General features: G+C 42.1%; 1 protein-coding gene across 3 annotated transcripts; it reads left to right on the top strand.

The window, feature by feature from the left end:
• Positions 1 to 19,904: 19,904 nt before the first annotated feature.
• On the top strand, positions 19,905 to 70,587 carry JCAD (junctional cadherin 5 associated). Of its 3 annotated transcripts, XM_036243196.1 has the most exons (5): positions 19,905 to 19,950; positions 31,402 to 31,491; positions 35,091 to 35,429; positions 52,021 to 55,784; positions 69,376 to 70,587. In XM_036243196.1, exons 3-5 carry the CDS (start codon positions 35,149 to 35,151, stop codon positions 69,408 to 69,410), a joined length of 4,080 nt encoding a protein of 1,359 aa, XP_036099089.1. In that variant the 5' UTR covers positions 19,905 to 19,950; positions 31,402 to 31,491; positions 35,091 to 35,148; the 3' UTR covers positions 69,411 to 70,587. The 3 variants fall into 3 exon arrangements, with proteins under 3 accessions (XP_036099089.1, XP_036099079.1, XP_036099098.1); XM_036243186.1 differs by lacking the exon at positions 31,402 to 31,491; XM_036243205.1 differs by lacking the exons at positions 19,905 to 19,950; positions 31,402 to 31,491; positions 35,091 to 35,429 and adding an exon at positions 49,580 to 49,640.
• The last annotated feature ends 1,502 nt before the right edge of the window (positions 70,588 to 72,089 follow it).

Genomic DNA, 72,089 nt, shown 5'->3' with positions numbered 1-72,089 from the left:
AATGTATTCAGTTCCTTCCGAAGTTAACAGTGAGATACAACTTTGCCTCCTGTTCAGGGAAGAAGGTGTGAAGGAGTGAGAGCCTGGGGGATGACTCTGTATCACCAATGGAGATACAAGTGTTCTTAATTCAGAAGAGCCAGGATTGCTACCCAGTCTCTGGACCCCGAGTCTGGGGTTTATTCCACTATACCTATCCTGCTGTTCCTCTGACAGGCAGCAGCAAGAATTCTTTTTTTCTTTAAATATTTTCTTTGTTGACTATAGAGAGAAAGGAAGGGAGAGGAAGAGAGAGAGAGAGAAACATCAATGAGAGAGAACATCCATTGGCTGCCTCTTGCCTGCCCCCCACTGGGGATCAGGCCCACAACCTGGGCATGTGCCCTGACCAGAATCGAACTGGCTCAACCACTGAGCCTCACTGGCCGGGCAGCAGCAGGAATTCTTTATCAAGAAATAAAAATCTGCTAAAATGAAGAAATTTGCTGTATATTTTTATAAAAAAATGTATCAGTATAACTTTTAAAAAGTATTTCTGGCTTCTCGGGTTGATCTAATTTCTTTGGTTATAAGTACATGAACATTTTCAAATCATATGCCCCAGGTTACAAAGAGTTCAGATCTAGTGGTTGGAAACATTCACTATGGAAATTTTAAAGCTAAGATAATTGGTGAGGTCCAAATACAAACAGAACTTTCCACCTTGAGCCTACTCATATCATTCTGCAGGCAAACAAAAGGAAGTGAGCTCTTGATTGAATTGTCAAATGCAGCTTGTTCCAAACTCTCATTAGTAGACTATTTTCTTCCCTGTCAGTAATATGCAACATTTGGGTTCATATCCTATACAACTAACACAGAGTTTACACCAATTTGTCTGCCAAGGGACAACGCAGTCCTTTGTGGAAGGGAAAAGTTCTATGTCCAAAAAGAGGCAAACGAGATATATACTTTGTTTCTAATTGTTTCTCTAGGCAGTCAGACTTTAATGCACTTGGTACATGTTCATTTTTCCTTGAGAATAATTCTTTTCTAAAAATGTAATGTACTGTTTTGTTTTGTGACAGTTTAAAGTTAAAAAAGTCTAATTTTCTCGTTCTTAAGAACAGTCAGTACAGCCCAGCCGGCCAGTGTGGCTCAGTGGTTGAGCATTGACCCATGCATCAAGAGGTCACTGGTTCCCGGTCAGGACACATGCCCAGGTTGTGGGCCAAATCCCCAGAGGGGGACATACAGGGGACGGCCAATCGATGTTCTCCCTCATCGATGTTTCTATCTCTCTTTCCCTCTCCCTTTCTCTCTCTGTAAAAATCAACAACAAAAAAAATTTTTTTAAAAAGAGTCAGTACAGCCCTGGCCGGTTTGGTTCAGTGGTTAGAGTGTTGGCCTGCTGTCCAGAGAGACCCAGGTTTGGTTCCCACTAAGGGCTTGTACCTCGATTGCAGTTTGCCCCCGGCACTGGTTGGGTCGTGCAGGTGGCAACCACTCGATGTGTCCCTTTCACGTTGATGTTTCTCTCTCTCTCTCTCCCTCCCACTCTATCTGAACAAAATATGGAAAAATGTCTTCGGGTGAGGATAAAAAAAAAAAAAGAGTCAGTACAGATACAGAGTTTTATAATTTTTGTCTATAAAATTCCATCCAAGTTGCCATTTAATTTCAAAATTTTATCATTTCAAAAGAGTTCATTTAAACAAATAGAATTTCTAGAGGGAGGATTATATTAGGATTAGAACTTGGTAAACAAAGTTCCCTCCTGCTGTGCAGATGAGCAGGGTAAGCAGTCAGAATCTAATAGATTGGAAGTCACCTTAAATCCATGGGCACTTTTAAATAGAACAGGTACCGGAGTCATGGGTGCTGTTAGAGATTAGAGCTCTTGTTCTAGTTGCTAAGTGATTAGAGGGCATTCTCACGGTCAACCCAATACTCCCCACTCACACACACAACTTCCAACATAGATCTTTAGTTCCTAAACTAAGTTCTCACTCCTGTGGCTCATAACTCACATTGTCCCTCACTTGGGAGCCCTTTCTTCCCCTCATCTGTCAAGGGCGTTTCATCCTCTTAAAGCAGCCTCTTGTGATTGCACAGCTCTCCTGGACTCTGTCATCTCAGTTGTGCAAAACCTGTGTCCCGTGTTACAATCCAGCACATCTTCTCTTTAACTTGATAGCACATTTATTGAAAGCAAGGACTGTAACTTTTTGAGCTAGAAAAATCTTATGCTAAAGAGTCATGGACAAACATGGAAATACTATTGAAATGTCAAGACTGATACAAAGTCACATGAAAATGGTGACCCACAAAGCGGAGGGTCCACACAGAGTAGGGCCTCACCATGTGCTCATTTTATAGCAGATTACTTTATTTAAGCCTTTCTTTTTAACTGATTTCACAATATGAGGGACTGACTCTCTAACATCAAGTATTTAGGTTATATAAAAAAGGTAATCAAATTACCCCTCTGGAATAGTGAAAATGTACAAGGTAAACTTGAGTTCATAGAAACCAAAAGATTTAAACAATAAAGGTTATATAACTGGAAGAAAAGACACCAGCAAGTAGTAGAATATGTACCAGTATTCTAGAATCAGGATTCTAATATAAACCAGGATCAGGATTGTTATTCTATTTCTTTTTGGGGAGCAAATCAACTTGACAACGATGTGAAAGCAGAAAACAGAACAACCTTGAATTGGTGACTGTGATGATTTCCAGCATGCAAATAATTACTATATTTTATATTAATTTAATTTACTCTTCGCCTCACCAGTAATAGACACTTGCAGATTCTTTAAAATTGTTTGGCTCGCCCTGGCCAGTTTGGCTCAGTGGTTGGAGCATTGGCCTGTGGACCAGAGAGTCCTGGGTTTGGTTCCCGCTAGGAGCATGTACCAAAAACAAAAACAAAAAGAATAAAATTGTTTGGCTCATTTGCATATTTTCTTTCTTGTGGTTTAAATGCCTACATTTCAGTTCTGATCCATGACTGACTTGTGTTAGGGCAGTTAGCAGAAGTTTTATTTTTATTCCTATGTAAGACTACGGACTGAGTGTTAAACACATATTAGGTAGCTTAGTAAATGAGCATTTAAGCTTTAACTACTAAAGTTCTCCTAGCTGTCTGTAGACTCTGTATTCTGGGGAATACAAATAACTGCAAGACACCCATAAGTACATTTATCTTGAAGACTATGGTCAAGTAAAATGCTGTTTAATTTTCTTTTTATCAAATCACTTAGGTTCACATGAACATACATATTCAGAAAAACCAATATAAGTGACTATTTATAGAAACATTCTTTTAGAAACGACTGCTCAGCATTTGATGGAAGTGGTCGTGATGGCACCCACGAGATTTCATTTCCAGTGTCTGCTCTGGGTCTAAACCATTGTCTGACCTTGGACCGTTATTTACTTCATCTGTAATGACTTCTAAGGGTTTCTCTAGTTCTAGAAAATGCTACTTTTTGTATAATAGTAGATTATGTTTTCCTCCTTCTTATGGTTAATAGAAGAGATAAACTGTTTCTGCAAATGGGGATAGGAAAATTTTGCATACCTGAAAAATCCTGAAAATTTACACTACTTTTTTTTTTTTTTTTTTTTTTTTGGTATGTGCCCCTAGCGGGAACTGAACCCAGAACTCTCTGGTCCGCAGACTGATGTTCCAACCGCTGAGCCAAACCAGCCAGGGCACACTATTTTTTAAAAAATCTGTTTTTATTGATTTTTTTTTAGAGAGTGAGGAAGAAAGAGAGAGATAGAAACATCAATGTGAGAGAGAAACATTGATTGGCTGCTTCCTGCATGCCCCACATTGGGGATCGAGCCTGCAACCAGGGCATGTGCCCTGACCAGGAATCAAACCGGAACCTCTCAGTCCATTGGACGCTGCTCAATCCACTGAGCCACACCGGCCGAGCATGCATGATATCTTAAAATACGTTTGAATTAGGTTTCATATGATTTGATTAAAAAAGTCATTTTTTTTTGTAGTGAAAGTCATTATTTTTCTTTATTGATTTTAGAGAGAGGAAGGGAGAGGGAGAGAGAGATAAAAAAAAAAAAAAAACAACCTATGAGAGAGAACATCTATTGACCACCTCCTGCATGCCCCCCACTGGGGATTGGGCCCACAACCTGGGCATTTGTCCTGACCAGGAATCAAACTGGCGACCTCTTGGTGCATGGGTCGATGCTCAACCAGTGAACCACACTGGCCAGGCTGCAGTGACATTCATTAATAGTAAGTTGCCACAGTGTTTCCATGGAAACATTTTACAAAAGAATTCATATCCTGAGGTATTAGAATAAGTGAAAGCTTTTCTTAGCACTACCTGAGAATGACTCTAATTTTTATCCTACAGAAAGCTGGATTTGCCCTGGTTGGTTTGGCTCAGCGGTTGGAGCGTCAGCCTGCGGTCCTGAGAGACCCAGGTTCGGTTCCCGCTAAGGGCGCGTACCTCGGTTGCAGTTTGTCCCCGGCCCTGGTCGGTCGTGCGGGTGGCAGCCACTTGATGTGTTCCTTTCACATCGATGTTTCTCTCTCTCTCTCTCTGTTCCTCTCTCTCCCTCCCACTCTATCTGAACAAAAAAATGGAAAAATGTCCTCGGGTGAGGATAAAAAAAAAAAAAAAAAAAAAAAGAAAGCTGGATTTGACAGCTAATGGGTCTGTTTTGTTCTAAAACTACCATCTGTTTAGGTATTTTTAAAGGTTTTTATCATCACCATTATGTGTGAAATGTGTACATACTTATAATTATCCATTTCTAAGAAAAACAATCACACTTACACTTCAAAGATGTAATATTAAACAAATGCAGCTAAGTTTAAAGTGCAGCAAATAAAGAAATTTGATATATCTGCTGAACCTCTAGTTGTATACACATTTGCTATCTAAAACTGAAGGGCTATCTTATTGCAACAGAATTGCAGGCTTTGCAGAAGGGGACGGTGCCACACACAGCTCCCACACAGGTGTCCACTGCTTCCGGGGGCTGCTGTGCGGCAGGCACCTAGACCTCCTCAGGCGCCAGTCTCAGCATCATCGGTTCTCTCCTGGTCAGCGACAGCCTGGTACCACTGTGATACCTGCTGGCATTTGAGTTCCAGGCTCTGATTAAATGCTGCGCCTTAACATACCCAACTTATGTGTTCGATCCTTTCTCCAATTTTGTGATCCAATTAAATTCCCTATATGACCAAGCTAGTTCAAACTGGATTTTTTGTCAGTTTAACCAAGAAAAATTCTGACTGATATATAAAATAGTAATTATATAGTGGTCCCTTCTTCTAGTCCTCTATTTCTTATACTCTAGCTAATCTGGTACTCTAGACCATGGTATGAGTTCACTAGAGGTCAATAACGTCTTATCACTCGTGGGTAGCATAGATGCCTGTTGATCTCAACATTGCCTTCACCTGGGAGACCATTGGTGGGCAGCAGTAGGAGACCACTGTTCTTCAGTGAATTTGGAATACAACCAATACCTGGTACAACTCCAAAATAGGGCTGCCTTGATGAAAAGAGACTTTTTTCTCCTCTTTCTGTAAATTGAGGACAAGTCTTGGTGGACTCCTGGTCTCACATGTGAGAAGAACTCAGGGAACACATCGGGCAATAGGCTTGGATAAAAAGATGTGGTAGGGCTGGGGGAGGGGTTGACAATCTGAGAAGCTGGTGATTATAAACTTTAAGGTAGGAAGCGTGTGATGTAGGATTTGAATTTGATAGAGGCTTTATTATAGTTTTACAAGAAAAGGAGTGTGGTGATCCAAATGAGATTTATGTCAGATTGTTTTTCAGGCTTTGTGCAGGAAATCTGAGGGCTGGAGGAAGGTCAATGGCAGAGCCCAGATGGAAAACTGTTGCTAAAATTGCAGGAATATATTGGAAGGGGCACTGAAAGGACACAAAGGCGGGGCTCAGTGATGACTTACTATTGGGGAAAGAGAAAGCAGGAGAGAAAGACATAAATTGACTCAAAGCTGTGTGACCCCAGGAGCTAAAAGGAGAGTTTCATTGATGCAGCTATTTGGAGGTAGGAAGGAGAGAAGACGGCTAAAGGGAAAAACAACACCGAATCTTTAAGAAAAGAGACACAAGTGATGCTTTGAAATCTGCTGGTTCTTCTAAGATGAGAATTCCAAAAAGAGGAAAGAATTGTTTTTTAACTTAATGAATATTAGATAGAACCACTGGACAGCGAGAAAAGTCATTCTGTCTGTGCTTACTCTAGGAAACATCTGAACTATTCAATTCAGGTAACTAAATAAAGAAATCCTCTTATATATTTTTTTCCTGCCAAGAGATTTATATGGATATTCTTTTTCATTCTTGTTTTTTTTTTTTTTTCCTTTGGGAGGAAGGGCTTGTTTGAAAAATTAGATAGATGATAGGTAATGATTAGAAATGACCATAAAGTAAAGCCTGAGCTAAATTCTTTCTATAGTTTGTTCTTATAATCTGCAGAAACTGTTGTAAGTTTCAAACATGGGAGACAAACAAGATGTCCTGGTGTCTGGTTTTTGTAAGTGCAGAGTTGAGAATGAGTGTGTGAGACCCATTGACCGTAGGTGTGACCCACCGTCTCTGACTCCAAAATCTCTTTTGCCCACTGGCCTCCAGTCTTGGACTAGGAGCCGCCATGTTGTGCATCATGTCACAGCTGATTGGCTCCTGGTTAATAGCTGACCCAGGGGTAGCCAATCCATGGCCATAAATTAGGTGGAAGTTTGTCAAAAGTGGAGATAATGATGATAAAGTAGACTAATCAGGTTCTTTTCTCTTGGAAATTTTGCTCCTTAGAAACTCAAAGAACCCATCTAAAAGAATAACCTCTCTACTATTCTGAAGTTCAATATTCCTTTCTGTGCCCTGTACCAATTAGCCAGAAATTCCTATAATTACTATTTTTCTTGACTCACTGACAAAGTAAGGCAGAGCCCTTAGACAGCATCACCAGCAGAAGTGATTCCTACTGACATGGACTGGAAGAGCCTCACGGGGCCTGACAACTGGAGCCTACCTACACCCAGATTTGTGGGACTCTAACCTTTCTCTCCAGGACATCAAGCAGAGTTTCCTGTTTCAAGGGCACACAAAAGAAGATGAGGATGACATCCTGACCGCCCGTTGCCAACATATATTTAAGAAGTCTAGCCACACCCCTTCCGTCCTGATGTTGCCCGCGTCAGCTGCTACATCAGGGGCACCTTCCTCCTGACCGGCAAGGAGAAATGCCTGTGGCAGCTCTGACATACCTAGTTCTAAAGGGGAACGCACTACCGTCTTGTGGCCTTTCTGTGTAGTAGCATGAGGGGCCTGCTGCCACAGGCCAGTCGTTGGAGAAGAGACTTCTCTGACGGATCATTCCAGATGCAGCTCTTTCCGGTATCACAGGTATCACTCACTGGTCAGAGCAGTCAGCGTTCCCATCCAAAGCAGCAAGCCCTGCAATGGGCGCGTTCGTCAGGCTTCAGCCATTAGGGCTTCTGTTCAACCACCTTCACAGGCTTGGTGGATGAACCACTCAGTTTGCTCTTAAACGACAGTTCTCTGATGCTGCTATATTAAAAGAAAAAAGAAAGAAAATAAAACTTTCATCTAGCCTGCTGGGAGTGCAAAGTGCCCTTCTTGATTCAGATGTTTGCCTTTCTACAACACCGAGCAGCCTCTTTGTGCTATGTGGCTGTGACCGTCACAAAGCGGAGCCCTGTAGAGTGGCTTTGAGATTTGTCAGAAAACAGGCCCCACACTCACGCACACTGTTTGGTTGACCAGACAGAACTGCTTGAATTAAAAAAAAAAAAAAAGGCTTATCTGTTTTTAGTGAATAAATTATTAAAAGTATGGAATGGAAATTAAAACCACAGTGAGATACCACTACACACATATTAGGATGGCTGTTTTGAAAAAGAAAATTGAAGATAACAAGTGTTGTTGACAATGTGGGGAAATGAGAACCCTCCTTTATTAATGATGGGAATGTAAAATGGTGCAGCGACTGAAGAAAACATTTTGGCAGTTCCTCAAAAAGTGAAACAAACAATTACCATATGATCTTCAATTCTACTCCTAGGTATATACTCAAAAGCATTGAAAGCAGGAATTCAAACAGGCATTTCTATACAAATGTTCATAGCTACATTATTTACAAATGCCAAAGGGCGGAAACAACCCAAGTGTCCATTGATAGACAAATGGTTAAACAAGATGTGGTATATGAATGAACCTTGAAGACATTATGCTAAGTGAAATAAGTCAGTAACAGAATGAGAAATACTATACAATTCTATTTCTGTGAAATACATAGGTGAATTTATAGACAGAAAATAGAATAAAGGTGACCAGGGCTAAAGGGGAGTAGGTGTGGAGTTATTGTCTTTGTTTTTGTTTTTTTGTACGTGCCCCTAGCGGGAACCGAACCCAGGACTCTCTGGTCCGCAGGCCGACACTCCAACCACTGAGCCAAAGTGGCCAGGGCTGGAGTTATTGCTTAATGGGGACAGATTTTCTGTTGGGGATGATAGGAAAGTTCTGGAAATGGAAAGTGGTGGTTGCACAACATTGTGAATGTACTTAATGTCACTGAATTATACAGTTAAAATGGTTAAAATGTTTTTTGTTAAAGCACGGAAAAGTAGATTTCTTTTGTTCAATTCTTTGCAGAGGGCGTAGTCAGTTCAGTTCCATGTACCATGTACCCAGGGTTTGTAAAAGAAGCCCCACCCAGTGTTATCTGGCCTCAAAGAAGGCTGGAAGCTCTGACTCTGGGAGGCAGGCTTCGCTGGACCATTCCAGCAGGCTTGCAGCAGTATTGTTAATATTCTCTGCAATTCAAACTGTCTTCTTATATTTTTCCAAGTTCAATCAAATGCATGTCCATTTTTCTGCCTGACATTCTGGGCAAGCGAGTTCTGCTGGGGAATGTGCCTTCTTTGCTCCCTGAGAAACCCTTTAAATGAATAAAACATGGACCTGAGCAATTCAGCCTTCACAGCAGGTTCTCACCAGCTCATGGTTTGTCTTTTGTTTTCTTCTATACTTGACAAATCTGATGGCTTTGCTCTCATGCTGACTTTTATTCCTGTGACATTGAGGATAACAGGCTGTATGTCAGTCCCATCACACCAGAGTTTAATTTAGGCTCTAATGATTAGCAATGCCACGCTATCCAGGACTGCATGTGTGTTCTTATGTTGTCTGAACTCCACATAGATGACCCTTCACAATTCCACCACAAAATTACAAGAGATAACAGGAGAGTGCTTGGATGCTGTCCCTTGCTGTTACAGCAGCTTTATTTTTAAATCGAGTTCAGTGACACCTACAGTCTTGGAGGACTTGGACTTTGAAGCTCAGCTCCAGCTGTGGTTTCAGCAATCAACAAACACCTATACAGTGTAACTATTTTGATAAAGTAAAAACATTGGTGGTCTAACTCTAGAAAGAAATAACTCCATTAGGTTTCTGGGTAGATACCAAATGCTCAAAAGGTCCCTGTTGGAACCACATTTATAAATTAGAAGTGAAAACATGTATGCTTCAGGAAGCATCAGGCTAACTCCCTTTGTCATCTCAGTCGTGAAGATTCAGAACAAGCTATAATGCTTGGAAACAAATGTTATAATATAATGAGGCTACAGTAGTGACAAGCTGTGGAAAAATGCAGATGCAGAGGCATGACAGCTCCTTTGCTTTCTACCCTAATTCTTTCGAGGGACTTCTTCTCCCTTTAGCAAATATATTAGTAAAACAAAAACAAACTGCCCTAATTTTGAGTGTATTTTCCTCCTTCCTACTCCAAATTTTTCCACTGTGCTGCTTTGTAATTTGATGGCATAACTCTGACAGGTTGGCATTTGCCAGTGTTTGCATTTCTGATGTGACAGCAGTTTCATTTTCTGCAATAATTCTTAGCCAGATGAGCAGAAATTCCTAAAGTAAGTTGAGAGTCCATTTTCACTTTAAGATGCAGCAAAGTCAGAGCAAGCCCTGGGCATTCTGTGTTCTCCTCCGGCCACCGCTCACTTCTGTAACAATTACCCAGTGCTGTCGATGCTGACAGGATGTTAAATCAATTAGTCCATTCCATGGAGTTGGGCTAAAGCTGTGTGAAATGTCACCAGACTAACAGGTTTAATGAGAAGAGCATGTGGTTCCTAAAGAATCCTATCAGAGACATATTGAAAACAATGTGAAACAGAGCCTGTTACATAGCTTTTTCTTGGAACGGGAGGGAAGCTATGAATGCATCCATCGGGTCCTCTGTTACCAACGCAGGTTATTCCCTTTGGAGATTAGGACAACCCTGGCCCATTGCACTTGGCTTCCAAGACCTTTCTCCATGGAAGAATAAAATGGTTCCTAAAAGTCGATATAGATTTCCTGTTTGAGAAACCAGAATTTAGGTAAATAATTAAAGCCTTTAAAAGTGAGTTTGACGTGGGAAATGGGAAGCTGCTGTTTAAGACTAAGCAGGTATTGCTTCTTCTATGAGCAAGGATTCTGTGTTGGATGTGACAGGTGGAGTAAGAGGAACGGCGGGTGTGCCATAGGTGACATCCACTTGCTGATCTCCCTCCACCGCCCAGCTCGAGGATTGTGGTCATGACTTCTCCACCTGTTTAGATTCCTCTTCCGTGTGGGAACCACTAGCAGCTGGAGATGAGCTATAGAGCCTGCTGTCTTTCCCCGGAAATCCTTGTGGGTTTGGGTGGACGCAGAGCTGTGCATGTCATTGCTGCTGGGCCCTGACCTGCCTATTTGTTCATTGAGACATTACCTGCTTGGAAACTCATGGAAGCCAGGCCCTGATGGCCAGGCTGGCTCTTCTGAATGTTCAGGCCAGAGACTGGCCCAAGATAATAAGAGTATTTAAATGTGAAGTCACTGTAACTTTCAGTGAGTTTATAATATGATTGCATTACTTTTACCTTGGCCAGTTGTCTAGCTTTGCACCCTCCCACTAATGTTGGAAGAAAAGGGTGAAAGGCAGTGAAGTAATGTTGTAACCACAGAGAGAATATATGTTAATATCAAAGGCAGAGTCCTGCAAATTTATCTTGCTCATGTATGCTTCAAAGAATATCCTTGCTTTAGTATCAGATGGCTATTTTGTCCACAGTATTTTTGTCAAGATTTCTAACACACTTATTTATCCTCTTGTTGCTGGGCCAAAACTACTCTTCCAAATCCCTGAAAGCTAATTCTTTTACTGCCCTCTCCTCTCTCTCTCTCTCTCTCTCTCTCTCACTCTCTCTCTCTCTCTCTCTCACACACACACACACACACACACACACACACACACAGCCATATGCTCACATTAAGCTCTGAGACTTCACATCTCACATTAAGTAAGAGTCTTCTTATTAAAGTGTTCTCTTAGAATCATGTGATACCTGGATTTCCTCAAAAAAAATGAAGGTATTTTTAAATATCATGCCTTAAATAATACCTTAACTAAACTCTTTATGATATTTTAATACCTTTAAGGATCTCTAGCAGTTTCTTTTAACCTGAACATGCAGGTGCTCTTTGTAATGCCATTTTCTTGTTTGGAAGGAAAAAGGAAGGAAGGAAGGAAGGAAGGAAGGAAGGAAGGAAGGAAGGAAGGAAGGAAGGAAGGAAGGGAGGAAGGAAGGGAAGGAAGGGATAGAGAGAGAGGGAGGGAAGAAGGGAGGAAACCACAAGCTTGCTTACCTATTAAAAAGCTAAGTGGAATCGTCTTTCTTAAAATTTGGTAATCATCTAGAATCTCTGTGACATTTTTCCTATGGAAAGCAAACAAATATAGAAATAGTTTCCTCCCTTGGTTCTTGACAAACGAAGGAACTGTGCTCATAGGTTATATTTAGTCCCCAGAAATTGAAGATACTCATGGCTGTGGTTTGCAGAATGCAGTGATGTGCCAAGTACTTTGCATTTCTTTCGTGCGTTCTCACATGAGCCCCATGAAGGGTGCAGCATAAGAACAGCTAACCTCTGTGGAATGTTGACTCTGTACTGAATGCTTTCACAAAATATCTCACTTAATCCTCAAAACCAGACTATGATTTCTTATCATATAAAGCAAGTGAGGCTCAGAGAACTAAAGAGATTTGCCTAAAGACAGGCAATTAATAAATGGCAGCCTGAAGCTCCAACTCAATCTGCCTGACTTCAGAGCCCAGGTGCTTCTTCCTTCAGGTTATGTTACTTCTGCCAAGCAGGGCAATTGGGCAGCACTGTATTGTGAACGAATGCATTTAGCATTTCAAAAGTAGGCAGCGAATTACTTTGTAGTTAATGAGTTATATGGAGCCAGGAAGGGTATTTCTAAGAGAGTCTGTCCACAGCAAGTTAACATTAGGATAGGTCCCAAGCTGTAGCTTTCAAATCTCGTTTCTCATCAGAATCAGAAAACTTGTTTATTAAACACATTTTTTTTTCCTTCATTGATTTTAGAGAGAGGAAGGGAGAGGGAGAGAGAGATATAGAAACATCGAAGAGAGAGTATCAATTGGCTGCCTCCTGCATGCCCCCCACTGGGGATTTGTTCCACACCCCGGGCATGTGTCCTGACCTGGAATCAAACCAAGCAACTCTTTGGTGCATGAGTGGATGCTCAGCCACTGAGCCACACCAGCCAGACAGGAAATTTGTTTAAAATGCAGATGTCTGAGCCCCATCTCTAGGTTCCTAGCCAATAACAGCTAACCATTTTTTTTCAAATGGTCCATAAATTTACCATTCATACTTCAGACAATGACATTTCTAGTCTTCATGTTGATGATATGAACAGTAGTTGTCATCAGGTAGCTTGCCATTGAGAAATGTACAGTCTGGTGTGACTGTAGCACGAAACACAACATATAGCACGTAACCTGGAAAATGGGAATGTTATTTAAATACACTTTACTGAGTAGCAGTGGGAGTTAACCATGAACTAAAGATGTTTCATGCCTTTAATTTAAATGCCAGGTAAGTTTTTATGATATTAACCTCTGGTCACCATCTTTATGAGGAAGAGGAGAATATTTTGTTTTCCCAAACCGATGTATTGGTTTCTGTGGGGTTCTTTCTTGTTGTTTTTATATTAGTGTTTCAAATCTATATCTAATATAATCTATCTGTCTTTTAACTTTTAAATATATTCCCTTTAACATAGTTATTAAGACTTTAACATTTTAAATCAAATGCCTGAAAATCAGATTTACAGTTCTGCAATTGCTTCAACACTAGAATATTTTGTCCTCACATTCCTGGGTCTGCAACCTTCTCCGTTCTGCCTGTGCTAGAGCCCTGTTCATAAAAAAACTTGGGAAAAATAAAAACATTACTAATAATGATAATAATATTGGAACAGTTTATTGTAAGCAGCAGCAAAGAATTTGTATCTAGAAAATGTTCTTCTACATTTTAAATTAATCTTTCATTATACAAAATCCATTATAACCTCATATGTAGATTTGCCTTCTGATAAACAGGTGGTCCCTGATAAAATAAACTGGTGGCCCCTGACCATGAATAAGGCAGGGTTCTCTGGAAAAGATATTCATTCTATTTATGAATAGCATCTGTTCCAAGAATGTATAATATTATGGCTCCAGTGAATGCTATATATGGAGGGTGGAAAATTGGGGTGGATTTAATTCTACAGCTGTGACTAGTTAGGTATGGTAACTTTCAGGTATTTGGTGGTTTCAGCAAAAGTTCTAATATACATTCCAGGCATCAAGAACCATAGAAAGACTGTAAAAATATTTAGACAAAGAATTAATACACTCACTGGTTTGAGAAGACTAGAAAGTACATGCAGCTGGCTTGAAAACTACTCTCAGTTCATCATCTCAGGACAGAAGGGTCCCCACACAGGGAAAGAGGTTGCAGTGATGGCACACGCAGAAACGGGGAGTCCTTTGGGGCCTTACCAGTGATATAAGTTATAAGGGGAGGTGGGTGACAAAGGAAACATTGCAGCAGTTGTCCAGGAGCTTACTAACCAATTGTTCCAGCCAAATGACACTGGGTTTGGATTTTATCATTATTTTTTAGCTACAGCTGATGCAAAGCTGACTTTCATGAATGATTTATTCTCTTTTCTTAGACTTATGTTTTATGTCTATTAGTTGCCTTACTATAAACCACTAATAATTCTCTTTGGCATTACTTATATGAATTTTTTAATGTTATTTGCTTTTAGAAAGTTATATTTTTGCTGGATTAAACCAAACAAACAAATAGTACCCAATCTGTTTGAGAGTACACACACACACACACACACACACACACACATATAAATTATATATATAAAATGTGACCCAGGTACTTAAGAAGCTCATTAACAGAGTTTGAAGTTTAAGTAATCTGAGTTTAAGAAAGAACATGGAAGAAGGCAAAAGTAAAAGAAATATACCAAAAAATTCAAGAAACCTAAAAGCTATGGCCATTTTGTTCTTTGGTAAGCCTCAACGCTCAACTAATATTTCGACAGTGTTCATATGATGAGGATTTATAACTCAGGATTTGCACAATGTGAGCTTAAATGACCACTTTTTACTTTGCAGCTATTCAACAATGCAATTCAACAGTTGTTTTCTGTACCTGACCACAGGCATGGTGCTAGGTTGTGATGAACGGAGGAACTGATTTGTTCCTGGGTCTTGATTTATAAAGGTAATTAAGTGACAACATGGAGGGGTCAGTGCCACTGAAAGAAACGTTTAAACTCACAGTTCCCCTGAAACAAGAGTGCCATGTAGGGCCACAGGGGGAAGCACCAGTTTCAGGAGGCCGAAAGGAACAAGGGGAAAGCATAAACCTCAGCCTCTAGAGGGGTCTCTCTGGAAAGTCAAGGGAGAGTGGTTTGAATAACTCTGGTGGGCTTCGGCACAGGGGCTGTCCCTGGATGTCCCAAATTAGGCAGGAAAAATATTGGCCTCGTGTGTAAGGGTTAGATGAGGAGGTGGTTCAAAGCATGGCTCTAGATTGCAGGGGAGCTGTAAGCGACAGTGGCCTTTAGTTTGGCCCTGTAATTAAAGGATGCCAAGTAGACGAATACAGAACCTAACAAAAAAAGGTTAGGGCGGGGAGGAACAGCTCCTTCCACCAGGAACTCATCTGTTATCTGAAAGAAATATGTATGCCAGTAAAGCAGACCTAAGGTATACCATGATCAATGCTATGTTAGCAGCTTAAACAAAATGCTTTTATGAAAGTAAATTTCTCATATGGAAGATTTACATTCTCTTTAATACTCATCTAGAATCACTACTTCAAAATCACGCCATGCTGGTAATAAATGCTACCCTATATACACGGAAGAACACAAATCAAGGCCTAGCCAAGTGCCTGACACACAAGAACTGTTCAATGAAATGAAAGGTAACTCTCCCCTCTTCCTCCCAACCTGGGGTCATTTTTGTGTTGCTATATTTTGTATTATCAGTGAATGTAATAACACTCTGATAGGCCATTTTGTCCCAAAAAGAAAGCTTTTTTTTTTTCAATTAATATTGGTAACTAACTTGTTTTATAGTTGTCCACATATTTCCCACTTTTAAAATAAAAAGTCACATAGGGTTAAAGAAAATGCTCGTTAATTTTGGTTGATTATTGATTAGCTGGTGTGTGATGGCACAGACCTGGGTGCCGAGTCTGGCCACACCACTGTCTTCTGGGAGCCACATTTGCATGCATCATCTTTGTACCAGTGGGATTCCAGCCAGCCTTGGTCATTCCCTGGAGGACAGGAATCAGGGTTTTCCTTAAGAATTTGGCAAAGATCTGTAGATTGCAGGCAGGGGTATGTTTGCAACGTTCTGTCAACCACTAGTAAACAGCAACCCTTTGCTCGGGTGAGTGGTGACAGGACTTAGGAGAGAGGCTGCTTTCCATTAATGTGTAGACTTACAGAGGAAAAAGCTGACAAAGAGATAGCAAATAATTACAGATTCACTCTCCTTAGAGTGAAGGTATATAACTGAAAAATGTTTGTTATTCTTTTCTTAACCCCCAGCGGTGTAAAGTGTTCTGTTTGGGAAGTGTCAGATTTTCTCAGCAACAGTTCACAAACACCTCATGTGCGTCTTCCCAAGGGACATTGCTATACTGTTCTTCATCACCACACAGTGATGTCCATGGCTGCTAGTTTTTGTTTGTTTGTTTGTTTGTTTATTTTTAATATTTATTGCATACCAATTATTCTGTTAGGCTCTTGACGTAATACTTCTGTTTCTTGAACGGTATCCCTGCTTCTCATCTGGGCATGTACTTTTAAGACCAGAGTTCAGGGTCTCAACTATAGAAATTAGAAATTAAATTCTGCTTGTGTTCATTGTTGATGAGGCCTAGGACTCCCCCAATTGGTCCTGAAGTAGGTGGTCCATGGAGCACACTTTGATAAACAGATTTCATGGTTAAAAATAATTATGCAGTATCACCTCTGAATTAATATACAGCATGTCAGTATCTAAAAAATAAGTTTTATTAGCAACTGTTGACATAAAACTCTTTATGGTTTTTCTATAATCCTTATTGTTTGACTTCCTAGAACAAGCTAACCAGAGAGACTTCAAGGTTTTATCAAAAACAATCTTTAAAAAATTAGAACTGGTAGTGTTTTTCAGGCTAAGAAAAACATCAAAGACTATTCAAGTCAGCTAAAGGAAACCTGCTAGTAGGTCATCAAGGAAGGGCCCTACAGCAAGAGGGAGGAGGGTCACTCTAAGGTCCTTGAAAAGACAGCAAGTTAAAGAAACAAGGTTTTTTTTTTGTTGTTGTTGTTATTGTTTTTTTTTTAAGAAGTCCGTTAAGCATTCTTTCTCTGGTCACTGCACGTCAGTCCGATGACTCTGTAGTACAAGTTCCTTCCTGAGTCTGTGAACTCCCTTCTCCACGACTCAGAGAGAGGCGGGACATTTGGGCACTTCGGCTGGGTGCCAGCACAGGCTCCCAGCAACACTGGATTTCTAACAGCATCGCGCAAAAAGTTGTTTTAAATCATATTTTGTATTTTATATCACATAGGCTGTAGATATGTTTTCTGTGTTTAAATTTCCCAAAATTAAGTAGGTGGGAGAAAGGGACTGAAGTTGCATGAAAGTGGGAGTGGGTAGTGATTAGGAGAAGAAATGTGATTCTTCTAACAGTCGAGATAAAAGTTACGCATGTGCTTCCTGTGTTACAAACACCTGACTTGGGAAGGAATGTCCTTTTATCTGAAAACATAACAAGAAAATGCATATGCATATTTGTATATGTGTGTATACATAAAAGACAGAAGACCACACACACACACACACACACACACACACACACACACTTTATGGCCGGTTTCTCATATCTCATGTCCACCATCTGATGTCTATGTACTGGTAATTTGTGTGGGAAAATGGCCCTGTGGATTTCCTCCCCAACTTTTATCTTCATTTGGGGAAGCACCACATCCCCTTCGCCTCTGTCTTCTTACATTATCATTCAGACAATCACCCACTCTTTCTCACATATCTTTTCAATCTTGTTCCCCTTCTTCTTAATTCTACTCCCAAATCTTCAGAAAATCTCCCACGTTTTTCCTTGCTCCACAGCACCACCACATCCTTCTATCCTCATTTTTAAAATTCTGTTTGTTCACTTGAAATGGCCATCATCATGGCTGGAAAGCATCAGAGCAGGGCTAGTGATATATCAGTACTGAAGAAAGAGAGAAGCCAAACATTTTGAAATGAGGTCATCATGATAAAGAGCCAGTGTCAAGAAACCACATAAATCTTCAAAATTGTGAAGTTGTCTTTTTCAGAGTCTGGTATTTCAATCTCCTTACCTTCCTTACCAGCCATTCTTCTAAAACACAGCTTCTTATTAAGCTTTATTTGGGTTGTTTTAGCTTCATTCCTAGCATTGCTTCAATGCTGTTTTCTACAGCAACTATGCAACATTTCAGTTACATTATAAAACTTCTATGAGGGTGACCCAGAAAGCAAACAATATAACATTGTTCTATGAGGAAAACACAGCCTAATCTCAATTTTCTGGCTGATTAATGATCTTGTGGAAACATTTGGCTCCATATATGTCTGCGTGGTGCTGGGAACATACAGGTGCTCCACAAACGTTATTTCACTGAGTTGACAAATTGAGGACAAACGGGAATTATATGTCATTGAAACAATCTATCCCCGAAAGATGCTTTTATGACAAGAGGTAATGTCACTACTATTAATAACTGCAATTTCCTGGAAAAACAGCAGCTTTTTTTTTTCCCCCTTCTCATCCTAATCCTCCAGCCTGGAGGTGATACTCTTTATCTCTGCCTAGTCACAACCCTTTAAGGTGCCTCCCACCTTCCCTGGTGGCTCCAGCCTACAGAGCATGATTAGCACAAGTATTAGTGGCAGCAGCTAACATTGCCTTCATTCTTACAATGTGCCAGTACTATGCTTAAAAGGCATTATCTCATTTAATTCTCATGGCTTTCCTAGGAGGTTAGCATTGTCATTATCCCCATTTTGTTCCAGAGGAAACTGAGGCTGACAAAAGTAAAGCAACACATCTAGAAAGTGGCAGAAGCACCCCCAAACTAGGACCCAAGTAGTCTGCCTTGTGAGCACCTAACCGTGCTGTCCACTCCCATCTTCCTGCCTGGGGTCCTTAGATACACTATAGATAATTCACAGCACGGCATCTGATTATAGTTTTTTCCCTCCAGCTCTAGTGTGTTTGGCTTTTTTGCCTTCTTAGACTGCCCTCTTACATTCCTCATGGTTAGGGTTCAGAACAAGGGTCCTGGGCCAGATTCTGCAACATGCTAACTATGTGCCCCCCTGAGCTCTATTTTCCAGTGGCACCCACCCCAAAGGGCTGTGGTGGGGATTAAAAGAAAATAACACATATGAAGGGTTCAGACTGGGTGACAGTGAAAACAACTTTAGATACTGTTTGTGTTATGGCAGCAAGCACAGCCCTAAACCCATGGTGTGGTTAAATGTTTTCTAAAAGTTCATTCTGTAAGGACTCCAGTCTGCTTTTGCCATCTATTTTGCCTCTATGGACTTTACTTAGCCAACATCCTCTCCTTCCCAATCCGTCAATAAAGTTGCACATTTTATGTCTTTTTTATGCCCCCCAAAATACTTTTGCCCCTTTAATATACCTGGTAGCAGTCTAATCTCAGCTGCAAGAGAAACTTGGAGTAGCTGGGAGACTAAATACTCATTCTTGTCTGAACTCCCCACTGACCTCCTCCTACTCTTGGTTTTAGGTAAATCCTACTCCTGACTTCAGTTTACTCATCTGTCACAACTGACCTCTGAGATCTCTTCCAGCCTACAGCTAAGACTCGTACATGTCTTTTTTTAAAGAAGGAAATCCCAAGCTCTTAGCTGTTGTCACCATCACTGTTTTCTGCTCTTCATGCCTTCAATGTGTTTCTGTGTACTGTACACAGAAGTGTTCGTGTGTCTGTTTCATGTCTTTGTGTATGTGTGAGTGCGTATATGTGTTTGTGTATGACTCTGTATGAGTGTATGCACTTATGTGTGACTGTACATGAGTATTTTTGTGTTTTGTGTATATCTGTGTCTGTGCATGTGTACATTGGCACAGGATCGAAGCCGCCCAAACCCAAGTGTCAGGAAAAGACAGGGAAGGGTGGCCAGCGCACCTATGCCTTCAGCACGACTCACCTGGGAGAGGACATGAGGCCCACGCTGGGTTCCATGCCTACACGCAGCCTTCCCACCTAGGGAACCAGATTCTGGAGGCAGCCGGCCGGGCGGGGCCATGGGCGGGGCCATGGGCCGGGCGGGGCGGGGCCGGCGGTGGGCGGGGCGGGGCGGGGCGGGCAGCGCGGGGCTCCCGGCGTGCTGGGCCGCGGCGTCTGCCAGCGGGCTGGTCGCGCTGTTCCCCCTGCCGGTGGGAGCGGCGGCGGCGGCGCGGGACAGCATGAGGGAGCCACTCGGTAAGTCCCGGCGATCTCCCCACTCCCGACTCCCACCGTGCTTTGGTCCGCTCCCACGGTGCTTCACGGGCCTCGCCCCCACCCTCCCGCGCTCGTCCCTCAACTTCTCCTGCCGGACGTTGCTCGGGTCCGAGCCGCTCCCAGCCTTGGGGGACATCTGCATCCCGCCCCGAGTTCCCCGGTGGCGCCCAGCCTCGCAGTCTCGAGGTGGGAGGGGGCGCCCGCTTCGCCAGGAGGGCGAGTCGCGGCCCCTCAGATGCCCACCCCGGGCGCGGGGCGCGGGGCGCGGGGTTCCCGGTGTCCCCGAAGGCCGCGCCTGGCGTTAGGGTTCGCGTCGCCCTAACGCCAGGGCCGGGGAGGGCCGGGAGGGCGGGGGGAGGGCCGGGAGGGCGGGGGTCGCTGTTCCCCTCTTCAGCGCCGTCTCCGCCGCAGCCCTAGTCCGGTCACCCCCACCCCCACCCCTCCCGCGCGCCGCGACTCCGCGGACGTCTGGACCCGGGAACTGACAGCCGCTGCCCCGAGTCCCGAGGTCCCGGTTCCCACGATACCCACTGCTGCCGAACCTGCTCGCGGGACGTTGGGAGCGGGCGCCGCGTCCCCTGCTCCCGCTCGGGTCCCCGCCGGCCTGGCGACCCCGGTCCTCAGATCAGGACTGGGGATTAGGGCGCTAATCGTCGCTGCTCCCATCAAGTGCCCGGGTGGCCCGGCCCCAGCTGCTGGTGGTCAAGCAAAAAAGAAAAGGAATAAAAGGGGGGAGGGGGAAGAAAGGAAAGAGCACCGCCTGAGAGTGCTGTAAATCTCGTCAGTCCGCCGGTTTATGGGATCTGGAGCTGCCGGCCCTGCGGGGTCACCCGCTCCCCGCTCTCGGGCTCCGTGGCACCTCAGCTCCCCGCCCCGGATCGCTCTCAGGTCACCCCAAAATGCGAGGGTTTCCCTAGATGCCTGGACTGCAGCGAGGCTCGGCACCTACAGCTGAACGCGCCGCTCTTGCTCCTTGTCACTGGCAATAGCAGCCAGGCGCCTCGGATTCTTCTGGGGATTTGAAAATGAAGCTGTGATTTCACTACTGAAGAAAAAAATAAAAACGGGAACTTGATGCCAACGCAACCTGGACATGCCTCTAGTCTTGCTCATCCAAGAAGAGGACTTTGAAGAATTAGCTTAGATCACCATCATCCTTCCCCACCATACACACCCCCCCACCCACTCTCCCACCCCGTGCGTCCCTCCCCTAAACTTACCCCAATGTCCGAATTCCCCTCCTTTAATCTTGGGGTGGAAGGTGAAGAGTGTGGACCATACAACTCAGATGTCTTCCCCACAGCTTCATGTCTTACTTTTTCTGGCTTTTTTTTTTTTTTTTCAGATTTGCAGATATCCCTGTGATTTGAGTTGAGGGTTGGAGGATGGGAGGAGATTCTTGGGAGGGAAGGGGAGTGGGAAATGGGATTTTGGCAGCCAGAAATTTTCTTCACAGAAAGGGCAGACTCAGGCGTCTAAAGTCAATGGTCACAGCCTGTGCAAATAAAACTGTAGGAAAACGGTGCCTTATGCCAGGTCGTTTTTAAATTTAGGATGCCCAGATTAAGACCATCCAATAACACAAACGTAAGTAAAGGTTGTTTGTTTGTTTTTTGGCAGATCACACTCAGATTCTATTTCATGGGACTTTTGTTGGTTTTCATATGAAATCGGGAGTTCAGTAAATTCATTGGTTTTCCATGATGTTCTGTGGGTTTCGACTTTCTATTTTATCTTGATATGAGATGTCTAGCTCTTAGCCATCTTGTAACTCCGGGCAGGCAGCATGTAGCAAACAGTTTCACTCCACTCCTGTTGGAGTGGGTGAGCAAATATTTGTTGAACAGAGGCCTTAATCCTATGGGTCTTTCTCCCGCCAAACTTTACCCTCTGCTGTGGTGACTGGAAGGTCAGGACCTTGGCAGGCCCAAGAGATTTAAGGAGGTTGGATGGGTGGAGGAAGCCTGTTCCAGAAAAGAAAGAATTTTGTCTTTCCACCTCCTTGGAACATAACTTAAAATGCCTGAGTGTCCACATGATTAGCTTGACATGCTAATCAAAGTTATCTAATAACCCATCTGAGTGGGCACAGATTCCAGGGGCGGATGATGTTCAGTGGCTCTAAAATGTAACAGGATAGGGGTGATACTATCCTAAAGAGAATAAATAAGGACTAATTTCTTAGTTTAAAAAAAAATATGCAAAGATCCTTGGAGTCTGATTTTTGAAATGCAATTTAAAAATAAATCCGAGAAATACAATCAGTAAAGGAAGCCCAGGAGTCTGTAGTTCTGCCAAGTTCTCCTTGTCCTTGTGGGGAAGAGCCCTCTAGTTTGGGAGGACAGCGAACATCTACCTTGCTGTAGGAGTCCAGAAGTTTCTTTTAATGAGTTTGGTGGGACTCCATGCCAGTTAATCTGGAGAGAGTGTAGAATAGTTGAGAACATGTAGTGTAAGACTGAAACAATTGTTCTGTTGTTATTTTTATTTTGATAAGGAAGGACTGTATCTCTGAAATCCTCCAGGCCTATTGCTGAATCCATTCCTGAGGTTTATTTGCTTTTTTTTTTTTTTTTTGTTAATTCTCACCGGAGGATATTTTTTCCATTGATTTTTTTTTCTTTTTTTTTTCAGAGAGAGTGGAAGGCAGGAAGGGAAAGAGGGAAGAGAGAGAGAGAGAGAATGAGAGAGAGAGAGAGAAAGAGAGATCGATTGATTGATTGAACTGTCTGTCTCATATGTACCCTGATCAGGGATTGAACCTGCAAACCAGGTACATGCCCTTAAATGGGAATCAAACCTGAAACCTTGCGCAGGCTGACACTCTAACCACTGAACCATGCTGGCCTGGTGTATTTACTAGCTTTTTTAAAACAGATGTTGTTTTTTACTTTTTGAAGGGGAATGGTTATTTTACTCATTAAAACCTTGTTATTGTGCTTCATTTCAAGGGCCTACTGACTTAAAGAATGCTGAGGGACACTCACTTCCCAAGGCCAGCACCAGGGAAAGCTGGATCAGTTTTCAATGCTTGAAATACTAAATATCATTTAAAGGAACTGCTCTGATACTAAAACCTCTATTATCTTAGTTTGAATTTGTGATATCTTATTTAAAATTTAGATTACTGTCTTTACTTCTTTTAAATATATTTTCCAAAAGTTTTCTATAGATAATGGAGTTGGAAACAGCTTGGCCACACTGACAAAGATGATCAGACCACTAAATATTCTTGTAGTTTGCTGCTTATTGGTTATCTCTCGATAGCTCACCTATTAAGCTTGTTTCTTATCTATGTAAATGAAAGAATTTAGATACTATTATGAAGAGACAGAAGATATATTTCAAAGAAGGGAAGAAAAAGAAAGAGAGAGAGGTATAGGAAGAGTTGGAGAAGTAGAAACCAGTTATTGTTGGTTATCTCTTGGCATAGTGGGGTTATTGGGAACTTTTACTTTTTTTTTCTTTATTGATTTTAGAGAGAGAGGAAGGGAGAGGGAGAGACAGATAGAAACATCAATGAGAGAGAACATCGATTGGCCGCCTCCTGCATGCCCCCCATTGGGATTGGGCCCACAACCTGGGCATATGCCCTTATGGGGAACCAAACCCACGACCTCTTGGTGCATGGGTCATTGCTCAACCACTGAGCCACACCAGCCAGGCAGGAACCTTTACTTTTGCTTAAACACTATACTTCTAGAATAACTTTAAATGAAAATCAACAAAAATATAAGTTATATAAAATAATTTAAACTTTAACATTTTTATAAAACCTTGGCTCTTTTATCCTAAAGATATTTGAAAACAAAACTAATTTGTTATAAGTTTAATTAGACTATTTTAGGAATCTTTAAATATGGAGTGTGACATATTTAATGATAGTGGAATTAAATTCTAACCTGTTATAAGTTTCACAATTATTTTTTCAAATTGCCAAAAATTTTAGATTTAAAAAATCTTATCTAATTTCAGTTCTTTTCTTAATGACTGCTATTCTTTCAGAAATGTTAATGAGGTACTTAGGGTCTCAAGAAAATATGTTGGTCCCGAAAGCATAATTGTGTGACAGAATTTAAAGGTGAAAGAAAAGACAGGAGAGTGTGTGTGTGTGTGTGTGTGTGTGTGTTTGTTCACACAAGTTCTGGGGGAAAAGACAAAAAAGAGAAGTTAGAGGAGATAATATTTGTAAAAAAAAAAAAAAAAAAGAAGTGAAATAATGTTTTCTTCTTTCTCTCTCTTTTGGATCAGTGTCTTAACACTGACCCAGTCCAGGAAGATTGAGTTCCAGGATACTTGATTTTAGACCCAAGTTTTTCTCTCTCTTTTTTTTATGTCCCCTTATAGAAACAACTCAGTGATGGTTGCCTTACTAAAATTATTGCTTTACAGATTAAATATGTTTTTTATGTATTAGGAGATTTTTAACAACTTGAGGGCCCTGGCAGAGCTGGCCATCACTCTACTTTGGTAATGACATTGTGTGAGAACTTACCGTCCCAGAACTTAACCTGCAACTGTTGAGTTCTTTATAAGACTGAACAGGAAATGACAATCCTGTTGTTCATACTAAAATACATAGTTTAACCATTAAGAAAAAAAAAACTATAGAAAGTGTTAAAAATTCATATATCAGTTAAGCAACATGCTCCGTTCTGGTTCATTTTATGTCTTGATTATTTACCTCTTGTTTAAAGAAAGTACTTTGTTATATATTAATCATAACATTAGACCAAAAAGTTGTCAGTTGAAGAACTATTTACAGTGAACTGCCAACAATATGAGGGACTAATTACATCTTAAGTATGGAATGTCAGTGAATACAACTAAGTTTTAGGTTCTTTAGAAGAGTAACAATGTCTAATCGAGACCTTTAGAGTGAGTGCTATTTGTAATCCTGTATTAGATTTTATCAGCAAAACATGTAATTTTAGGCTTACTGGAAACAGGTTAAAATTGTCTCTGTAGCAGGTAAAATACATGTACTATATATTAGACCCTTAGAACCTTATGCGATTTACCATTTATTCTTGTTTTATTCTCATTGAGTCTTTCAAATATGTAATATATTTTCAAAGATACATTTTCCTAATCCTACCTAAGCAACTCCTTGTTTTAATTTTTTTCTGTTGATGACATACGATTAAGTTAAAATATATGAAAGTGCCAACATTTGACCATTTTTTTACCTGTAAAATGGTACTTCATAAGGTTCATTTCATGACAAAATCTTATTAAAAAAATAATAAACCTCATAAAATACAGTAAAATATAAGCAAGGACAGTAAAAAAAAAACCCAGAATCAATAATACTGTTAGTATTTTGGGTCTTTTTCCTTTCAGTATTTCCCCCACCCCTTTGCATATGTATATGAATGAAATTTGTGTTACACTGAATCTAGAGGTTTGTATCCTGTCTTTATTATTTAACTTGGTACCATGAGCATTTTCCTGTGCCATTATATATCTGAAAATATAATTTTATATATGTGTATACATATTATAGTCTATCATGTGGATGTGCCAGAATTTTTAACCATCCCTTAAATAGACATTTATAGTCTAATATTTTATTATCATAACACTTGGATGAATATCCTTATATAAAGCTTTGTGTATATCTTTGATTATTTCATTAAGATGAATCCTAAGTAATGACATTATTTCATAGTGTTTCAAATTTTTAAAGATTTTATGACATAGTAATCACTTTTAAGAAAGGAAATTCCCATTTACACATGACCCGCTCCCCACATTCATACACTCAAATAGGAGAACCTTCTTATCTCACCACACCCTCACCAACAACAAACATTGTTTTTTTTTAAATATTATAATTTGATAAGTGAATAATGGCATTTTGGTTTAATTTGTATTGATTGTAGGTGAGGGTGAACATTTGTTTCATATTTTTTTTTTTTTTTTTTTTTATCCTCACCCGAGGACATTTTTCCATTTTTTGTACAGATAGAGTGGGAGGGAGAGAGAGGAAGGAAGAGAGAGAGAGAAACATCAACGTGAAGGGACACATCGAGTGGCTGCCACCCGCACGACCAACCAGGGCCGGGGACAAACTGCAACCGAGGTACGTGCCCTTAGCGGGAACCGAACCCGGGTCTCTCCAGACCGCAGGCCGACGCTCTAACCGCTGAGCCAAACTGGCCAGGGCTGTTTCATATTTTTAATGGGGTTTTTGTCTCTATATTAATTTTCAGTTCATGTCCGAGGCAAATTTTTAAAAGGAAGACAAATTCTGCTTGATTTAATGAGCTTATTCATATTTTGTTACATATTTCACTGTCTTGGGGAGCCTTATAACTATAGAATGAGAATAAAAATATTTTAATTTTTGTAAATGAAAAGGGAGGAGGATTTGGTACCATTTTCGAGTCTCAGCCTCTAATAATGAGAATTCCCATAATTGAAACACCACCACCTAGACTATGACATCCACAAGGAAGGGTGTCGATGGATCTTATGTGTTTTATGCCTGGCACATCCAATGTGGAACAAGAATAAGTGTGCAACACCTGCACTCTGGGACTTCTGGGATGGAGAATTGCTAGATGGAGTACTCCCTGTCCTATCCCCCCACTCAGTTCCTCAATATCCATCTCTTCCTCGTCTCAGTGTGTGACCATTTAGCTCTGTTCTGTTGGTTGGCCTCTGTATGGGGGCTAATGAGGCCAAGGTCAGAGGTTCTATCTTCATATGACCTATTTAGCTTTGTTTGTGTCATGGCCACAAGCTGTATTCTTTTTAGTGGGGCCAGCTGACATAGAAATGCATGCTGTTAATCATAAGGGAGAACAGGCTAGAAGGGGGCAGATTTCTAGAGCAAGAAGGACCCCAAAGAATCTCTCATTCATCCTTATTTCACTTTTTCAGGGGAAGACTGAAGCTCAAACAGGTTCTTCCTTTTTTTCTTGTGTAGCGTCTCAAGGTCAATTCAACACAACAGATATGTACTGAGTAACTTAGAGAAATTGAAATGTATCCCTATAGTGAGGGGTGGACAGCTGAACTCTATGCTTAAATACTGATGGATTGTTAACAACACTTTCCTAACTTTATCATCCCTTTCATATGAATATAAACAATATAGCTAATATTTAAAGAACTTAGAAATCTAGCACAATAAGATTAAGTGGTCTCATGTTTTTGGAAGGGACACATAATCTGATATAATCCATTTGAAAATAATTTTTGGAAATAAAATTTTGTGGGAATTGGTTGGTTCAATCAAAGTCAAATTACTTGTCATCTTCTCCTAACAATATTTACTTCTGACTCTGTATTTCTCTTAAATGAAAAGACCATTATCTTAGTCACCAAGACTCAAATTCATTTTACTTATTCCCTTGAAAATTGCTCTTCTTCTTTCTTCTTTCTTTCCTCCCTTCCTCCTTCCCTTCCGCTCTTCTTCTTCTTCTTCTTCTTCTTCTTCTTCTTCTTCTTCTTCTTCTTCTTCTCTCTTCCTCCCTCCCTCCCTCCCTCCCTCTGCTACCACCCTTGCATGTTACAATAGAAGGGATTTGTAACTACTTGTCCACACATATGTCCTTAGTCTGGCCACTACAGTCCACTTTCATGGTTTTTCATTGCTACTCAAAGCCTAAATTCTATTAATGATGCAGATAAGAGTGGCTATTTCTATAAAGATTTTTCTTTTAGAATGTTTTTTTCTGAAAGTTACTCCTTTTCCATTTAGCAGAGATATGGTTTGTCTGCTTTTCAGATTCACACAACAGGTTCTATGATAGCTCTGGGTTACTGATGAGGAGCCAGAAATCTTAAATGATAGAAGAGGTCTGCTGAAGGTCCAAAAGCAATTACATGGTGGATTTGCAAATAAATTATATTACTGTGTGCTCAGAAATTAATACTAGTTTTTCCATCAAGATATTACAGTCAAATGAGGCATCAACCCTGTGCAGTTCTTCAGTTTAATATTACCGTGTATTCTGTCTTTTATATTTTTTCTTGTTTATGCATTATTTGGTAAATTAGGAAACTTTTGTTGCTATATAGGTGGGTGAGCCTAAAATAGTAGCATGGGTTTTGAAGCTAGCTGACCTTGGTTTGACCTTGTATCTATACTTACAAGCTGTGTAAAACTGGATTCAATCAACCCCAGTTTTCTTGTCTGTGAAATGGGGACAATCATGTACATCTGGAAGTGTGCTGGAGTATAAAATGAAATAAAGTGTGCCAAGCAATTAAGAGTATCTGGCATATTGCAGATGCTCAGTGGATGGTTGATATTATTATCTTTCATGTATGCTGCTATTTTGAGCTTATAGAGCAGTCTCTTCCTTCTGCTTTGCATATAGAAAATTTATTGGGGGCAAGGAAGAATAAATTAATCATGAATTGGAAGATACTTTTGATGAATTTGTTATGCATCTCTAGAGAGTATTTTGATATTTTACCACCTATCACTGGTGGGGGGGTGCGTGCAAATGTAATAGAATGTAAACCTTCTGTGTTTGAATCAATCAGAAAACCTACCATAGGCAAACTTGGCTGTTCAGCACTATTAATCCTCCACCTAATCCCTTTCAAACCACCTAAATTAGAGACTGCATGCAATAAGCATTTCTCTTTGGGTGTCATCTCATGAATTTAATTTAATTTAAAACAGCCTCATAGAGGTGAAGAAGAGAATTGTGGGTTATACCCTGTCTTCCCACTCAGCTCAGGGTTACTTATTTTTTGCTTCTTCAATTATGTTTTAAGTTTCCAAGCTTGTAAGTAGCATCTCAATAACAGAATAGAAAAACACATGTTTGTATTTATCTTATCCTTGTGTGTGTGTGTTGTACACTCAGCACATAATCTTTCTTCCATAAAAAGAGAACTTTTTAAAAAAATCTAGTTTTTCTTCTTTCTATATACAGTTGATTCTTGAAACTATGTGGAGTTTAGGGGTGCTTATCCCTCCATACAGTTGAAAATCCAGTTATAACTTTGATTCCCTAAAGACTTTAATAGACCACTGTTGACTGGAAGCTTTACTGATAACATAAACAATTGATTAACACATTGGTATGTTATATATATTATATACTGTATTCTTACAATGAAGTAGTATAGAGAAAAGAAAATGTTATAAGGAAGAGAAAATGTTATAAGAGAGTCATAAGGAAGAGAAAATATATTTACAGTATTTATTGAAAAAAAGTCACATATAAGTGGCCCTGCTCAGTTCAAACCCATGTTGTTCAAGGGTCAACTGTACGGTCCCAAAAAGTTTGTTTAATCAAATGGTTTGTTTTGCTCAACCCAAGTTGTACAACCAGGCAAGACATTCTCTCAGTGCATGGCTGTGACTCACTCTGATTGATTTCTAGTTAAATCGAACAATACCACAAAATCCATTAGAAATTACTGTCCTAATATCTTAAAGCTCCTAGGAGTCCATACTTTTCCTTGGAATAAGTGGCAGACCCATCTATTTTATATATGAGAAAACTGAGGCTTGGAAGTTAAGTAGCTTGATAAAGGCCACTTATGAAGTGAAAGCTAGGTTGCAAATCTAGGTCCTTCTGACATCAAAGCTCATGCTTGTTCTTCTTACTGTGCTCAGCCACCCTCGCTACACTTGTGTGGGACAGCAGTTTTCAACCCTGTGCCCTGCTAAGCACACCAGTGTGCTGCAAGCATTTGTCAAACATGCAATGCCTGCCTATTTAGTCAGGGTTACTGACCTCTTTTCCCTTAGATTGTCAAATAAAAACAGACAACAGCCAAGTCAACAATAGCTGTCTTGTGTGAATGAATCAAAATTGTACCTACTTTATTTTTCAGATCGGCGAAAAATACAATTTTGTTTTTGGTGTGCCGCAGAATTTTAGTAATTAAATTATGTGTGGCATGAGATGAAAAAGGTTGAAAATCATTGGTGTAGGAGAAAGTCTGCAATCACCTTTTGCTGAGATGAGAAGAAACAGCTGGGCATACACTATTCATACACTATTTGGAGAACTAGATCCATTAGCATAAGTGTCCCTTTGACTAGGCTGCTAGCTTTCCTTGTGGTGCTAGAGTAACCGCTTTATAAGTTTTGTCTTTGAAATGATGGACTTACTTTGGGAATATAGAGGCCAGAGAATAGTAGGAAAGCATGAAGAGAACAAAAGTGAAATCAAAAGAAAAAAAAGCTGTGTCTTGACTTTCTCAAACCGAAGAGAGGAGAATCAAGGTGGCAGCACCGCACGTCCACTTGTTTTCAGGGACCCAAGGCTTCCCTCTGCTCCCGCAGGGCTGGTCTCTCTGTCTGCCAGTGTCGCGGTGTTCCCAGGCCTCCTTGCCAAGCCCCTGGCAGGTAGAGTAAGGAGGGAAGCAGAGGACAGTACCTCCCCTTAAGGAGATTCATTTCTTTTTCATTTTCTGTTCTTAAGAATAGGAAAGGAGCTTCCCTTAGTACCTATGTTTTTTCAGGAAAGAACACTTCTGATAAGATAGAACAGCTGTATTTGCTGTTGAGGACAGAGCAGTGAACTTAGATCAAGGAATTTCTCACAGATTGAGAGGGTCTTTGAACTTGCTGGAGTTTCAGAGGTCATCTAGTCCAGCATTCTGACCAGCACAGGAATGATTTTTATAATAATGCTTTCACACTGTAGGTTGTGACTGACTAGGGCAGGGCACCATGGAATTTCATGGGTGGTGACCATCATTTTAAAAAAGTATAACAGAATAAAAAATGTTGCAGCATGTGTCAGGATGTGAGAGCACCCATTTTTCCTTTAAAGTTGTGATCGATGTGCACGCGCGTTCTTTCAGTGGGTGGCTCTTAAAAGAAAAAGGGTTCCAAATCAGTTACCTCAACCTCTGCTTACCTTCCATTTAGGAGCTCCCCACCTTTAGCGGCAGTGGTGTCTTTGTGTTTGTTCTTATGTGAAATGTTTCCCCTGCACTGATGGTACTAGATATTCACAGCATGAAAATGCTGTTTTCAGTGTGCTCATTGTCCCTTGTCAGTGTGCCCTGGCCCAGCAAAGGCTAGAAGTCCCTTCCTTACCTGAGACTGTATCTAGGTACTTTCACTGCCCTGACCACCCCGCTAGATGCCCCACAGTGAGTATTTGGTACAAGGCAACAAACAAAGTAGCAAAGGAAAAAAATGTGTTAAATGAACTGGCTAGAAAATCATCCTGCCCTGGCTGGTTTGGCTCAGTGGTTGGAGCCTCAGCCTGCGGTCCAGAGAGACCGGGTTCGGTTCCCGCTGGGGGCATGTGCCTCGGTTGCAGTTTGTCCCCGGCCCTGGTTGGGTCGTGTGGGTGGCGGCCACTCGATGTGTCCCTTTCACGTCGATGTTTCTCTCTCTCTCTCTCTTCCTCTCTCTCCCTCCACCTTTATCTGAACAAAAAATGAAAGGATGTCCTCAAGTGAGGATAAAAAAAAAAAAGAAAATCATCCTTACAGGTGGTCTTACTGTGCAGACCTACCCTGAGGCAGAGGATTTCTTGGCCTAGAAGCAATCTTCCAGAAGCCTTCCTGACCCTTTGAGACGAGGTAAGGGTTCCATCTACATTATCCTATTCTTATCTTTGTCACAGTGCTGTGACACTGTGGAGAGGTGGCTTGCTTCTGTCACTGATACATACATGTCCATGTTTTGGTTGCCTGTTTTCCAAAGGTCTCTATAGCAAGACAGTAAGATTCTCAAGAGCAAAGAACATGTTTTATTAATTGTTACAGTTTAGGGCTTGGTGCATTATAGGCACTCAGGAATTGAGTGTTAATGTTTGGGCTATAGAGAATGACTTTTACTGTTCTAAGTGACTTGGATGGAAATTGAAGTCTGTTCACAAAAGACAAAGGATGTGAGTGCTATAAAGCAGTCATGACTTTGCAAATCAAGAGTGACATCCAAATGATACCAAAAGAATTAGGAGATGGTCCAGACTACATGATGACAATCAATAGCTAATGTAAAATTTTTTCATAAGGCAACTAAGCCTTTAGAGACAAACTAGAGCCATTGTAATATAATGAATCCATAATCTTATATTTGTGTGGTGATTTCCACTTTCATATTCTTATTTGGTCCCCCAAATAATCTGGTGATACAGGAAGATAGTGGAATCGCCATTTTTCAGACCAGAAAACTGAGGTTTGGTGTGGTTAATTACCCGCTGAGGGATCAGAGCTGGGGCTGGTATCAGCACAAATGCTGGGATTAAAAGGAGCACACCTAAAGTAGTGCTATTTGAGCTGTACACTTATCTGCCAAGTTGTGAAACCTGCTGTTACAATAACTGACATTTATCATTGTTAGTGTGTGTCTTTCCAGCAACCCTTTGAGGTGGTGGGTGGGTGATCAAATTAAATGCTGTTGTTGGAGAGTGCTGGTATCTCAGGATTGGAAAGAAACTTTTGAAGGGCCAGCTTTTAGTCCAGCAACTCATTGGATGCCTGGCTTCTCAGCCCCTAAATGTCCCTTCCTGGTGGCCACTGTAATTAACGTGTTAGTGAGGTGGCTCATTTAATCATAAATGCTGAAGAAAGTAAGCTGAATATGGCAGGGATTAGAGAAACTGACTGTTCAGCAGTCTGTATAAGGGAGAGGTGATGTTTAGTGTAGGTATGGAGATGAGGTAGAAGCCTGGGTTCTGGTTGGGATTGAGAAGGTGAAGAGTGTGAGGCAAAGGTTTGGATGGTGGCTGCGAGCACTTATTTGGGTTATGGGGCCTGTGGGCCATCCCCCCCTCTTTTCTCATCTCTCACTGCCTCCAAGTCCTGTGTGCTGAAGCCAGCATACCCCTGCTCCCCACAAGCTCTGGCTTCTGTGAGATGAGAAAGTTAGGAGTTTCCAGTAATCCATATACCTTTGACCTTAGACTGATAGGTCAAGTAATGGCTCATAGGGGTTTGAATCTTTTTTGAAAGATATTTATGGCTTGGCCTGGGTTGTCTTGACATTTAAGGATTTGCTAAATATAATTACCTTGCAGACATAGCCATAATGGCCCAATTTACCTAACGCCAGAAGGAAAATAAGCCACATACATGTTTGAGGCTTATTTCTTACCACTCCAACAATGGACTATAGTACAACCAGCTATGTGGTAGACACTGGCCTGTCCCTCAGTTAATGGGATGGCTAGTTGGAGTGCAGTACACTGTGATTTTTAAGAGCCTGACATAGGAAGAGAGAAATTGAGTGTTACAAGATCTCAATTCTACTTTAACTGTGGTGCTGATTGGATTGTGACATTGAGCCACTGAGTCTGGGGACCTTGGTCTAGGCCATTAGGATTCTTTTATGTTATTTCTTTACTGCTGAAATAGTTATATTCCAAATCTAGTTTAAATGTCAGTTCCCCCTCTCATACACGTGCTCATGGAGTTCATTTAGTGAACTCCTAATCATTCTTCAAAACCTAGCTCAAATGTCCCTTTCTCTCATTTGTAAATTCACTCAGTAGTTTTTTATTGAGAGCATACTATGTGTCAGCTTCTGAGGGAATAGCATCAAACAAAACAAAGATCTTGCCTTTGTAACCTTGCCTATATGCCCCCATAACCCTGTATCTGTAATGGAATCTCTTTCCTCTGCAGTCTCTTGTCCAGTGACATGCTCAATTGAATCAAAGAACAAATGATTGCCTCTCTGGTCCTTCCATTTCTGTCTAAGTGAATGGCCTAAATTGTACAACTCTCTTAAAGACACACAGCAGTAGTGTCAGGGATGGCAGAATTGCTATGGAGATTTTCTAGTAGTGTAGCAACTGCCAGAGCTAGTCAGCCTCACATAACATGTAGGAACCTACTGGAAAATTATAGCCTTCCAAAGTCTGATACTCTCCATGCTGATAACCCAGCCTTTGTTGCTGCTGGAATCCAGCATGTGGTGAGGAGGAAGGACATGCACAGTCAGAAGAATCATGGGCCTCAGTAAGAATTCCCACTGACAGGAAGCACATGTGTCTCCTTTCACCTGCACACGGGCAACAGGCATTTCCTGGCCATTGTTTGGGGGGCTGCCGCAGGGCTATTTCTGTCCACCCACAAAACGGGGCTGGAGCTGGCCAGCTTTTACAGACCTGGCCTTGGTGTGCTTCTTGCCCAGGCCAGCGTCACAACCTCTGGGGAGCCAAACCCATCTGACCAAACTGCCTTCCACCCTATTAACTATGAGAAGATGTAGGAAAGAGATTCTCTTATGTAAAAGTAAGTGTGGCAGCACCACCTGCTTTCACACACATGCTCTCAGTCAGGTTCTTGTCCATCCTTTATTTTTGTTTTTTGTTTTGTTTTGTATTTTGTACTGTGACCTGAGGACAGTTTTCTTGGGGAAGTAGCTGCCGGTGAATTCACATACCATGACAAGACTCAGATGCAGACACCGTTGGTGCAGCGATGCAGAATGTTTCCCCGAAATTTACGGAGGACAAATTTGATCCTTAAAAGTTTCATGTGGAAAGGAGAAGTTCAGGGTGGTGCAGTGGATTGGGCATGTATGCTTGATCAGTGTGTCACATGTTTTCTCATTATGAACCTAAAAATTTAAGATCTGTTTTCAACAGCTGGTTGACCTCTCCGGGGTATCTGTCCTTGCTCAGTGTATCATGCTCAAGTATGTCATGGCTCTGTGTTGATTAAAGATCGCGTTCTGCCCTTTTAGAGTAAAATGTATGTCTACAAGATGAAAGCAGGGAAGTATAATGAGATTAAGCTGGGCACTAGTAGTTTCTCTTTTTAGAAATACCAAGTAGTAATTGGCAGCTTCTAAGTCTGTATTTATTTTATCCTTTTTACTTATGCCTGTTGTTTTCAGGTAACTAGGGCAAGGGATGGTGAACACTGTTAATCATGTCATTGCTTAACCACCATTCCAGACTCTTCTACAAGAGGCAGCCATTCAAGGGTGGGGTCCCCCGAATAACTGCCACATCCTGCAGAGCCCCTGCTGCATCCACGCTGTCCACTCAAATAAGATGGAGAGTCACTTCAGGCAGTAATCCCCACCTCTTCGCTCTCTGTGCAGGCACTGTGCTGTGTTCGCAACCAGGGTCTCGTCTAGTCAGGGTGAAGGGAGGAGGTGGTGTCAGACGTGGCTGCAGGGAGAATTGGTGAGTCCTCACAAACACTTTCTGTTGTCCCTTCAGTGTGGGTCCTGCCACGACAACCATCCCAGCAGCTGAGCTTGGATGAGGCTGGTGCATTATGTACAGTGTAGAAGACCTCCTGATTTCTCATGGATACAAGCTGTCAAGAGATCTTCCAGCACCGCACGGGGGTCACTATGAGGGGCGCCAGCCAGCGAAGGCAAGAGCGGGAGTGGGCCATGGCCTGCTGAACGGGTGTGAGGATGGCCCTGCTGCCTTTCCACACAGTAAGGCGCCCCTGGGGACAGGACATGTGTGTGATTCTGAAAAGGACCGCCATGTGCTGAGAGCCCACGGAGAGCCCCAGAGTGCCTCTGCTGCCAGGATGTCTGAGGAGGGGTAAGTGTGCACCCACCATTTTCTTCTGACTTGGGGTTTGGCAGTGGGTATGTAATGAAATCCTCCCACTCCTTGTAATTGACTGGAGCCAGGGGGCAGGGTGGGGGACAGGAATATTGCTATTCATTGGGGTATTGGGATATTCCAGCAGCACTTAGCACAGGGCCGGGCCATAGTAGGCCTTCAATAAACACTGGTGAGGAAACGAATTCTGTCCTACTAAACACTGCATTTCAGTACTCAGCTTCTTTGTTCCCTTGTAATCTTTTGATGTTGCCTCAGCTAGGAATCATTTAAAAACTCTGTAAAGGCTAGTTTATGTCAGGCTCACATTCCTAGTACATTTGGCTTTCTTACTAATATGTTTCAATATTTAGTACTACAGAGTTGAAAGAGGTTTGTGTTCCCCTCCGCTTGTAAAGAACACCCTTCTTCTTGTGTACCCGTATAATTCCACTGGCTCGAGACCCATGTCTCCTCTGCACACACACTGGCCCCAGTGTGGGTCCCCATCTGAATACAGCTGCATCTGTGGGTGTTTGCTTACAACAACAGAAACAGCCGGGTTGGCTGGGGGAACAGGAGGGTTAAAAAAGAGGGAATTTCGGCAGCTTGCCACAGAGCCAGCATGGGAGAGGAACCCTGCAATCTCATCCAAGCTGTTTTGACCTAGAGAAAACCTTTGTCATCACTTCATTAAACTGTCTTTAATGCTGTGTTGGGACCAGGGACCAGGCTCAGACCAGGGAGGAGAGCCCTGCCTATATTGAGCATCCTATAAAACTGTGTAACTGGCAAGAAATGGACCTGTCTTTAAGAGAAACAAACAGACACACAGAAAAGGGAGTGAATTAAGTCTAAAGGGGCTGAACTAACCTTTAATAGTTAGAAGTTGATAGCTTTTAGGCAAAAAATGGGAAGGATTTTGTTCTTATCACTTAGAGCATCTAACACCTTGGTTATTAAGTAAAAACGAAGATGCTCACCCCTCTTCATGCCCAGTGTAGTAAAATTAAGTTTGTGTAGACAAATCAGACCATTTCTCTGGTCGGGGGGAAGAGTTATCACTCTTGATGGAACCAGGTTGAAGGGGGGACCCAGGATGGAAAATAACTTGAAGCTGCTTTCATATAACCTTGCCTTTCACAGATCACACTTGCATCTATGGCTGTCTTGAGCATAAGTCTTTTTTGAGCCATGTTCCCTAAAAAAACACCCTCCATGGACTTTAGAAGTGGTGCTTATGGATGAGTTGGCTGAGAATTAGGCCAGCTTAGTTACTACGACACAAATTTGTGTATCTGTACTTTCCACCTTGTATTTCAGGGTCTTAAGAGCTTGTTATAGTGCTGGGAGTCCAGGGTGTTTCTTGCATGCTCATGGATTCAGTTCATTCTTCCCACCATTGCAGTAGTTATGGAGAAGCAGAAGGCTCAGTTTCTAAGGAGGTACTGACAGTGGCCATGGAATATGTAGGCTGATCTGCATCAGAGATGAGAGTTGGATCCCTGAGTAGGAGGTGATAAAATCCCCTTTAGAATTCTGTGTGGGCAGCTTGCTCGGGACTTTCTAGCCCCTATGTGACAGCAGGTTCCTGAGGACCACAGGGCCTACCAATCTGGCCTCTAGGTGTGTGGGTATTACCAGGTCTGGCAGAAGTCTTTCCTTCTGTCATGAGCAAGGTGCCCAGATGAGTAGCTCTGTGTAACTCTGGATGTCTTCACACAGATGACAGAGATCGTGACAGATCTGGCTTCTTCCCCCAATTCTACAATTGGTTGATTAACTGGAGAGGTGTATAATAGCATTGAGATTGAAGGTTGCCTGGTAAGGTTGAAAGGGAAAATGCATAGTACATACTTGCAGAAATCTATGCCAGTGCCCAAGGCCTCAGAGACTAGCTGAATTGGGTTGTAATGAAATCATGTTTTTTGTTTGTATGTTTGTTTTTAAATAGTTAACAGAGAACTGAAAACAGTAGGTGAACAGAAAGATGGACAGGAGGAGGATTATTTTTTTCTCATCAGATAAAAAGTGCACTTCTGGTCAAGATGGTGGCGTAGGTAAATGCAGTATCGCCTCCTCCCACAACCACATCACAATTACAACAAAACTACAATACAGCCATCATTCAGAACCACCTGAAATTGAGCTGAATGGAAGTCCTACAACTATAAAATTAAAGAAGCCGCCACATTGAGACTGGTAGGAGGGGCGGAGGCTTGCTGGTCCCACACCCATGTGTGGTGGATAAAAATCAGGAGAGACCTCGGCTGGAAAGGTCCTCCCCGAGGAGTGAGGGGTCCTCGTCCTACATCAGTTGCCCAGCTCAAGGTCCCAGTGCCAGAAAGAGAAGTCCCCATAACTTCTGGCTGTAAAATCCAGCAGGAACTGAGGTAAAGGGAGGCTGCAGCTGTGGGAGCCCCAGGCAGTTCCTCTTAAAGGGCCCTGCAAGGACTTACTCAGACTCTCTCCCTCTGAGCTCCAAGGGGAGGCAGCTTGAGGGGAACCAGAGAACAGGAAAGACCTGAGTTGTTTGGCCTCCGGACGAGGCTAGAGGGGCAGCTTTCTCCTGAACCTCTGCTGGTGGAGGCTTTTGTTCCTTTGGTGAACCCTACCCCCACAAGGCAGACAGACTGCCCCTATATCTCGGACTCCAGCAACCTGCCTCACACTGTTGGCCCCGCCCCACCCAACTTTCGGGCCCACCCAAGCTGTTACCATAGGATTGGCCTGTCTTTGATCCTGCTTCAGAGTTTCCTAAAATCTTTCAAACAAGCAGCATCTGGTCTCAGTGAGCCCATACCTCTCGTTAAGTGGCCTCAGGCCTGGCACTAGAAGCAGCCAGCCTTGGTTCACAACTTGGCTTTTCCTGGACACCTCCAAGCCCAGAGCAAGAAGCAGCCATCTGCAGATCACTTTGTAGCTTATGCTGGGCGGTCCTGGATAGAGCACAGGCAGTGGCTGACCTTGCCCCAGAGTCAGCACACCTGGTGGACAGCTTCAGACCACATCTAAACACCACCACCCGACCACTTCCACAGGCGACACACTCAATGAGTGGACTCAGTGGGTACCAGAGCCCTGCTGAAGTAAGTCTTGCTCTGTGCAGTGGGGCCCTGCACAGCTGATCCTCCAAGATAGTCAGAGGCCAGTTGCTAGTGGGTACAGCCAGTCTTTGCAGCTGATCAGCCTGAGTAAATCCCTCCCATTGATGTGCCAACAGCAATCAAGACTCGATTATAACAGAACGGTATACAGTCCACACTAGGGGTGCACCGCGGGGGCCCAGCTGGGGTGATCAGGGAGACTGTGCCACTGGATCCTACAGGATACCTACAATAGTAGGCCACCCTGTGAAGCCTAGGAGGCATAGCTATTCTGCCTAATACATAGAAACAATCACAGGGAAGCAGCCAAAATAAGGAGACACAGAAACATGTCCCAAATGAAAGAAAAGAACAAAACTCCAGGAAAAGAATTAAACAAAATGGAGATAAGCAATCTAACAGATGCAGAGTTCAGAACACAGGTTATAAGGTTGCTCAGGGAACTTGGTGAGACATCCAAGGGACTTAGTGAGACCTTCAAGGAACTTAAGGAGACCTCCGAGGAACATAGTGAGAACATCAACAACATAAAAAAGGGCCAGTCAGAAATTAAGGGTACACTAACTGAAATAAAGACTAATTTACAGGGAATCAATAGTAGAGTAGGTAAAGCCAAGAAGCAAACCATTGATTTCGAATACAAGGAAGCAGAAAACACCCAATCAGAACAACAAAAAGAAAAAAAGAATACAAAAAGCTGAGGATAGTGTAAGCTTCTGGGACAACTTCAAGCATGCCAACATTTGCATCAGAGGGGTGCCTAAAAGGAGAAGAGAGAGAGCAAGAAATTGAAAACGTATTTGAAAAAAATGACAGAAAACGTCCCTAACTTGGTGAAGGAAACAGACATACAAGTCCAGGAGGCACAGAGAATCCCAAAAAGTTGAACCCAAAGAGGTCCACACCAAGACACATCATCATCAAAATGGCAAAGGTTAAATACAAAGAGAGGATCTTCAAAGCAGTGAAAGAAAAGCCGCCCGTTACCTACAAAGGAGCTCCCACAAGACTGTCAGCTGATTTCTCAAAAGAAACTGTGCAGGCCAGAAAAAAGTGGCAAGAGATATTCAAGGTGATGAAAAGCAATGACCTACAACCAAGATTACTCTATGCTGTAAAGCTATCATTTAGAATCGATGGCCATATCAAGAGTTTCCCAGACAAGAAAAAGCTAAAGGAATTCATCACCACCAAACCAGTATTATATGAAATGTTGAAGGGTCTTCTTGAAGGCAAAGAAGAACAAAAATATGAACAATAAAATGGCAATTAATACATATCTATCAACAGCTGAATCTGCAAACAAAATGAGCAAGCAGAACAGCAACAGACTCATAGAGAACTTCTTGTTGCTTGCCAGATGGGTGGAGTCTGGGGGGCTGGGTAAAAAAGATGAAGTAATTAAGAAGTACAAATTGGTTGTTAGACAGATGAACCTCAAAGGGAAAGGGGGAGGGAGGGTGGGATGAGATAAACCAAAGAACTTCCATGCATATATGCATAACCAATGGACACTGACAATAGTGTGGGGAAGGCAGGAGGGGGAGGGATTGGGCAGGAGGGGGTCAATGGGGAAAAAAGGGAGAAACATCTATAATACATTCAACTATAAAGATGAGTTTAAAAAAAGAAAAAAAGTGTTTTGAGAACAAATAAATAGGTGCTAATAGTTAACAGTTTAAAAATTAAAAATAAGAAAGAGGGAAAATTAAACCAATAATACTTTGGCTTCTGTACATTCTTAATCTGGATAAATAAATGGTACCAGGAAGATCCCAGCTGTCAGTCACTGGATGAATGTAGTGATGGTCCTGCAGCCTTGCCTGGCCCACAGTGACCCTGCTGGGCTGCCTCTGGGTCTGTATAGGGAAGATGAGGCCCAGGATGGATTGTGCAACTCCTAGCCATCAGGGTGACTAGGAAAGGTCACGAGGGTCCCTTCTTCCTGCAGTTTCTCTGGCGGGAGAGGTCTACCTAGAGAGTGACCCCACACCACAGGCCAGTCCTCTGCACCACTGACTTCTTGTGGAAGAGGGTCGTCACAGTCATTTGGAAGACCACAGGGGCTAAGCAGAGTGGATTTGTTTTATTCTGGCAGGATGGTGGAGATACAGGCATGCTGGCAATGTTGTGATTTTATAGCCAAAGAATGTGAAGCCCAGAGAATGTTGGTGACTTGACAAGGGCCACTGGAAGCAGTGGAGGGGAGCTTGGCTCATGCCACAGGCCCTGGGCTGCCAGCCTGGTCAGTAGCAGCCACTCTGCAGCAGCATGGGGCCTGGCTGAGCTCTCCCTGTGTGAGGCCTGGCCGGTTTGGGGTGGGGGGGCGCTCAGTCTTCTGAGCGCCTTTCACTGGTGCTCAGGGCTGGACCATCCTTTTGAACTTCTTTGTCCTCTGCCCACCTAGCTGCTCACATGGATGTGAAACTGCTCTGAGTCCAGCTATGTCCCTTTCCTGTCTGGAGCTCTGTAAGGATTGCATCCTGTCACACCTAAATTAGATACATGTACATCATGCTGCTTCTCTGTGTACATTGCTCACGGCTACATAAATGAAGGTAGTATTGACCATAATCTGGGGCTCGGTGAGAATGATCAGGATCTATTTCTTTCCCCCTGATAATTAACATTGGCTTAGAACAGAGTTTATGTAAGGGCAAGTTTTATTGAGTAAAACTTAAAAAAAAAATAGATATGGAGCCTTGACAAGATTTCTAGACATTCAGAATATGTGTGTCCTAACTTGCTCAAGAGGCTGTGCTTCAAGCTTCCATTATCATTAGATTAAGTGATACCAAACACCCCAGATGGGACGAGAATGACAGTTCTGATGTGAGGAGAGGTGAAGAACCGACTGAACTTGCTGAAAAGCTCTTATGTGCAAGCAGTGGAGCCAGGGCCAAGAGTCCATTCTCATTTTACAGTTGTTTATTCAAACTCATGATTAGAGAGCTATTGTTTTCCAAAGCTAAGTCAGTGTGTTGCACTGGCTATCTCAGGGCTGGTAACTTTACAGGCATTTAAAGCACAGATGATGGATTCTGACCCTTATTGTGTGACTCCCTGCTCAGGGGCCTTCCTGGGCCCCACCACCTGCACTGCAACCCCCAGCTCTTTCATGTCCCTGCAGGCCTCCGTCTCTGAGCCTCGCCTGCCTTTCCTATGTCCTCTCCCACTTCCAGGGTGTCAGCTACACAGGACATCATGTGCTCCCCACTCTCTAAGCCCTGCCAGAAGCACCCAGAACCCGCTCCTCCCCATCTCCCTGGGAAACCCACGTTACCAATTTGACTTCTTCAGCTTCCTCTAATGGAAGTAACTCTCTCCCATGTGATCTTCCAACAATTTCTCCTAGTTCCCAGGATTGTCGGCTTCCTGAAGGCTGACACCACTTCTCATTCACCTCTAATTTTTCTAATTCCTGTTAAAGAATTTTGCATTTATTAAACACGCAAACATCTTTCAGAAATAAATATGTTGGATGAAACCTAGTCCTTTGATGACAAGGCTGTTGTGTAAGTGCTGAGTGTTTCAGGTCATTGGCTATGTGAGATGGGAGGTGGAAAAGATTTTGCCAGGAAGAGAACTGTGTGAGGCTAGTTTGGGGAGGTTCCATTGCGAAAGGATGGGCCTTGGCTTTCTGTGCTGGACAGTTGAGGTGGCAGTGCTGATGGCTTGATGCAGACACACTAACTCTTGGGGGATGAGGAAGTAACAGAGACTCAGGAAAACTCCCCACAGGCTGACTAGTCCTGGTGGTAAAGTTTCCCTCCTCTGTGAAGTCTGTGGGTGCAGGAAGCTGAGCCCATAGAAGTGAACAGGGGGTCCTGGTGGTTGTGAGAATGTGACAGGGAGTGTCATGGACCATCCACAGGTAGGAAACTTAGACTCATAGGCCTCATTCCATGTGGGGATGAGGAAGCTGGGTACCAACATTGGTCCATCAGTTGATGTTTCTCTGGGTTGGAGGCTGTCCCCTGGGAGACTCTTTGGGTCTCTGCATCTTCCTGTGTTTCTGCTCCATCCTCTGCTGACCAGCCTCTTCCCTTCATGGACAGTTACTCCTCCCAGGAGCTTGGGCTCACCATCAGTGACTTGGTGACTTTTGTTCTTTTGCTTCTACATCATGGTTTAACAGCAGAGCCCCTGATGACCTGCCTGTTCCTCTCAGTTAGATACTTGAGAGAAAGAATTGATAGTTGATAGTTTTGGGCAGCCCATATATGCTGTGGCCTGCCGGTGGATGAGGGCAGTTTCCAGGCTGGGTGGGAGTGCTGACTATGCACCCTGAAACCTGTTCTCTTCACAGACTATTCTTTAGTAGCTCTAAAGACTTGGCATTTCCCCTTTGTGTCATCGACTTACAGAGCTCATCTAGAGGCTAAACCACTCCGAAGTGGTCTCAGTGAACAGGTTGCGATGCTGAAACTGGCTGCAGCTTTGCATGGAAGTCCCTCACATGCTATAGAAAAACCTCACAGGCCATGTCAGATGTCACTCTAGTAATCCTCGGGGCATAGCTGGGAAACCAGGAGTGTCTGTAAAGCAGCACCCTGTCAGCATGCTATAGATCAAATAATTTAAGCTAGAGTTTTATCATATCCCACTTTTTCCTGTATAATCAGGAACAGATACTTACTGAGTGCATCTTATATGTGGCATCTCTGTCCTCTTTCTGGCAATACAAAAAGGATGCTCCTGAAAGCTTCTATTTACATCTGTGTTCAAAGATTATAATGAGAAGTATTCTTTTTTTTAAAATCCTCATCCCAGGACATTTTTGCATTTATCTTCAGATAGAGCAGGAGGGAGAAAGGGAGGGAGAGAGAGAGAGAGAAACATCGATATGAGAGAGACACATCAACTGGCTGCCACCCACATGACCCCAACTGGGGCTGGGGACAAACTGCAACTGACGTACATGACCTTAGCAGGAACTGAACCCAGGACACTGGTCTGCGGGCTGACGCTCTAACCACTGAGCAAACCCAGCCACGGGGAGAAGTATTCTTTTAGTTCATCAGTTTGCACTAAGTATAACTATTTATACACATCCTATCTTGTTCCAAGGTTTGCTTCCCAATGTGTGCAAATATGCACGCACACACACACACACACATACACACACACACAGATTAAGGGGAAGAAGAGGAGACAAAGGAGAAAAGCTAGCTGTTATCTTTATGTGGAAGAAACTACTGCTTAAAATGTAAGTAGCCGTAACTGAATAATATTTAACTACCAGTAAACTATGTAAAAGACTGTTATCAGACATTCACAGTTTCCTTCGCATGTTTCCTTTGAAATATTATAAGTAGAGGAAACTGTAAAATAAAGTAACATAGCAGAAAGCATATAAAAAATCACACCATAATAGGTTCTTCTCTTTTTAGCCCCAGGAATTCTGGTAAAAATTTTTGTTAGTTAACCATAACCATGACCTGTGAAGATCTCTTGTCATCGGCAGCAGTTGTAACTAATTAGAGACTGAGCAATCTAGGAGAGTCTGATGTGGCAGTGACCTGGGGCCTCATCCTGGGAGGTTTATATTTCATCAGTAAACATCCATTCTAGATAGTGCTACTGGATATGGTAAACAGTTACTTTTCAGAGGCTTTTTAAGCTTCTCTCAAATCATATCCTGCTTATAATGGCTTTCCAAAAAAGGAATGCTTCAAATTTAACATCTGTTTCTATGTAGCTCTTTCTCTTTACAAAACCTTACTTTCCACAAACATTACTTGTCTTTTAGCTGCTTGCTTCATATCCTAAGTGTTAGGTGTTGTTATTTTGACCTCTTCACAGAGAAAAGTCTGAATTGTTTGAGTTATCGTGCTCATTAGCTCTTATTTTCCCCATTGTCTTTATGTAAACCTTTCTTCTGAGGTGCTGTGTTTTTGTTCAGAAGCAGTGTGACCCTCCAGAAGTGCCGGGATCCCAGCCCTCACTCCCACACAGACTCTCATGTTGCTTTATGGTCACCAGTTTTTCCTAACAAGAAGCAGGTTGGACCCTTTGAACATGAGACATCTGGAAGAACAGTGATGAGGAAGTACTTCTAGAGTGGGAACAACTCCCAACAGATACCAAGGGATGACTGGGGCGTCAGTGTTACACTCAGATTTTTGACTGCCCAGGGATTGGCACCCCAACGTCTGTGCTGTTCAAGGGTCAACTGTATCCCTCTGAGTTCTTGATAGAGTACAAAGAGCTTAGACTAGAGTCTAGCTGAAATACTGACATGTACCACCTGTGAGACCTCAGGGCTTTAGTTAGCTCCCCTGAGGTGCAGTTTCCTTTCCTGTCTGTGGAGAGAGTGTGGACTGGTTCTTCACAGCCCCTCAGACTCTCTGGTTTACACACGCCTGGCGGCTGCCTCCCCTGCTCCTCATTGCTCTAAGATTACCTTCCAAAGAGCAGAGGGACAGAGGCACAGAGAACACTCCATAAATGTTCATTGAATAAATGAATGAATATATACAATGAGGGGTGGTGATAGTAACATGAAAGGCAAGTGAGAAACTAGGGTGTTGTTGTTTTCATTGTCTATAGTGACAGTGTATGGACTGCACTGTTTTAACTTGATAAAAATATAGTATATCTTTATTAAAGAGAAAATAGACAAATACTGAAATAATCTGCCTTACATATTGGATTTATGTGAGAGAGTGAATTGTAACTTGTTCTTCCTGCTTTGTTTTCGTAAACTAAATATTGGTTTGTTCTACATCATCATTATGGAAATGGGTGTAGCTTCTTCCTTAGAGACCAGCCAGCACCAGAGGGACACTCTGTTATGACAGTCAGCTATATCATTGTTTCCTGTGATTGTGAAGGCCTATAGATTACAACTGAGAGAAAGACAATACAGATCTAAAATAATCACTATGTTGAGACAAACAGTCTTTCTCTCTCTTCTGTGCCCCTCACCCTCTTCCTTGGATGTTGTGAGGAAAAGAGTTTCAGAATTATGTACTCCACTGAGAATTTATTTTAATTGGGTTAATGGTAGTAAAAAGAGCTAAAAACAAGAGTTTATTATGTCAGATAATAACAGTTTAAATGTATTATCTCATTTGTTAAACAGTTTAAATGTATTATCTCATTGGTCCTCTCAGCAAACTTCAAAAGGAAGGAATTATTACTATTCCTTTAATATAAATGAGGAATCAGGCAGAGAGAGGTGGAGTATGTTGCAGAAGACATGCAGTTAGAAAGTTGTGTATTGGCATTTGAACCCACACTGTCTGGTCAGCCCCAGGGCAGTTGCCCACACTCTCCTGGCAACATTGCCACACTGCTCTCTACCGGTGCAGTGCAAAGCCTGAAGCACCCGTGGCCTCATAGCCTTGTATCAGTGCCAAGCTGTTACTGGCTCTGAGGGTGGGCTGCATGCTCACTGGGTCCCTCCAAGCCCAGGTCTGAATACAGGCACCATCTTCTCTTTCCACTCTTACCTGTCTAAGCCCTTTCTCCCTAAAGCTTGGAAATTTGTCGGAAGGTGATTAGTAACCTGTGGTACATGCAGGTGCAGCCACCAAGCACTCAGATGAGGAGACTCACATCTTGAAGGAGGGAGGAAAGGCATTTGCCCTGACTTTTCCCTGGGTTTTACCTGCAGTAAACTGCAGGTCCAGCAGTCTCCACTGCTCCCTGCCCTGGGTCTGATATGAACCCTCCTTGAGGGTCATCTTCTCCATAGGCTCTAGGAGGGCCCTACATCATAATGGTACACCGGTGATGTTTTATTTTGAGGGTTATTTACACAGTGTAGTTTATTGAATATACCAAGGTGTGCTGAAAAATCAAGCTGCAGGTTTCCAGCACAAAGAGCATTAAGTTCTGTATTAGGTAGCTGACCCATCAGAGAAACATGTCAGACACCTAACACTGGGGCTGGTGAATGAGTCACACTAAAGAGATGTCTCAACACCTCTGCCCATCCAGAGGAAGAGAGCTTCTCCTTTGAAGAGTGTGAGCCTCTTTAGGTGACACGTGCTACCTTTATGCTCAGATCGTGCATCTGGGTAAGACTGACTGACCCATTGGAAGGGAGAAACTTCTGAAGGAACAGCTGCAGGGGAGTGCTGCAGCTCACCCTGGTCCAGAGTGTGACGCCAGGGTTCTAGGGCAGTGGCAGTGCCAGCATCTGCTCGGCTGGCAGGCCTGCAACTGGAAGAAGTCACTGGGCCTGGGACCCCTTTAGTGAGGCCTCCCACCCTCTACATCCAACCTCACAGGGAGGTACAGCTGACTAGTCTCTGGGGGCTTTCCAAGGGGACCAGACTCAGGATTTTGTTCATGGAGGAGGGAAGGCATCTATCTCATGCCCACCGGCTGTCGGGCACAGAACTAGAAGATAGCAAATTGGTGCAGTAACTAAGGGTCTTTGAATCCACTGAGAAGGTCATCCTGGAGTGTGAGAAACTATGGTTAAGTCATTCAAATGTTGTCTTTCTAAGTAGGCTTTTACTTTGAAAAGAAAGGCAATATTGTGGTTGAAAATGAGTCATGTGAACCAATGGAAATGTTTCCTAATTTTTTCATCATTAGCTTTTATATATTCAGTGACTAGGTTTACCTGTTTTTCTTTACACATGTTGTTTTTCACATATTTATATTTCAAATATTTTCCAGACAGTTTTTATCAGTTATGTTGTTGGCATCACATCTGTTTTCTGTGATAAAGCACAGAGCTGTTTGCAAGTGTGACTTCTAGCTCACCTCTGTCCTGTTCTCCCAGGAATTCTCTATCAAGACCCTGCTTGTCCCATTGAACTTGCTAACCCAATTTATTTGGGCTGTCGCATTCCATCTGCTTCCCTTATCTTTTTCCCACCCTGTATTAATGTATTCAGCATGTCTTTGTAAAATGTGCCATTGTTAACATTTGTAAAATGTAAATGATTAGTCTCACTTTTAAAAAGAAAAATTTGATTTCATCTTATTTCCTCAAAGGTATTAGAAAATATATTCCTGGCTTTGAAGCCATCTGAAGCATTTTAGCTGGTAATAGACATCATATATCAAAGCCAGAAAATATCTATTCTGATAACTTGCTGAATAAGTTACTTACCAGAACTATCCCCATGTGGGGTTCACTTGTGCCTATCAAAGCCAGGGTCATATTAGGTACAAAATTGATGTTCATTAAATAAAAGCTTTATAGTTTTCTATGCTGTGTGCACAATTTTAAAAGATTATTTAAAAATTTCCAGATGACCTGTGTTTTCTTTAAATTGGGATTTAGGGACATTACGCAAATAGAAAAAGATTAACCCAGAACACTTAGTCATTTGGTTAGTTATATGGTGGTTCTGACAAAGTTAAGGTGACAATGTAACATTTTAGGGAGGAGAAGAAAACACATTACTTGTGTAGGTAGTTGCAGTCTGTTTATATTCTTGTCCTATATATGTGTCTTTGTCCTTTGATTATGCTCATGGCACTTAGGTAAACAAGTGGCACCTTGGGATTTCAGCCACCTCTTGGCATTTAGGTATACCATGTGTTTACCGAAAAACCAGACTACTCATTGAGAAAATGAGCAGAAGCCACATAGTGTGGTTTCTTCCATAAAGTTGTGCACCCCAGGAAAATGTTCATAAGACCATAAGAAGTAAGACTTGTGCTTATTAAAGCTATGTGGTATACAAAGCTCACCATCAGCTGAAGAATAGAGGCGAGAAAGCAAACTCTGTTATAAGGGCGTTGACCACATTCCTTAATGATTTCTCTCTCTCTCTCTCTCTCTCTCTCTCTCATTAATCCTCACCAAAGGATATATTTCCATTGATTTTTTAGATATAGTGGAAGGGTCAGAGGGAGAGAAAGAGAGAGAGAAACATCAATGTGAGAGAGAAACATCAATTGATTGCCTCTCGCACGACCCCAACTGGGGCCAGGGGTTGAACCTGCAACCCAGGTATATACCCCTGACTGGGAATCGAACCCTCAACACTTTAGTCCTGGAGCTAATGCTCCAACTACTGAGCCAAACCTGCCAAGGCTATTTTATTCTCTCTTAATTGGGTATGTGACAATCAAAACTTCTTACTAAGTTCCAATTTTGTCTTGACCTTGGACTTTGCATGGAGTCTAAGACCATATAGCCAGTAGGTGTTGAGGACTTTCAGATGGTTTATCTTCTACAGTGATTCTCAGGCTATGAATGGGAGTCACAGAGGATTTCCAAAGGGACTGTGGCTTCCAGAGCTCTGGACTGTGATTGCCGGCTCACCCAGGTGGGTAGGGCGGAGGGGAGATGTGCAAGCCCCCCTCCCTACCATGATGCAGTGACTAATCCTTATGGAACCTGACCCACAAAGGGCTCTGCTAAGCATTCAAAATCTAAATACCCAAAATCTGATTTTGATGACAACAGAAGCAACAAAGAAATTGATATTTAACCAAGCCCAATGTTAAGACACCTTGCACGATGTATGAGTAGTAAATGCAGAAACATTTAGACTGCTCAGTGGCAAATGCTTTACCTCAAGTTGATTTAAATATTTTCTTCTATTTCAACCTGTAACTCAGCCTTGCTATAAGTGGCTGCTTAACAAGTTATCAGAGGTAAGGATGGAGACAGGATTTGAAGAACTACTCTCACTTTTTAAGGCAAAGAAGTAATTCCATAATAATAATAATGATAATGATAATGATAATAATAGATTTTTACTATTCATTTACCATCTAGGCTCCTTCAGAACAGCCTTCTGCCTATATTTTGGGAATGGTCCTCCCCTAGCCCAGTTCCCTCAGCTGCCCTATTCCCCAACCTTTACATGCTGTGGTTGCATAGAACTAGTGGCCTAGAAGCCTCTCCCTGTTCCCCATTGTCTTCATTCTACTGTGCTGTCAGCTGAAAAGTGGATTGTGTGGTAGAAATTGTTTGAAGCTACAAATGACATGTAGTCACATGAAAATAATTAACTTTACTAGTGATCAGAGGAATGCAAATTAAAACAAATGAGAAGTTATTTTGATTTGCCTAAAAAAAAAAAAAAAAGATTATAACAACCAGAGATGGGAAAGGTTCAGAAAGACCAGCTCTCTTCCGACTGCTCCAGGGAGGATGAATTGGAACGGCTTATCTAAGGTCAGATTTGACAATGTGAATAACGTAATGCCCCTGATCTACTACTAATTCCTTTTCTAAGGATGTATTCTAAATAATAATCCGAGACATGCTTAGTGTTTGTGAATAGTGTTTCTCAAAGTGTTTTAGAGTGCAGTCTACATAGATGTGCAACAGTGGGTGAGTAGATCATGTATGTGTGATTGAATACTACATTAAATTATGCACTTCAGGAATTGTTCACTACATTGGAAGAAATAAAACAGAGTGGCTAACTGAATGGGCTTTATGGTCACACTTCTTGGGTTTGAATTCATTCTCCCCACTACTCACAATCTGTGTGACTTGGGATAGTTGTTTAACCTCTCTGTGCCTGTTTCTTTATCTATAAAAGAGAGAAATAATGGTTATAAAGTTAATGAATGAATTTGTTCAGCATGCTTTGCATAGTGCTTGACACAGCATAAATGCCCAATAAATGTTAGTGTTAAACAAGTTACCTTTTGTGCTTCAATTTCCTCCTATGTAAAATAGGAGAGTAGTCCTACCTCAGAGGAGTGCTGGTGAAGCATCAGTGAGTTTCTGTCTAGAACACATTAGTATGGACCTAGCACATAAGAACAGTGATATGTCAGCTTTTTGTATTACACGTGGTAAGAAATGTTCACGTAAAACACAATACTAAAGCTATTTGAAAATCCACATCCTTGCATACACACAGACTAGAGCATATCAACATAACTGTGTCTGGGTAGAAAGATTGATTATTAGTGGTGTTTGGGACTTTACTTTCCTATATTTTTCCAAATTTTTAACAATGAATACATACTACTTTTATAATGTAAAAAGCAAACAACAGTTGTAGATTTGAAACGTTTTCTGCTTGACCTGTGGTTAATCAAAATAACTGAGTGCCCCAAGCTTCCTTTCAGTTAATGGCTTTTCTGTGTGAAAGTCCTGATCTCTGGTGATTTGTAGGTAGTCACTTGATATTTCTGTACGTTATAACAGTGTTCAAATTTTTTCTTCAGTTGCATTTGAACAGTGATTTTAAACTTTGGATGCATGCTAGATTCATTTGAGGAGATATTAAAATATACTGGTGTTGGGCTCCACGCTAGACTGATTAGATCTAAATATAAGAGGGTGGGCCCTGGGCATTGCCATTTTTCAAAGGCTCACAGGAAACTCTAATGTGCATCCAGGTGGTGAACAGCAATCTGGAGCTAGGCTGGCATTTATACCAGGCTATGCTACCGTTTCCTGCCTGGCAGAGAGTTCTACCAATGAACAGAGCCCCTCTTCCTCTGGTCAGTCTCAGAGTCAGTCCTGGGAGTCTTTCCCACATTGTCTGAAGGGAAGACTACTCTGGGGTGCTTGTTAAAAATACAGCCTCCTGGCCCTGGCTGGGTGGCTTGGTTGGTTGGAGCATCGTCTCGTCCTCCAGAAGGTTGTGGGTTTGGTTCCCGGTCAGAGCACATACCTGGGTTGCGGGTTTGATCCCTGTCAGAGTGCATACAGGAGGCAACTGATCCATGTTTCTTTCTCACATCAGTGTTTCTCTCTCTCACTTGCTCTCCCTTCCTCTCTCTAAAAATCAATGAAAACATATCCACGGGTAAGGATTAAAAAAAAAAAATGCAATTGTATCCCATTGTTTCTATATACAAGCAAGACAAAACAAAAACAAACTCATAGATACAGAGAACAGATCTGTGGATACCAGAGGGAAGAGAGTTGGGGATGGGATCAGTTGTATGGTGATGGATAATAATTAGACTTTTGGGGGTGATGACTTTATAGTGTATACTATATGTTGAATTATAATGTTATACACCTACAACTTAAATAATAATTTAAAATGTACCTTATGGAGCCCCACCAGGCCTGCTAAATCAGAAATTGGGGATGGGACTCAGAATTTTGTTCCTTAGCAACCCTCTCATGATTCCTGCACACGTCGAAGTTTAAGAACCACTGCTATAGGGTGGGGTTTGTGAAAAGTAAGTTCCCAGACTTGCTCCCCAAGAACTCAGTGTTCTGGACTGGCTGGAAATGGACTCCCAGTGGCCCAAGACCACACTTGAGAATCATTGCTCTCAGTTTTACCCTTGTCCCCTTGGGCATTCAGTTATAAGGGCCTTGGCATCTCTCAAGTATAACCAGTGTCCCCACGTCTGTGGGCAGCCTGCTGCTGCCACTCCTAGGCCCTTGGATGGCAAAACACATGGCTGCCTTCCAGCCATAATTAGTGGGATGTGTTTTCTTTAAAGTTGACAAGTACTCTGGTTGAGAATCTATTTTTCAAAAGTACTGACCCACATTTGACTTGGATCATCAGTCACAGAAGCAGTGTGTGCTTTCTCCCTTGGTGTAACTTCTGTGCCTCTTTATTTTGTAGGTATTATCACCAACCCATGCTAGCGTGGTCCTCTCAGCACCAAAGTGGTCACAACCACGCCTACTGGAGAAGAGAGCAGGAGGTCAGTGGCTTGCTGGGTCCAAGAGACCGAGAAGACCTGGAAGTCAGAGGAGTGGCCCAGGCCCACAGTCTGCCGGTCCACACGAGAGAGGGTTCATGGGAAGTTGGAGGAAGGACAGAGAATGTGATGAAGAAGATGGTTTGGGAAGAAGAGCTGAGATTGGCGGGTCCTGCTAAGTGGCAGCATGTTAGCCTGGAATGTTGGAACCAGCCAAGGAAATTAGGAAGGCAGATGTCTGATGGTGATGGGGAGAAACTGTTTCAGGATCTGTACCCATTTATGCGAGGAGAACACGTGTTGAATTCCCAAAGCAAAGGGAAATCCCAGTCGTTGCCTAGAGTTCTCTCTCCCAAGAGCCTCAGTTGCATGGAAATTCCATTAAGTGATGGGCATTTACCAAGTGTCCCTAAAATGCCATTTTACCCTCCAAATTGTGTGCCAAATTTGGAATCCACCAGGAACCCCGAGAAGAGTGGCTCCTTGGTCCCTTTACCATGGCCGAAATTTGGGAGACCCCTCAAGCCTCCATCCTATGACTCCCACCAACACTCCAGGGGAGGAGTGGAAAACAGCGACTATCTGGACAGCCAGCAGACAGACCTGAGTGTTTCCTACATGACCAAAACTAGCGACCCCAGGCAGGAGCTCAGCCTGCCTGAGTCTGGCTTGGAACCTCCAGTGTACGTGCCTCCACCATCGTACAGGTCCCCACCCCAGCACAGCACTAACCCCTACTGGGAGGATGCGGCACCCAGGCATGTGTGTGATGGTCACCGTCATCTGGCTGAGGAGGCTGCTGCCAGTTGTCAGCTTCCTTCTAGTTCCCTTGGGACTGGAAATGAGTATGGTCTGAGCCCGCTCTCTCCTCAGAAGTTCCCACAAGAGTCTCATCCCATCACTGCTTACGACGGCTCTGTTCAGTATATTCCCTTTGATGACCCACGGATACGACATATTAAACTGGCCAAACCCCAGGCTTTCTGTGAAGAAACAAAGGTGGATGAGAAATTGTACGACTCCAGTCCAGTTTCTGCCCTGGAACCAGCTCATGGAAACACGCACCATGACGGTGCTGTTTTGAACCCACAGAGCACCGTGCCCCTTTCAGGGAGTGAGAGAGGCCCTGCCCATGCCAGCCCCCGGTGGCTGTGGGGCCAGCTCCCCAGGGATGGAGAAAATGGTGGCTTTCCTGACCAAAGAGACCACTGTTTTATGAGAGGACAGTGGCCTGATGTGAGAGGCAGCCAGCATGGACAAGCAGAAAGCCAAGTCTCCTCCCCAAACCCACAGGGTGAGAGTACCTGTGAAACTCGAACCAAGCTCAAAAAGTTTGAAACTGGGATTCAGACCAAGAAAAGTTCAAAGAAAAAAATGAACGAGACGATATTTTGTTTGGTTTCCATCCCAGTGAAATCAGAATCACATCTGCCAGAGATAGATACAAACAACAATGACTTAAAACAGAGTGCTGATAAGAAGCATGAGCTTGATAAGAGCACGGCTCTGCAAGAACAAAGTCTGCTGAGCATGTCTTCCACCGACCTGGAGCTGCAAGCTCTCACAGGAAGCATGGCTGGGAGAACAGAGATCCAAAAACAAGATCTGGGGGAACCAGAAGAAGACAAACAAACAGATGACCTCAGATTCATTCACCCCACGAAACACAGAGTACTGCAATATTCTGGCTCATGGCCAGGGCACCAGTATAGAGATCAGCAAACACAAACCACTTTCATGGAAGAATCTAAAAGCCTGCAGCCCCGCCCTGCTGAGAAGTTGGGAGGGTCGCCTAATGCAGTGCTGACTCCAAAACTTCTGGACCCTACTGCCTCGGAAGCTCAGATGCATATGGCGTTAGCTTCCAGTCACCAACACCAGAGGCCAGATGGTCATCACCCAAAAGGTCAACTGTCCCTCAACCCATCTAGCTACAGTGCTTTTTCAAGGACTCCCTTATTCACAAATCAGGCCCCTGTGCCAAAAGTGGGCCAGAGTCAGCCCTCCGTGGATGACCATGGGAGTGGAGCCAGCCCTGTGCCCAGAGGCGAGGTGGTGAAGGGGGCAACCGCAGGTCCGTGCAATAGTCAACAGCTCTTTGGTCAGTTTCTTTTAAAACCAGTTAGCCGTCGTCCCTGGGATTTGATAAGTCAGTTAGAAAGTTTTAATAAGGAGCTTCAGGAAGAGGAAGAGAGCAGTCCTAGCAGCAGCGGCAGTGAGGACAGTGAGACAGAATGGCAGCCAGAAGGCCATGCTGACTGCACACTCAAGAATTTGGTCTTCAGGAAAGACAGCCAGGAAAGAGGAGCGGAGGAACTGCCGAGGAGGTTGGTGCCGGAGGAGCCTGCGTTTAGGTCAGGAAGAGTTAAGAGTAAGTCTGAGAGTTGGAGTGAGGAGCAGAAGCCTGTCACCTGCCACCAGGGTGCCCGTCCTCAGTGCCCAGGCCCCTCACAGGTGGAGAACAGCAGAGGTGGCGTGTTGCTGTCAACACCGAGAAGCTTGATTACAGAGAGGAGAAACCAGGAGGTCGGGAAAAGGATAAAAGAACTAGCAGTCAGCCCAGGTCTTGTGAAGAGAATGACATCTTCTAGGTCAAGTGGCACTGTGTCCTCATCCGATTCAGCTGAACTGAGGGAGCCCCAGGAAAAGCAGGAATTCCCCAGTGTTTTAAAGTCTGTGGAGCTGAGCAAAGCAGCCCCTCTGGAGCCGAGCGGTGGGGAGGAGAGGAGCACGGTGGTCCCACTCTCTCTTACCAGCAAAGCTCTCGGACTCTCAGCACCAGACTTAAGGTCCATGGGGCTGACCCCAGCGCAACAGTGGAGTGCCAGTAAGGTGGATGGGTCTTCAGGTGAAGCACATGCAATAGAAATCCCCCCAAATGAGTCCCTTCAAGTGAGGGCTGCGAGGATTCTGGGCATTGAGGTGGCTGTGGAGTCCCTGCTGCCGGGCACCAGGAGAACGGGACATAACCAGCCCCCTGAGCCTGATGGCAGTGCCCGAAGGTCGGTGTCCCCTAGGGAGGAACCAGCGTCCAGTCCAGCACAGCCGGGCGACCCCACAGTGTCCACTGATGCCTTTTATGGCAGGAGAAAGTGTGGCTGGACCGAAAGCCCTCTGTTTGTAGGGGAAAGGGACAGTGGCTCACAGGCTCCATGGAATTCTGAGTGCTCAGGTGTAGAAGGGGCCGTCCCCAGCAATGCTGCCGACCCCGAGTCTCAGCCCATTGACCTGGAATCCAAGCCCTTCAATCACAAGGACATGAGGACTAAACCACCTTTCAGGTCCACTTTGTTCCACTTTATAGAAAGGACTCCGAGTATGGCAGGCTCAGAAAAGAGGCTCAGAAGTACTTCCAAAGTGATTGAAAGTTTACAAGAGAAACTGGCCTCTCCCCCTAGGAGAGCCGACCCTGACCGCTTGATGAGGATGAAAGAGGTGAGCTCCATGTCTCGGATGAGGCTCCTGAGCTCCCGGAGCGCTGACTCCATGGAGGATGCCGAGGAACTGAAGGCTGAGAGGGGCCCAGGAGCTCAGCCAAGAGGCCTGGTGTCTCTGACCACTGGGAACCTGGCCAGGAAGGCGAGAAATGCATTTTCTGTTTCCAAGGGTGCCCTCTCACTGGAAGAAAACGGGCATCTGGCAGCAGGAAGGGAGAAGAACTTGGATCAGGATTTCTGGTGCCCAGGTGAGGAGTCAAGCAAGTGGCAGGTGCTGGTATTTTTTATTTTTTTTAATTCTCACCCAAGGATATGTTTAGAGAGAGGAAGGGAGAGAGAAACATCGATGTGAGAAACATCAATGGAAACATCACTTGGTTGCCTCCTGCACACTCCCCCACGAGTGATTGAACCTGCAACCTAGGTAAGTGCCATGACCAGGAATGGAGCCTGAGATCTTTTTGGTACTCGGGATGATACTCCAACCAGCTGAGCCACCCAGCCAGGGCAGGTGTTCGATATTCATTTGGTGCCCTTGGGACATGAAAAAAATATCAGCTTGATAGATAATGAAAATTTGCATATTCAGAAAAGATCAAATTAACCCTGTGAATTCTTTTACCAAAAGATTCATTTTATGAAGTGTTCTCTAGAAGCTTTCCTGAAAAATCAGGATCTTATAGTATATTTTAAATGGTTATGTCTTCACCTGGCCAGTGTGGATCAGTGGATTGAGCATCGCCCCATGGACTGAGAGGTCCCGGTCAGAGCACATGCCTGTGTTGCAGTTTCAGTCCCCAGTAGTGGTTGTGCAGGAGGCAGCTGATTGATGTATCTCCCTCACATCAATGTTTCTATCTCTCCCTTCCTCTCTCTCTAAAAAATCAATAAAAACATTTAAAAAAAGAGAAAGATTATGCCTTTATATAAATTACATAAACTACTATATCAAATTATCCTTATAAACAACATAGTGGGCCCCTTACTATGATGAGATGAGTCAATAAAATGTTCCAACTTTGGTGTAGGCACCTTGGTAAATCTTGTAGGAGACCATAACATTTGTGCTCTGTACTCTCTCCTAAAATAATAGGCATTCACCCAAATAATCCACATTGCTCTTTATTAACCTAATAAGAAAAGACATACAGGTTCATTAAACTAGCACCCATTATGTTGTATCTCACATTTCACCATCCAGATCCCTTTACCCCCTCTCCCCATTTTTACCCGTTTTTCACTACCTCACCACCTATGAAACTTTATAGTCAAAAATTAACAGTTTTCTTTTTCTCAACACTCCACCCCTAAAAAGTTCACACATTAACTCTGTTTCTTAAAGAACCCTAAGTTCTGATTTTGAAATCCCAGGCAAGATGGCTTTGGCAACAGCATCCTGCAGGCTACTGGGCCTCTCTATCCTCTCATCTTAAGGTGTCTTGAGAGCCTTCTCTGTTTCATAAAGCCAGAAGACAGGTTCCCAGTGACAGTGACAGTGCTCTTCCTCACACAATTTTTCATCTCAGCCATGACACAGGCTAGGAGAACCCTCAAACTTCTCTGTTTCAGATGCTTCCTTCAGGGGCTGAGGATTATCAATTATATATCTAAAAATGATCAGAAGAAGAGTTGGGGTAGTTATCAAAAGGTCTGCATCGTGAACCACAGACAGGGATATCTTAACTCATTAATTCAGACCTTTTCACAGTAAGCTGAGACTGGCCCCCTGGGGTGAATGTTCAGGCACTGCCCTCAGACCCCTCTGACCTCCTGGGCCAGGCCCTCCCATCTCCCAGAGCTGCCCTAGCAGGGCGGTTCCCCCACCACCCCTGCTTCTTTGTTTTCTATTTTGAAATCCAAGGGTGGATACTATACTTGTTTATTTACTTTTCCATAAGGACATATATCATCTAAACATCTCCATTTTCAGAGTTCAGAATGTCAATATTTCTTTCAGCTTCCTCTTACTTGCTTTGAAATAGGTTTGAACTTTGTGGTGATTTTTATGTGCGTACACATGTATGTATCTTCCCCATTTTTCCCACATGCCATCCCCTTTGTCAACTATCAGCTTGTTCTCCATATCTGTGGGACTGTTTCTGTTTTGTTTTCTATATTCACTTGTTTTGTTGTTGTTTTTTTAGATTCCACATGTAAGTGAAATCATATGGTATTTGTCTTTATCTGACTTATTTCACTTAGCATAATACTGTCTAGGTCCATTCATACTGTTGCAGTGACAAGATTTCATTCTTTATTTTGTTGAGTAATATTCCATTGTATATATGTACCACAACTTTTTTATTCATCTATTTATCAATAGGTTGCTTTCATATCTTGGCTATTATAAATAATGCTGCAGTGAAGATAGGGTCGCATACATCTTTTTGAATTAGTGTTTTTGTTTTCTTCTGATAAATACTCAGAAGTGAAATTGCTGAGTCATATGGCAGCTGTAATGTTGATTTTTTTAAGAACCTCCATACTGTTCCCTTTTTTTTTGTTAATCCTCACCTGAGGATATTTTCTTTTATTATTATTATTATTATTATTATTATTTTTTTTTAGAGAGAGTGGAAGGGAGACAGGGATGGAGAGAGAGAGAAAAAAAGAAATATCAATGTGAGAGAGACACATTGATTGGTTGCCTCACACACGACCCAACCAGGCCCGGGGATAGAATCTACAACCTAGATACATGCCTTTGACTGGGAATCGAACCTGAGACCCTTTTGTCCCTGAACCAATGCTCTAACCGCTGAGTCAAACCGGCTAGGGTTCCATACTGTTTTCCAGAGTGGCTGCACCAATTTAGGATCCCACCAATTGCACAAGGGTTCCCTTTTCTCTACATGCTTGCCAGCACTTGTCGATTTTTAATGACAAATATTAACAGGTGTGAGATGATATCTCACTGTGGTTTTAATTTGCACTTCCCTAATGGTTAGTAATGTTGAGCATCTTTTCATATGTCTGTTTCTGTAGGTCCTCATTGGAAGAGTGTCTATTAAGGTCCCCTGCCCAGTATTTAATCAGATTGTTAGATTTTTTTTTTGATTTTTTTTTGGTGTTAAGTTGTATGAGTTCCTTATATATTTTGGATATTAACCCTCTATTAAATGTATCATTTGTGGATATATTCTCCCAGTCAGTAGTTTGTCTTTTCCTCTTATCGATGGTTTCCTTTGCTGTGCAAAATTTTTTAGTTTGAAGTAGTTTAATTTGTTTACTTTTTCTTTTGTTGCCCTTACCCAACAGGGTATGTCAGAGAAAATATGTTAGAGAGTTTATTGCCTGTTTTCTTATAGGAGTTTTATGATTTCAAGTCTTACATTTAAGCCTTTAATTAATTTTAGTATATTTTTGTATATGGTGTAAGAAAGTGATCCAGTTTTATTTTAGCATGTCTTTGTCCAGTTTGCCCAACATCACTTATTGAAGAGACTCTCTTTACCTCCTTTATAGCTTTGCCTCCTTTCTTGTAGATTAATTGACCATGTAAGTGAGGATGAAATCCAAGAATTTTATTTATTTATTTATTTATTTTTTATTAATTAATTTTTGTTATAGATGTTTCTCCTTTTTCTTCCACTGATTCCCCCCTCCCCCTCCCTTCCTGCCCTGTCCCCAGTTTTGTTGTCCACGTCCATTGTTCATGCATACATGCATATAAGTTCTGTGGTTTATCTCTCCACCACCACCCCCACTTCTGGGGATTGTCAGTCTGTACTGCACTTCCATGTCTCTGGGACTACCCCATTCTTCAGACTGTTACGTTCATTATATTCTACAAATAAGTGAGATCATATGATACTTGTCTTTCTCTGTTTGGCTTGTTTTGCTTAGGATGATACTTTCCAGGTCCCTCCACATAGTCTCAAAGGATAAGAGATTTTTTTTCTTACAGCTGCATAGTACTCCATTGTGTATATGCACCACTGCTTTTTTATCCATTCGTCTACTGATGGACACTTGGGCTGTTTCCAGATCTTAGCTATTGTAAATAGTGCTGCTACAAACATGGGGGTACATATATTCTTCCTGATTGGTGTTTCAGGCTTCTTAGGGTATATTCTTAGAATTGGGATCACTGGGTCAAAAGGAAGTTCAATTTTTAATTTTTTGAGGTAACATCATATTGTTCTCCATAGTGGCTGCACCACTTTGCATTCCCACCAGCAGTGTACTAGAGTCCTCTTTTCTCCACACCCTCGCCAACACTTGTTGTTTGATGATTTGTTGATGGCAGCCATTCTGACAGGTGTGAGGTGATACCTCATTGTTGTTTTAGTTTGCATCTCTCTGATGATTAGTGATGATGAGCATTTCTTCATATGTCTCTTAGCCATTAGTATACCCTGTTTGGAGAAGTGTCTATTTAATTCCTTTGCCCATTTTTTAATTGGGTTCTTTGTTTTCCTTTTGTTGAGTTGTATGAGCACTCTATATATATTGGAAATTAACCCCTTATCCAATATATCATTGGCAATTATGCTCTCCCATACAGTGGGTAGCCTTTCCATTTTGATGATTGTATCTTTCCCTGTGCAGAAGATTTTGAGTTTGATGTAGTCCCATGTGTTCATTTTCTCCTTTGTTTCTATTGCCTTAGGTGATGTATCAGTGAAAATTCTGCTGCGTATGATGTCTGAAATTTTGTTGCCTACAGTTTCTTCTAGGATTTTTATGGATTCATGAGTCACATTTAAGTCTTTTATCCATTTTGAGTTTATTCTTGTGTAGGGTGTAAGTTGGTGGTCTAGTTTCATTTTTCTGCATGTAGCTGTCCAATTTTCCCAGCACCATTTATTAAAGAGGCTGTCCTTACTCCACTGTATGCTCTTGCCACCTTTGTCAAATATTAATTGAGCATATTGCCTTGGGTCCATTTCTGGGTTCTCTGTTCTGTTCCACTGGTCTATATGCCTGTTCTTGTGCCAGTACCAGGCTGTTTTGATTATAGTGGCTTTGTAGTATAACCTGAAATTTGGTAATGTGATCCCTCCTACTTTGTTCTTCTTTTTTAAGATAGCTGTGGCTATTCGAGGTCTTTTTTGGTTCCATTTGAACATTTGAAGTACTTGTTCTAATTCTGTGAAGTATGCCGTTGGTATTTTGATGGGGATTGCATTGAATCTATAGATTGCTTTGGGTAATATGGACATTTTAATTATGTTAATTCTTCTAATCCATCAACAGGGTATGTGCTTCCACTTTTTTATATCTTCCTCTATTTCTTTTCTCAATGACCTGTAGTTTTCTGCAAATAGGTACTTTATTTCTTTGGTTAAGATTATTCCTAGGTATCTTAATTTTTTTGCCGCAGTGGTAAATGGGATTGTTTCTTAGTTTCTCTTTCTGTGAGTTCATCATTGGTGTATAAGAATGCCATCGATTTCTTGATGTTAATTTTGTATCCTGCTACATTGCCAAATTCATTTATTAAGTCTAGGAAATTTTTGATGGAGTCTTTGAGTTTTTCTACGTATAGTATTATGTCATCTGCAAATAATGACAGTTTCACTTCCTCCTTTCCAATTTGGATCCCTTTTATTTTTTCTTCCTGTCTCATTGCTGTGGCTAAGACTTCCAGTACTGTGTTAAATAAAAGTGGCGAAAGTGGGCATCCTTACCTTGTTCCTGTTATTAAGGGAAATGCTTTTAGTTTTTGCCCATTGAGTATGATGTTGGCTGTAGGTCTTTCATATATGGCCTTTATTATGTCTAGATATGATCCCTCTATTCCCACATTGCTGAGCATTTTTATCAAAACTGGATGCTGGATTTTGTCGAAGGCTTTTTCAGCATCTATTGATATGATCATGTGGTTTTTATTCTTTATTTTATTTATGTGGTGTATCACGTTTATTGATTTGCGAATATTGTACCAGCCTTGCATCCCTGGGATGAATCCCACTTCGTCATGGTGGATAATTTTTTTGGTGTATTGCTGGATCTGATTTGCTAGTGTTTTGTTCAGGATTTTGGCGTCTATGTTCATCAGGGACGTTGGCCTGTAGTTTTCTTTCTTTGTAGTGTCTTTTTCTGGTTTTGGAATTAGAATTATGCTGGCTTCATAAAACGAGTTTGGAAGTCTTCCTTCTTCTTGAATTTTTTGAAATAGTTTGAGGAGAATGGGTATTAGTTCTTCTTTGAATGTTCGGTAAAACTTCCCCGTGAAGCCATCTGGGCCTGGGCTTTTGTTTGCAGGGAGAGTCTTGCTTACATCTTCAATTTCTTCTGTTTTTATTGGTTTGTTCAAGTTTTCTATTTCTTCCTGGTCCAGTTTTGGGAGACTATGTGCTTCTAGAAATTTGTCCATTTCTCTTAGATTGTCGAATTTGTTGCCATGTAATTGTTCATAGTAGTTGTTAATGATCTTTTATATTTCTGTGTCAGTTGTTACTTCTCCTCTTTCATTTTTGATTTTGTGTATTTGGGTTCTTTCTCTTTGTTTCTTGGTGAGTCTAGCTAAGGGTTCATCAATCTTGTTTATCTTTTCGAAAAACCAGCTCTTTGTTTCATTGATCCTGTGAATTGTTTTTTTGGTATCTATGTCATTTACTTCAGCTCTGATCTTTACTATTTCCTTCCTTCTACTTGCTCTGGGGTTTTCTTTTTGTTTGCTCTCTAGTTTTTTATGTTGTGAGGTTAGTAGTCTATTAGAGATTTTTCTTGTTTCTTGAGGTAGGCCTGTAGTGCTATGAACTTCCCTCTCAGAACTGCTTTCGCTGCATCCCATCGATTTTGAGTTGTTGTGTGTTCATTTTCATTGGTTTCCAGGAAGTTTTTAATTTCTTCCTTGATCTCCTCGGTGACCCATTCATTGTTTAATAACATGCTATTTAGCGTCCATGTGTTCAAATGTCTTTGTATGTTCTTCTTGCAATTGATTTCTAGTTTCATGCCATTGTGATCTGAAAAGATACTTGATATAATTTCAGTCTTCTTGAACTTGTAGAGACTTAGTTTGTGCCCTAACATGTGGTCTATCTTTGAGAATGTCCCATGTGTACTTGAGAAGAATGTGAATTCTGTAGTTTTGGGGTGTAATTCTCTGTAGATATCTATTAAATCCATTTGGTCTAGTGTTTCATCTAGAGTCCCTGTTTCCTTGCTAATTTTTTGTCTAGAGGAACTATCCAGTGATGTCAGCTGGGTGTTGAAGTCCCCTGCTATGATTGTATTGCTATCGATTTCTCCTTTGGAGTCCTCCAGAAGATTTTTAATATATTTTGGTGCTCCTATATTGGGTACATATATGTTTATCAAGGTTATATCTTCCTGTTGGATAGATCCTTTCAATATTATGTAGTGGCCTTCTTTGTCTCTAGTTATGGCCTTCATTTTGAAATCTATTTTATCAGATATGAGTATTGCTATCCCAGCTTTTTTTTCTTTCCATTTGCTTGGAAGATTGTTTTCCATCCCTCACTTTCAACCTATGTGAGTCTTTTGTTGTGAGGTGGGCCTCTTGTAAACAACATATAGGTGATTCATACTTTCTTATCCAATCAGCTACTCTGTGTCTTTTTATGGGAGCATTCAATCCATTTACATTTAAGGTGATTATTGATATTTACTTATTTATTTACTTATTTACTTATTTATTGCCATTTTTATTTAGTGTGGTTCTATTTTTCTTCCCATTTCTCCTGCTAATTACAGCAGTCCTTTTAACATTTCTTGCAGTGCTGGTTTGGTGCTAATGTATGCCCTTAGCCTTTTTTTGTCTGGGAAGCTCTTTATTTGACCTTCTATTTTAAATGATAGCCTTTCTGGGTAGAGTAGTCTTGGATTCAGATCCTTGTTTTTCATGACCTTGATTACTTTGTGCCATTTCCTTCTGGCCTGTAGTGTTTCTTGTGAGAAGTCAGCTGAGACCCTTATGGGGTTTCCTTTGTAGGTAATCTGTTGCTTCTCTCTTGCTGCTTTTAGGATTCTCTCTTTGTCTTTAATTTTTGGTAGTTTGATTACTATGTGTCTTGGTGTGGGCCTGTTTCGGTTCTTCTTACTTGGAGCTCTCTGTGCTTCTTGAACTTGAATGCCTTCTTCCTTCACCAAAGTAGGGAAGTTTTCTGTCACTTTTTTTTTTTTTTTTTTTAATATATTCTCTAACCCTTGCTCATTTTCTTCTTCTTTGGGGACTCCTATGATGTGAATATTATTACGTTTCCAATTGTCCCACAGTTCTCTTAAGCTGTCTTCCTGTTTTTTAATTGTTTTTTCCTTTTGGTTTTCTGATTCGTTGATTCTTTTCTACCCTATCTTCTAATTCACTGATCTGGTCCTCAGCTTCCTCTACTCTGCATTTTAGACCTTCCAATGTGTTTTTCATTTCTGATATGTCATTGTTCATTTCTTCTTGGTGGTTTTTAATTTCCAACTGGTTGATTTTCAACATTTCTATGTCTTTACTCATGGTGCTCATGTCCTTACACATGCTGTTGAGCTTCCTCAAGATCATGGCTCTGAATTCTAGTTCTGTTAACTTGCTTAACTGCACCTCATTTATCTCATCTTCAGTAGAGGTCTCTTGTTCTGTCATTTGGCTTTTGTTTCTGTTCTTCACCATTTTGGCTATCACAGTGGGCTTTGGAGTCTGCCAAATTTTCCCTGTTGGTGTTGGTGTTCTGTTGTTTGTGGCTCCCTCTACTGGGTTTTGATGAGGCAGGGAGGACCCACTTAAAACACCACTGTCAAATCTTAACTTTCCTGGTTAGAGTTGCTAGCCCAGGGAATGCTAGTTATCCTCTAGCTCTTTTGCCTGGAGGCTATTAGTAGTGGTCACCTGAAGAACCTTGGTTTCTGAGTTGGCTGAAAAACTCCCTCAGGTGCTCAGTGTAAAAGGATTTCCCGAGGGTGGGGCAGATGCTGGTTGGTAATGGGCCCCAATTAGCATTTCAATGGCCACCAGGTGGGGTTGAATCTTCGAGGGAGGGGCTTCCACTTCTCCCCAGGGCCCTGGGAAGGAGTAAGATGACCACAGTCCTGTGTTGCTGCACTCAGCAAAAGCTCTGAGCACCCTCCAAATCCCGAGTGTCCCCTCACAGTTCCAGTCCAGTCTGCCTCCCCTCTGCCGGAGCCCAAGGTGAGTGGCTGCTGCCAATTTAGCCTCTGTCCGGGCTCTGCGCTGTGGAGCCGTCTGGGACTTTAACCCAAGGCTGCGGCACCAGTCGAGGGCGTAGCACCCAGCCGAGGCCACAGGATTGTGCCATGGTCGCTGGACCCAGCAGAGGGCGTGGCACCCAGCCGAGGCCACAGGACCCAGCCAAGAGCGCAGCTTCCAGCCGAGTCCCCTTGTCCCAGCCGAGTCCCTAGTCCCAGCCCAGGCCGCTCTGGACCGTGGGCTCCCGGCCCCCTCTCGCGTCCTCGCAAGCCTACCAGGATTGAGTCAGTGTCCCTGGTTATGTGGTCCTCCAAGCTGCCTTTCCGTTGACCCTTCCTGACGATTTGTCTTTATTTTCGTTGTAATTCCAATTTGGTCCTGGGAGATGGTCTGTGTAGCTCCATTCACTCCGCTGCCATTTTTTTCCTCCAAAACCCAAGAATTTAAAAGTAGATGGAAAACATCACTTGTTTCAGCTAGATTAAGAATCCAAAATGTTTTGTTAAACAAAGAAATCTACTTGCCACTTTTTAAATTTTCCCAGAAATGGAGTATGAGTCTTAGGAGTGTTAAGTAACGTTGCTCTGTTCCTTATGCAAAATAGTAGATTATTGAAATAACTGATTTGTCAGGACCCTCTTGGATCATTTCATTTGACAAATTTGGTCTTTGCTGAGGACGACAATACTATGAATGTGGAACCTTTACCATTTGGGTGGAAAAAAATGTTACATGGTCCAGTTTTTGAGCTGTGGGGATTTATTAGGCTTCAGCATGATTCCTCCTCTCTCACTTCCCCCCAGAATATGCCCACTCACTTTTAAGTGCTAGTTAAACAGACATTGTAGGCCTTTAAAGTAGGCTTTTATCTATAAAATTAGGATGATTTTATCAGTCCTACTTCATCCTGAGAATTATAAAGACTTTAAAATAAGACAAATCCTATTAAAATAAAACACCAGTTTGTAAATATTTCTGTGTCCCTGTCCAAGGTCATGTATTTCAGTATTTCATAACATAAAATTTCTAGTTCAATAAAGCGCTCTCTCAATTTTTAGCTTGACCATTGGCATGTGAATGGGGTGGGATAGGTATCTAAAATACCTAGATAATGCCAATTTTAATTTTAGTCAGGTATTAAAAACACTTCCTCCATGACCTTATTTTTTTTAAACCATAGTTACAAGTAGAAATATTTTTTCTTCTTTTGTTGCATTTGTTGATACACAAAAGGACTAAAAATCTGAATGCAGAGAGCTACTTTTGATGGCAGACAGCTGCCTCAAGCATTCTTAAGTAATTGCATAGCAGGACACCATGAGGGAAGAATTTTTACACATGCAGGGGCCCAGGTGAAACTCTGTCAGCCTTGATATTTCATGTGACAGCCATCAGACCTCAGTATTCACATTAGTTCTGTGGAAGGTCATGTGACTGAGGTAGTAAAACTTTTACAAATGTTAAATTTTCTCTTCATTGTTGCTTTACAAATTAGAATAAAGCCTTGTTGTGTTGTTGCTGATAAACGTGGACTTTGTTTTTCTTTTGTTAAGTTTTATTTTATTGTTTTAATCCTCACTGGAGGACTTGCTCATTGACTGATTGTAGAGAGAGGGGAAGGGCGGGGGAAAAGAAAGAGAGAGAAACATCAATCAGCTGCCTCCAGTACATGCCCCAACTGGGACCAAGCCCCCGACCTAGGCATGTGCCCTGACTGGGAATGGAACTGATGACCTCTTGGTGCATGAGATGACACTTAACCAATTGAGCCACTCTGCCAGGGCTTGCTAAGTTTTATTTTAAACACAAGAATCCTCATCTCTCTCCCCACCCCACTGCTGCCTCCATAACCCCAATGTGTCAGGACCACTTCACTGTTCCTGAATTCACAGCCCATTCAAATTTAGAGTTTGTTGTGGAATTTCAAAACAAGAATATACCGTGTTTATATGTAACTTCTCCTCCCCACAGCCCTTCCAGAATTTTATTATCTGAGTCATATTGTAGTACCTATCACCATAAAGTGTCTTTTTCAGTTTAAAGATTGGCATTTCAGTTAACATCTTTTCAGTGAGTTTTTGGGCTGTGGCTAAGAAATTAGCAGCTCAAGCCCTGGCCGGTTTGGCTCAGCGGTTAGAGCGTCGGCCTGCGGTCCGGAGAGACCCGGGTTCGGTTCCCGCTAAGGGCACGTACTTCGGTTGCAGTTTGTCCCCGGCCCTGGTTGGTCGTGCGGGTGGCAGCCACTCGATGTGTCCCTTCGCGTCAATGTTTCTCTCTCTCTCTCCCTCCCACTCTGTCTGTACAAGAAATGGAAAAATATCCTCGGGTGAGGATTAAAAAAAAAAAAGAAATTAGCAGCTCAAAACTAAGTCAGGGATCAGAATCCCATTTCCACTGGATGGATTATGTTCTAATTTAGAATATAAACCCTGACACTGATAGTGTTCAGAATCTGCTGGTTCCCTCAACTTCCATATACTCTCTTAATGCAAGTATGGGAGGAGAGACTGTCTACTTTAGGGCCATAGTGGGAAGGTTTCATGATGCCACATAATGCTATTAGAAAGCTAGACACCAGCATAACTTGAACGGGGTGTTCATATAGGAAATATCCACCAGGGCAGGCTTAATGACTTTTCTTCACCTGAAATACTGCCCACAGGGGCCAGGATTCCAGATCCTCAGGTAAGCTCTCTATCCTCCAGACCTGGGCTGGCCTGTGTAGTTGCCCCTGTCACATGGTTCCTGAGCACTTGAAATGTGGGTCATCTGAATTGAGATGAGCCGTGCGTGTAAAATACACATTGGAGTTCAAAGCATATTATAAAAATAATCTAAAATTTCTCAATTTTATATTGATTACCTGTTGGAATGGTATTTTGGATCTATTTGGTGAAAAAATATAGCATTAAAATTAATTTCACCTTTTAAAAAAATTTTGTTTTCTTTATTGATTTTAGAGAAAGAGGAAGGGAGAGGGAGAGAGAGAGATAGAAACGTGGATGAGAAAGAACATCGATTGGCTGCCTCCTGCATGCCCCCCACTGGGAATCAGGCCCACAACCTGGGCATGTGCCCTGACCGGGATCGAACCGGTAACCTCTTGGTGCATGGGTTGATGCTCAACTACTGAGCCATATCGGCCAGGCTAATTTCACCTTTTATTTGCTTTAACATGGCTTCCAGAAAATGTAAAATAATGTTATATGGCTCATTTTTAATGGACTTAGACCCTCCACGATCTGAGGAAGGAGCTCATGTTCTACAAAATTCTCTTCCTGCTCTCTGTCTCTGGGCCCTTGGCTTCAACAGTGGGACTCTGAGGTGCGGCTATATTCTGTTGAGGTGTCCCATGTTCCTGGCCCTGAGGGGGCTGCTCAGAGCCCAGTGTCTGTGTAATTTGAGGCTTAGTAGATGCTCAGCCTCTTTCCAGCCTTTCACCAATTGCACTGGGCCCTTTCCAGATTCATCCATCAGTGACCACCCACCTCATTCTCCTGGGGAGCCCCTCTCAGAATCAGCTCATGGTGAGGCTGGCTGAGCACAGGACATCACGTTTGCCCCACTGGGTGGTGGTCTGTGTAAGAAATCAGAAGGCACCGACTCTGTGAACTTCACTTGCTTTAGCCTGGTGGGCACTTGGTGCAGTGAATCACATTTGAGGAGCCCAAACTCCTTTTCCCAAATGCAGAGACTGTCCTATCTGGTTTATAGGGTCAGTCTCGGAGTGCTCGAAGTGCTGTCTCAGTTGTCGCTCCATGTCATCAGTATGTCATGGCTAAGTTGAGCAGGTGCGAGGAGGATACGCTGCTGGAGACGTTGGAGTCTGGGTGGCTCATAATGCAATTTTCCAGATGACTTGAGAAGTGATTGTTTATTATAGTTTTTATAACTAGCAACTCACACTATCCTTCCGGATTTCTTATGTGTTTTCTCCTAAGAAGTTAGAAAACCTTTGAGCTGTTGTGGCAAGAATTTCTGACCATAGGAGGTCCACATGTGAGCTTCGAGTTTGCCTGGACCCAGAGATCTTGACTCCCTGGTGGTCAAAGTCAGCATCACCCCCTGCAGCACTAATGACAGTTTAGGACTATTGTTTTTGTGTGGTGTCCCATCTGGGAAACCCAGGACGTCGGGGACCAGTTAGGATTTTCCAGTGTGGGCTATAGAATGGATCCATGGGTGGCCCAGACTCATACACACCTGTGTGTGGAAAGGCCCAGAAGATTTTTGTTAACAGGCTTATGTCCAGCCCTGGGCGAGCCTGCTGGCTGGTGGCACTCAAAGGCAGGAGGCCAAGCAGTCAGGATTTCAGGGTCCTTGAGCTTTCCAGTGACATCATTTGATAATGAAGATGCACACTGCAAAGCAAACTCTCATTAGAGTTGGAATTTTCAGAAAATAATTAAACAATCCTTAGCATTAGCCAAGTGCACCACTGCTGGTTAACAGGCATTTCATTGAAGATTAACTCTGTTTCACAATGATTAGCAGGAAGGGACCATCAAAATATTAAGCAACTCACATTTTTCCATCTGTGATTATGTACTGATTATACATGTCCCTTTAAAACAACTTTTTGGTGATAGTTCTTTCTCAGTGAAATCAAGATTGTTGAAATGGATTTTGCTCCCTAACATGTTTATTTATGGTAGGATTATACAGGAAACAGTTGAATATTCTACTAATTTTCTTTTCTTTTCTTCTCTTTTTTTCTTTTTTTTTTACAGATTCGTATGACCCCAGCAGAGTGGAGAGGGTGTGATGAGATGCGACTGAAGTGCAGGCTAATTTGCCAGTTGAGTGTTCTATGATTTTGCCTGTCCGCCAGCTTGCCCAGGTGTCAGCCGGAAAGCGCTGGCTCTCGGTGCGCTCTGACATCACCACTGCTCCTGGGAGACACATCATGCCTACAGAATCGCTTTGTGGAAATAAAGGAGTAGTCTGTTGAAACCATCTGTTTGTGTAAATGAAGAGTTAATGCCTCTATTTAGAAAAGTCATATGGACTCTCCTGCATAATGGATTTAGCCAAGCTGGTAAAATGTTTGGTTTTAATCTGGTTCTGTGACAATTTGAATATGGACAATAGAGTGAATTATTTTTGCAAGGACTGTGAATGTCATAAAGTTCCCTTCCCACCTCCAGGGCCTGTGGTCCATGCTCATGTTAAGGAGTTTGGGACATAGGCCATTGCCCAGTGTTTCTGCACTTTGAGTTTAGGGGAAATGTGAATCCATTTCTAATCAATTTGGCCTTCTACTGCTGGAAATAACGTCACTTACAAGTAACTTGCTGTCAGAGACTAAAAGCAATATCTTTTTAAGTTTCTGAAAGATTAAAACTTGCTATAATGTACTAAGAGTATTATTTATCTAGTAAGGAAATACTTTGATCATCCGCATACATGCCATTGTCTGCTTTGGGCTCAGTATTATCTATTTTTATTTCCTGTATGGACGTTTAGAAATACTTTATATGAAAAATAATTGCTGGTTTAAAATGGACCATTTTAACAAAGTAACTATATTTCTTTTTACAAAAATGCTATTTTTCTATGATGTAAACAGTTGTTAGGTGGCATATTTTTAAGGAAGTTTATTTTATTTAAGAATCTGTATCCCTTTGTGTGAGAGGGACCCAGAGAGGGTTCATGTTTGCTATAAAACATATATCCCTTACCTGTTCACAATTCTGCTATTTTATCTTAGAAAGAGATCTCAATATAGACATTTTACAGGGTTAATCAAATAAACTTTTCACAAAAAATTTTTTTTTACAAATATAGTTATAAGGTTATATGTGAAAATAACCCTCTCAAAACCAGCCAACATACTTATGACAATTTTTACTGCCATATCCACTAGACTTACCAAAAAGCGTAGTTTCATTTTTGTATGTCTGTGGGGGTCCTCTCTGAGACCATATTTCCCTCCCCACCTGCCCCTGCCCCTTTAAGAAATATGTATTTTTATCTAGAATGATCCTTACTGTATTTGCATATTTTTAAAAAGTGCTAAAGACATTATATATATACTATTATAAAGTATTATGAGGCCTACGTATTCTACTGTGTTTACTATTCCATTAACCTGAACAAAGTTTATGCATTTTTCCTTCCTTTCTAAGGAAGGTATTCTTGTTAGCTGACATTTCCTGAGTGGGTTCTTGTCTCTTCCCTCCCACTGCTCTTCTTCCCTTCCTCCTCCCTCCCTTTTTGTTCTTTCCTTCCTTCTTTCCTTCTCTCTCTCTTTTCTTTTTCTTTTTTTCTTTTGAGAAACCACCATATCTATTTTTAGATGTTTTAAGTTCCTAAAATGTGAACTGTTGGGTGGTCTGCAATTTGGCCCTAAAACAACTATGACTGGGCTTTCATGGCCTGTTTTTATCTGTACCATATGATTCTATTTCATAAGAACTTCATGTATTTGGACTGTAATAAACAACACAGAATCTAAGTAATTCTGAAAAATCTTTTCAAATACACTTATCTGCCGCCTTGGTTCTTACCTATTACTCATAGTCACTTCTTTCCAGACTTTTGGCTCTTGTGAAAAGTTATAGTAGACTCTTGTTTTTACAACACAAAGACAGGGGCCAAGTCTCTGCTAGGAGTAGTTTAAATTGTTTTTCCCAGGAAAAATTTAGTGGGTAAGAGGTTTATTACTCTGTCATTGTTGGTGAATCACTTAAGTCATCTGGTAGATCTAAGTGAGGGTGGTCACCTGCTTCCCTCTTTAAATACAAGTGAAAGAAGGTATACGTATACATATGCAGATATATATGTACATATACATATAGATACATACACACGTATATACACACATGCAGATATGTGCATATACATACAGACACATGCACACACAGATCTGTACGTATACATACAAACATGCATGCATACACATGTGCAGATATGTATGTACACACATGCACACATGCATACATATATTTGAACTCTGTTCTGACTTCTAACTTTTGATTTCATATAGACTTTTTAAAATGAAAATAATTAAATTTTAGCTTATTCCTCAAGAGAAAGAGAAGGATCCTAAAGAGAAAAAATGGTTGTACCTTATGTATATCACAAACAAACCAAAACATAATATTTTTGTTTTATTCTAAAATATTGTATTATAGGTTTCTGAAACCATTCTGAATTTAGTTGAAATTATCAATATTTATACTTACCTTCATTTCTGGATTCCGGCTTGAATATAAATCTTTTGGGGGAGGAGGGAAGATAACTTTGAAAATTTGACTTTTAAACTTGCATAATCTAAGGTAAATAATATAGTCTAATCAGAAATGCCTTTCTCGAAGGTTTTGAACTTAATGATAATTATTCTTTTATTATTTCTATTGCTCAAACATACATACCTCTTTGTTATTTGTGGCCGAAAAAAAAGCTTTTCATATTTTGTGTTTGTCATTGTTTTTCTCATGTA

Source organism: Molossus molossus, unplaced genomic scaffold, assembly GCF_014108415.1.
Source record: "Molossus molossus isolate mMolMol1 unplaced genomic scaffold, mMolMol1.p scaffold_m16_p_1, whole genome shotgun sequence".
Lineage (NCBI taxonomy): Eukaryota > Metazoa > Chordata > Mammalia > Chiroptera > Molossidae > Molossus > Molossus molossus.
Note: the sequence above shows the minus strand (reverse complement) of the source record. Positions and strands in the feature narration are given on the sequence as shown.

Bases quoted from the DNA above. Each gene is read 5' to 3' on its own strand.
- JCAD (XM_036243186.1), top strand. From the start codon at position 35,149: ATGTACAGTGTAGAAGACCTCCTGATTTCTCATGGATACAAGCTGTCA. The intron at 35,430-52,020 runs GTAAGTGTGCAC...TTTATTTTGTAG, and splicing joins GCCAGGATGTCTGAGGAGGG to GTATTATCACCAACCCATGC. The intron at 55,785-69,375 runs GTGAGGAGTCAA...TTTTTTTTACAG, and splicing joins TCAGGATTTCTGGTGCCCAG to ATTCGTATGACCCCAGCAGA.